The 72,089-nt window shown below is 45.1% G+C and overlaps 1 protein-coding gene across 1 annotated transcript; it reads left to right on the top strand.

Moving 5' to 3' along the window:
- The first annotated feature begins 34,043 nt into the window (after positions 1–34,043).
- ARRDC3 (arrestin domain containing 3) lies at positions 34,044–52,778 on the top strand. Its single transcript, XM_085632469.1, has 8 exons — positions 34,044–34,565; positions 38,398–38,479; positions 39,114–39,261; positions 41,163–41,265; positions 41,423–41,679; positions 44,468–44,630; positions 46,239–46,387; positions 50,110–52,778. Exons 1-8 carry the CDS (start codon positions 34,286–34,288, stop codon positions 50,164–50,166), a joined length of 1,239 nt encoding a protein of 412 aa, XP_085488595.1. The 5' UTR covers positions 34,044–34,285; the 3' UTR covers positions 50,167–52,778.
- The last annotated feature ends 19,311 nt before the right edge of the window (positions 52,779–72,089 follow it).

The following is a 72,089-nucleotide window of genomic DNA, read 5'->3' as shown; positions in this document are numbered from 1 at the left end:
GATTAAGCGTAAAATTACCTAATCCATACACTTCATTTTCTAGATCAGTTCCTGTTCTTTTGGGAAGTCCCTCCTTGTTGGGGTGACAGACTTTGAGTAAAACTAAGTTCAGATTTCCCCATACCCAGTTATTCTGGTAAACTGCAGAATTCGAATCTAGGGAATTAATTAAACTAAACCATGCTCCACAGGAGCCGTTGTGTGTGAACGGGTATGGAAAGAGAGGTAGAATTCCTTTATAGTTCTGATAGGGAGGGAGTCGGCCACATATCCAACAATTTGTAGCATTGCTAACCTGATGGGAATGATGTAACATACTAATAAAAGTGTTATTGCGCAGCGCAAATCTATAAGACAACTCATGCGGGGGAAATTCACTAAAAGAATGTTCAGCAGTAATATTGTAAACATGTCTAGAAATAGGATAATATGTGTGCAACAATATACTTGCAGTAATTATTAAAAGACTTAGGAAAAACAAAATTAATAACGTCACTGTGCAATGACTACGCAGTGATTTACAGTACGCATGTCGTTTCAACTTTATCCTTCTGTTTCTTTCTCTATACAGGTCTAAGGGATACATGTCAGAGACAAATTCGACCGATTCACCTTGGAGAGGACTTAAACAATCAAATTGCCTGACTTGTTAGACCTAAGTTTTAGTTTATATAGTTCATGGCTATTCAGTTCAACCAAAGGAAGTTTTGAGTCAATCGGGGAAGACACGCAAGGTGTGTCGTTTACGTCTGACGGTAGTCCATGAAATTTCTTGATATGACTTGAATGTATCCAGCCTTTTCGACCTTCGATCTTTACGGCTGTCCTCGTTGTTAACAATACGAGCTGAGGCGATCTCCACCTAGGATCCAGCTGGGACTTCCGGTCAAAGTTCCTCACTAACACCAGATCCCCTGGAATTACGTCATGGGGTTTCACCTCGGTGTTGTCGGGAAAGGCTGCAGCTACCTGTGAACGACAAGATTGTAGTGCAGACATCAAGGAAGCCAAGTAATCTGTCAGCATATTACAGTCAATATCAGTTATTTTGCGTGGTATAGGCGTCCCCCACATATTTGGTGGTCTACCGAAGATCACCTCATAAGGGGATAGCCCTGTTCGAGAGTGTGCTACCATTCTCATGTAAAAGAGTGCAACGGGTAAGGCTACTACCCAGTCGACACCTTTCTCTCTACAAATTTTGGACAATCTAATTTTCAGGGTCTGGTTATGTCTTTCCACGAGACCTGCTGCCTCGGGGTGTCGGACACAGTGAAACTTCCACTGATAGCCTAACAAAAGTGAAACGTGTTTCATTAGTTCGGATGAGAACGGCTGGCCGTTATCTGAGTAGACAGCACGTGGTAAACCGTATCGTGGGAAGAATTCTCGAACCAACTGTTTGGCAGTAGTCGGGGCAGTGTAATCTGAAACCGGGTATGCCTCTGTCCAACGGGAAAGAGCACAGACAACTACAAGAACATATTTGAATCCTCGACATCGTTCCATCTGGATATAATCCATCTGGAGGACTTCAAAAGGGTGATCAGGAGGCTGAAATCCACCCTGTTCTACGGGAATGCTTTTACCTGGGTTAAACTGACAACAGATCATACAGGTACGAACTTTTTGTTTAGCTGCTGCTCGTAAATGTTTGTTGAACCAAATGTGTTGAATGCTGTCTAGCATAGCTTTTTCTCCTAGATGTGCTGGACTATGTACAGTGTTAATAACGACTTGGACCATTGAATCAGGAAGGAACCACACAGATTTTTCCTTCGTCATCCATCCTTGATCCGTTTGGATCCCTCCTAATTCAGTCCATTTCTTTATTTCGTCTGGTGTAGCATGTGTCTGTATGTCGATTACGTCAAGAGCGGGATCCTTAACCATCATGCAATGTGTTGGTGTCGGGACTATTGTCTTTGTCATGTCGGATGTTTGAGTTTGAGCAGTCTGTTTAGCTGTTCTGTCAGCTAGATCATTGCCTTGAGAAATGATATCAGTAACTTTCGTATGAGCTTTACATTTCATAATTGATATTGCAGTGGGTAGATGTATTGCATCTAATAAGGCATGAATAAGGGGTCCGTGCTGAATGTGGGCACCGTGAGAAGTTAAATAACCTCTCTCTCGCCACAGCACGCCGAAGTCATGTACAACTCCGAATGCATAACGTGAATCAGTGTATATGTTGACTTTTTTATTTGTTGCTTGAATACAGGCTTGTGTCAGAGCGATGAGCTCTGCTGCTTGAGCGGACAAGGTATTTATGCAATTTGTTTCAATGATTTCAGTGTCTGTTGTGACTGCATAAGCGGCCACTAGCTCTCCTGTACCTGTTCTCATACATGAACCATCTACATACAACGTCAGGTCTGGGTCTGACAATGGGACGTCTGTCAAATCTTGTCTGGGTTTCGTCGTGATAGTGATAACTTCAATACAATCATGTGCAAGTGGGTCTGTTCCGTTTACTGGTAACAGTGTGGCAGGATTCAATGTACTACAACGTCTGATTACTATATGTGGCTGAAACAATGTTAATTCGTAACCAGTGAGTCGTGCCATAGTCAAGTGTTGTGTCTGTGTGCGGTTCAAGAGAACCTCTACTGCATGTGGTACTTGTACTGTCAATTGGTGTCCTAACACTATGGCATCGCTTTGTCTAATTGCTAAAGCTGTTGCTGCCACTGATTTCAGGCACGCAGGCAAAGCCTGAGCTACGGGATCTAATGCACTAGAAAAATAAGCACATGGTTTGTGTGATCCTGCTTGTTCCTGTGTGAGTACTGACAAGGCAGTACCTTCGCGTTCTGTAACGAAGAGTGTAAACTGTTTATTGTAACATGGTGTTGCTAAAACAGGTGCTTGGCATAAGGCTTTCTTTAGGCTTTCAAAGGCTTGTGTATGTTCCTGAGTCCAAGGGAGAACAGTCGATGTGGCTGCCTCCTGTGTTGTCAATTGAATGAGGGGTTTTGCTAGAAATGCATACTGAGGGATCCACTGCCTACAATATGAAGTGAGGCCTATGAAAGCCCGCACCTCCTTTTGTGTCTTGGGTATCGGCATATTTGCAATTAGCTGGATGCGATCTGGTGTAAGCTGCCTTCCCTCCTTGGACAGCGAGTGACCAAGGTAAACAACTCGCTGGACACAGAATTGCAGCTTAGAAGGGGACACCTTGTGCCCTTTTTCGGCCAAAAATTGTAATACCGTCAGTGAGGCTTTCTCACATTCAAGTTCGCTTCTAGCGGTGATCAGCAGATCATCGACATATTGAAGCAGGGCAGTGTTGACTGGCATGTGGATACTGTCGAGTTCTCGTTTCAGTGCTTGGCTATAAATGCTGGGGCTTTCTGTAAATCCTTGAGGTGCGCGTGTGAATTTAAAGCTACGTCCATTTAAACTAAATCCGAACAAGTATTGGCTTTCCGGATCTATTGGGACGCTGAAAAAGGCATTCTTGAGATCAATTACAGTAAAGAATGTTGCTTCGGAATCAATGGCTGTCAGTAATGAAGAAATGTCTGGGACTACGGGGTATTGTGGTACTATGCATTTATTTAATTCGCGCAGATCAATAACCAATCGATATACTGGCGGGGCTGTTGGATCGGTTCGTTTAAGAATCGGAATTATCGGTGAATTACATACATTGGAGTCAGTTTCCACAACCACTCCTTGGGTAATAAGCTCGTCAATGATTTGTAGTAAAGCCACTACAGCATCTGGGGGTAACTTGTATTGTCGCATTCGTGGAAGTACCACTCCTGCCTTTAGTGTGACTCGATATGGTGTAATGTTCATGCAACCAACATCTGTAGGGCCTTGTGCCCATAAATGTGTCGGTAAAGTCTGTAGTCGGTGATCCATGTCTCGGCACACGTAGTGCCCTTTGAAATCACGTAAAAATAATCTTACTCCTTCCGGAGAACAACATATAATAGCTCCTAGAGCTTTCAAAGTTTTTATGCCTAACAAGTTTTCTGGACATGATTTAGTAAGTAATAAGTCTGTAGTTCGTGTCAAGGGACCAATCGTAAGTGGAAGAGGCTGTGTTACTTCGTTAATGATAGGTTTTCCTGAAAAACCAAGGGAAATATTCTGTGTGCCTGAGAGGGGTGCCCCTGGAACTTCACTACGTTTTATTGTTGTTCGACTTGCCCCTGTATCAAGTAAGAATTTTCTATCTTGACCTAACAGTTCACTGTGTACATAAGGTCCTTCTTGATCTACAGGGACCTCAATAAGGGGTAAACCAACTTCCCTCTCTAGGCTGTTTCATGAGTATCGTTGATAATCAGGATAGTCATACTGTGCGGTCTGATACATCTGTCGGGTCGTTGTTTGTGTGGCAGCAATAGGCTGCGGTGGTGGAGCTGGCATAGACTGTTGCGGAGCTGGCATGGACTGTGCATGCTGCGGAGCTCCTTGTTGGTTCTGATCCTGTCTAGGTGGCCGTGGTCTTTCTTTTGCGTTACCTATGGCAATATTATGTTTTAAAACTGGACAATCGTGTACATAATGACCTGGCTGTTTACAATAATTGCACGTCCCTTTAACAGGACCTGTTGAAACACTGGACTGTGTTATACCCTTCTTATGACCGTCAACTGGCACTGTCTGGGAAACTAGCATTTTCATTTTCGTGTCTTTCATGCGTCTATGTTCATGTTCTTGTTCTTCTCTAATTCTATTGTGATGATACTGTAGCATTTGTAACATTTGTGACGGAGTGTTACCTTGCCAGGTACTCTCGAACTTCAATACTCTATTCTTAACTTGGGGCAAGGCATTTTCAACTAACTTTGTCACAAACAGATGTGGATACGACTCGCTACTTGCTTTTATTCCACTATTTATACCAAAACATTTCTCAAATCTGGAATAAAAATCACTAGTGTCTTCATCTGATTTTTGTTTACAGGCTGAGATTGCACCCCAGTCTTCCTTTTTCGTAGTTAATAAACGTGGCAGTACCTGTACTAGTAGACCTGGTAGTGCTTTGATCTTGTCCCCGAGCCCTGAACCTGGACCTCGAGCTTTTTCTTCGTTTTCTAATGCTGTCCAATCTATCTTCTGGTCTCCCACCTCCCAATCCTTTTCCTTGAGTTTTTCGTAAATGCCCGCAGGCATTAATACCTTCAATATTGTCATAATGTCGGGGTAGGTATATTCTCCCATGAGTAACATATCTTTAATTTCACGGTGGAAACCCGCTGGGTCTTTGTCATGACTGGGTACCACCTTCTTCATTTCTAATAGTTCTATTTTAGATATGGGTGTGTATACAAACACACGTTTAAACTCATTGTCATCACCTTTTATCGGGTGCACTTCGCGTAAGGGATTCTGTCTATCCATGTAATACGTCGTTCTTTCCTTGATGGGCAGTGAGACATGTTCAGGACATACAAAAAGAATGTACTGCTTTCTGGATTCTAGTATTCCTCTAATTAACTTAGTACCGGAACCTCTCCATTTATTCGTGAGTAATTCAGTCAATATATCAGGTAAGGGACCAGGATCGGAGTGTTGGCTTTTATATAATATAAGGAGTTGTTGAATCATATAGATACCAGCTAAACGCTGTTCATCTGGGGCGAGGTTTAAAAACGTATGTACTAGTGTATCATCACCATATTTTCCAGGACTATCAACCCAGTGAACGGCTGACCTGGCTAATTCTTGTTCGTCCATAGAATCGAGTATATGATAACCCCTTCGTTCTCGGAGTAATTTGTCAGCGGTTTGGAATGAATGTTCGGGGGACCTTATATTTATTATAGGAGTTTGGAATTTTCTGTTATTATCTGAACGTATCGGACATATCGGATCAGGAAAACATCTAGTATTATTGCAAGGTCTTCCTCTACCTACATAGGCCATAGTTTCTAACTGTCCTGTGGGCAGTTCTAATTCTTCCTCGTCCTCGGTTTGTTCTGGTTCGTCTACTGCTAATCTTTCCTCGTGTATTCGTTCTATTTCTTTGCGGATCTTTCGGCTCATAGCTACTATACATGATCGTTTATCGTGTCTCCCCTCTGATATATTCTTACCCCATGTGGTGCATTTCTTCCGTATTTACCCCTGGTTGATCTTGATTTCTGATCACACAGTTTATGAGGAAACGTAACAGTTCCCCCTGTATTTCCACCTTCTGATACTCCATGGCTCTGTTAATACTCTCAGGGTCTCGCCCTGACTGAACAAAATGATATATATTTTCTAAATGTGCAGTCATTCCTGGTAGCTTCCCTAAATATATTGCAGCTCGTCGGATACGTAATGATGCCAGCATCATTTCGTCCCCTTTTCCGGGCACAGGGTCATATCTACAGTCTATTAGAAGTTCCTTGAGCGTGTTGGGAGTTACTAGTTTGGGCGTACGTTGGTGGGCTAATTCTTGAAAGGAAAGTTTATTTGTTCTGGGTGGCGTAGAAAAAATGCTTGATGTACCTCCGGTAGCACCACCTGGGGTGCTGGATGTGAAAGGATTCGTTGAACGGGATATAGCAACCATAGGTGTGGATGCAGATGTAGAAACAGATGTGCTTGCCGGAACTTGTGTCGGAGTTTGCTGTTGCAGAGGTACAGACGGAGGAGGGTCTTGGCATTGAACCCCCTCGGCAGGCGGTCTATGTGGCGCAGCATTAGCATACTCGGGAGCTGCGTCGTCTAAATAAGAGGAAAGAAAAACATCTTCTGCGGTTCTGGGATGCCCTTTGGGATGTGCTTTTATCGGAAACAATGGGGGTGGCAAGTCTCTTGGTATCTCCGGAGTAGCCTTAGGTAGTCCTTCGGCCAGAAGAGGATACATACCATTCACAAGGGCATTTCTTTGTCTGTCTGTTTGTTCTGACTTTACTCGAGTACCTTCTTCAATTAATACACTTTCTCGAACTTTATTTGAATTCTCCTTACTCTTCTCTTCCCGTCTACGTGCTTTTTCTGTACGTCTATACGATTCTTTACGCCATAATTCAATGGCATCTTTCTGTGACTGTCTAGCTTTCTTTTTCCATAATTCTTCCTCTACTTTCACGATGCAATCTGCATCCCAGGTCCCAGCTGCGGGCCACCTCTGACTTTCTGGTAATTCCTTGGTGTAGTCTACCCATAGATCAAGAAATAATATGGCGTCTAGGCCATGTTTATGATACATGAAGTACCCTGGAGTGTCCCTAGGAGGAATGGGAACAGCTTCTTCGAGTACCCCTTTTCTGGTTGTGATCTGTCTTAATTTCGAAAAGAGCGGCATATTGAGAACTGATCTGATCTGATACCTAGTTTTGAACACGTTTAATACCATAAAACACAATAATAAACAGTCATTCACACCACAATATACAGAACGTGTCTAAAACATTTTAACATTTAACATTTAAATAAAATAGACAATGATGGTCATTTAGGGAACTAGTCACTAAGCATAATACTCGATACTAACTAGATAAATCTGAATTATATACTAGACATACTTGATATACTGCTAAACAGTACAGATACACTGCTGAAACAGTGCAGACCGGATTTGTGTACCCAAACCCGTCTTGACCGGCACAACCTATGTGCACGTCAGAACGCCTCCCCGATAATGGTACTCACCGGGTAGCTCGGAACGGAAGGCCTCGGAACTGAACTGAACTTGAACCGGACTGGACTTGACTCGGAACTTCGGAAACTTCGGAAACTGGTGGGCCTCTGTATACCTCGGATCCTGCTCTCTCAGCTAGGCTCTGGTCGGGATACTTCGCACTTCTCACCGCCTCGTCTGGGTGTTGATCGCAGCCTCAGTTACCCCCGCTCGGCAGGAGGGAGATACAGGAAATCCTGTGGGTACGCGTTGTTGTCCGTCCAGCTGTGACAGGAGACCGGGCCTGCAACGCACCGCCGGCGCGTGAGATGAGAAAGTGTCCCTGTTCGGGCGCCATTCATGTGGTAAATAATTTAATTACCGGAACTTAATTTGATGCGGAAAATCTATAACAATAGCTCAGTAAAATAAGAGGCAGAATCCGTGGTATTAGAGGTTCGGAACGGGCTTTATTCCATAATCAATTTAAATCGATGAGCTCCATATTCCATCACCACGAAGGTTCAGGAAGTGAAGACCGTACTTTATTGATAGGTAATCATTTTTATACAATAGGCATTACAGTGAAACAAATGGAGGAGGCGTAACAATTGATGGTAAAGATAAAACATACATGCGTAGCAAAAGTGGGTGTAACTGGGTGTAACTAAAGAACGTCATCAGGTATGATGTCATAATAGGGTGGTTTCATGAAAGAATTTCGCAATGTCAGCAGAAATACTTGGCAGAAATGCGCGCGCAGCAGCATGACGTGTGATTGACGTGCAACTAGGGGGTGAAGGGGACTTGACATTTAGCTCTACATGTGGCGACAGAAGTCTGGAGGGTCAAGTCAACCTAATCCCAAATCATATCTAACATCCTATGTTTAGAGAACTATGTTATCCAAAAGAGAGGTCTCTTAGAGTAGAATCTTATTCTATACTGACTATACTGACTGTTAGTGCGTGTACAAGCGTCTAAGTGTCTACACTAGATGCAAGGGCAGAAATCTTTCATAGTAATAGGGCTATAGACAGAGAAGCCGGGCCTTTTGCTCGGTAGCTGAAAGAATGTTTACTCAAACTACTAGACAGGAATGCATTGGATAGGGAGCGGAGCAGATAATCACAAGGTGAAATACAGTTTTTGGCAGGCAACAGGCTGATGTCAGGCACCGTTAGCTGCGCAGAGAATGAGGACAAAGTTCATGGATACAGATGCGAGCTCAAACTGGAGCTTTCAGAGGCAGAAGGCAGGAAAAGCTTGATGGCAGAATCAGGGCCTACTTGCCTGGACTGTAAAATGGCATAAGTGAACCATATAAAGGCGGTGGCCTTTCATACTTAGGAATGGAGTATCCAGCCCATTCATGGCAGATCTGAAAGAGGACATGTTGGCGGTGGACGCACATGTGTTTGCGTCTTCATAAATGGAACTGGAGGGAACATACATGTACTTGTGATTTATACATGAAACCGTTGGGGTCCAAGATAGGGGACATAACTGACCAGAAAAATCCATATTTCCACATAGCCACCTCCCGTTACTTCATCCTCCAAAGATAAAGACGCATGTACTGCTCTGCGAACAAATATTTTTCTCCACAGATTCGGGTTGAGTGCATTCATAATCGTTGCTATTTTTTACTGGTCACTGCTGCTGCTTCACGCTTTGGATTGTTTCCCCTTTAGGATCCTGTGCCATTAAAAGGCCTTCGGTCTTTCCGCTTCTGCCCCCTTCAATAATGGTTGGACATGAATCTCCTCTGGATTCTGCAGCCCTAGGATTTCCAGGCCTTCTTCGAGTCCTGTAATACGTCTTGGTTTATTGAGCAGTTCAAAGGCCAACCCTAATGGATAGGTCCAATGAAATTTAATGCTGTTTGAATGTAACGTTGCTGTTTTGGGTCGAAACAGTTGCCGCCTTTGTAGCGTGGATTGTGCCAGACCCTTGTATAGTGTGCATTTGTGACCTTGAAAGGAGATTGTGTCTTTTTTCCTGGCCTCCTGCAATATGGCTTCCTTGACTTTAAAGGAGTGAAGTTTGACCAGTACGTCGTGGGTTCGTCGCCTCTCTCCAGCAGATTGGGTGACCACTCGGTGAGCCCTGTCTTTTTTGATCTTCTATTGGCACGGTCCCAAAATCTCTAAAAAGAGCCCCTCTATGAAGGCCTCCAGGTCTGGCCCTTCTGCCCCCTCTTCCAGGTCTCTGATTTGTATGTTGTCTCTCCTTGACCTGTTGTCCAGGTCTTCATTCTTTGCAGCTGCACGTGTAGATCTTGAACTTTTTCGTGTGTGTCCAAAGTTCGCTTGTCAAGGTCCTGAGTTTGAGCCTCTACCTCCTGGATTCTTGTGCCAATTGAGTTAACGTCCTTTTGGAGGGAGGACATGCGTTCCATGAGATCTGCCTTGAGTTGTTGCATAAAGGCCTTTATATTTAACTGTAATTCAGTGCCTAGCTCATTTTTAAATTCCCAAAGAAAGGCAAGTAAATCGTCTTTGGTGAGGGCCAGTTCGGAAACTGGATCTCCTGGCTCCTGTGGGGGCCTCTTCTCTGTTGGGGGAAAGAAGCTGGAGACTTTGCTAGGGAACTTTTTTGGTGACATAGAAGCGGTCTGTCCTTCCTTTTCTCTTGTGGGAAGCGGTGCTTCCCTGGCCACCAGGATCTGCATTTCCTTATTGTGGTGGCTGCAGTGGCAACGTGTGTCCGCGTATAGTTCTCAACTGCTATGACTGCTTCTACCTTTTTTGTCAAACACAAGGCCTCTGGCAGCCATTTTCAGGTCAGGCAGGTGACATTTCAGGGGCCTCTCCCACTTTCTTGGTTATTCGATCTCCCACATCTAGATAAATGTGTCTCCCCTAAATTCAAGCTTCGTCCTTGCACTGTGGTGGTCCTCAAGTTATTGGTGCCGCATTCTCTTTGTTCATGCCAATTCGCAAGCCGCCATATTGGAATCAGGCACACTGTTCCATTACTGTGTGCACGGGTCAAGAAGGCCTTCACATCGTGCTCAGCCTAAGACTCCCCCTCTGTCTCCAGTCCTCGCCTGCAGCGGTGGGCCGTGTCCGCTCCAAACTCACCGCCCTTTTTGTGTAGACAGGAGCTCTGGCGTCGCCTGCGTCGTTGAAGCTGGGTCTCAGAACCGTCAATGGACTCCTCCTTCTTCGGGCTCACCGAGGCTCTCTGCACTTTGATGCAGGTGTCGGCAGTCCCGGGAGGGAGAGCGGCTTGTTGCTGTGGTGGATTCTAGAGGACCGTTTCCATCCTCCGCTCCTCGCCCCCCTTAGCCGGCACCATCGTGAAGACCTCCGGCAGTCCCGAGTGTCTCGCAGCGTCACTCCGATTATCGTTCCCGCATCTTCCAAATCGCTCTTCACAGACCCGACTGACTCTGAACAGAGTCCGGCTCAGGTTGGTGTCTTTAAACGCTACATGTATCTGTTGAATCTGCAGAAAATAGTTTCATGGCGGCAGAGCCGGTATGGGTTACATCTACCCGGCCATCTAGCCTGGCCACAACCCGTGTATCTTTTTTCTTTTATTAGTTTGATGCTCACTTAGACACAACCTTGACAACCATCACATATGTGTGTGTTGTTTATCAAAGGTTTCAAAGCTTTTCAAAATGACATCCTGATGTATGCCAAAGCCACTCAAGAACATAATAATATTCTTGAGACAGTATTACGAATTTTAGATGAGAGAGACAGGACTGTTTTGCACAGGGGCGTAGGAGACACTAAAATTCTGGGGGGGACAGGGACAACCTTGTGCACTTTCCAGTGACCCTATACAAATCACCGCCCGTTAAACAAATACAATCGCATACTTTCGAAGTGAAATATTGAGAAAAGCAGGCATGTAGTCACAGTTTGCATGTATGCTTTATTGTTATTTACATTCATATAGTAATGAGACCAAATGTTTAAAAAAAACATATATATGAATCTTGCATCTTAATGCACAAAGCAAACAAAGGCCGCTGACTTAGGGTGGGGGCGTCGTGTTTGCAAGTGCATTAGGGTTTGAAAAGTACCTGCTGCTGCATTCCTGGTCTCCAGCAATTTTCAGGCAACAATAAAAATGTGAAGATAACTTTGGTGATTAATGTTCTTTTTTTGAGAGAGATCGAAGGCTTGTCTAGTGAAAGTTTTAATTCAATAGGTCAGTGAGTTACTGCTTTTGTCTGAGATATTCTTTTGGTATTTGAAGTTTATAAGTTAAAATCCTAACATTGAACAGTGAGCTATTAACCGTCATCAAAGAGCTGCATAAAAACTTCAATGTATAGATTAGAACGTTATGATTTTTCCCCAGTCTTTCCCCATCCTAATGTTGGAAAATGGGTTCATTAGGATAGAAATCAATTCTGATTATTGAAGAGAACCCCCCAACCATGGTGTTATGTTTTACATTCTGAGTTTGTGTTTCTCTAGTGTTGCAAAGCCGCCCTGGGCACTCCCCAACTTTTTGCTGACTGGTACTGGTGGTACCTGACTGACTGACCCTGGCCTCTGCCTAAACAGCCAGTGCTATTCTGAAAGAGGCACTTAAAAATACAGTGAAAACACCTACATACACTAGGGTGCACTATGGGTTAGGGTACCCCTATGATTGGCATGACCTCTCCTATAAGGCTAGTACATAATAGGGCAGGGGGATTAGAACTACTTTTAAGTCCCTAGAATATAATAAGGCATGGCAGTTTAGAGGCCAGCAGCCCTTTCTGCGCTTGCATGTGTGCACTGCTGAAGCCTGAGGTCAGTTTAAAAGTAGCCCTGTGTTATAGGGCTGCTTTTAAAATGCAAATTGTGCCCAAACTCGACTTTTGGGTTTGGGGAACTTACAAATTGATCAACTACAATGTTGGGGAAAAATTTAGTGGAAAAATGTTTTCCACTTAACTATGACTGTATCATATTTGCCACATATTGCATCATCTGCTGCGCAATCTAACGATTTCCTCCAAAACAATTTTGTAGCTCAAACGGATCCCAAATTACTAAAAGAAATGTGACTTGTGTCGCTGTGAAGTTTAGGGCCCTTTGCAAAGGTTAGTAAAGAAAACAATTCCTAAGAAAACAATTGGTCCCAGACACTCCTAATGATACTCAAATTAATACCTGTAGGAGAGTGTAGTATGCAATCAATTCATACAACTAAAAATGTATAATGTAAAGGCACATTCAACAGGGAAATCTCATAGAAAAGAGGCGAACCAAAGTCAATTAAATTGCAAACATCAATTTATTTCCCGCTGAATCATATTCCTAAAATGCAAACTTAGGGGCTGACTACGATGGCAGGCGGACTTCAGTACCACCGCCATCGAATCGGGGAATGGGACCGCTGGCCTTCAAGGTGGAGGCCCCACGATAGGCATTACAATGCGACTGCCACTAAGGTGTTCGCAGTGCCTATCTTTTATATTGCAGCAGGTGCATGTTAAATATATCGGTGCCTGCCACATGGTGCAGTGATATGTTGTGGGGGCATCATAGATGCCCCCCAGGACCCATGTCTGAGGGCCAGGGGTAAATGTGCCTGCTAAGGGCCTCCAATGTCCCTTTCGCCAGCATTTCCATGGCAGGTGAACCGCCATTGATAAGCTGGCGGGTAAGGGACATCGTAATCCCTGCTGCGGTGCATGGTAGGCACCACCAGCATTGTAGGAACCACGAGCCCCTCCACCACACCGGCGGGCTCAAGAAGCCCGTCGGGTGCATGGTGGTTGGTCTTTCCGACCGCCAGGTAACCACCCGCCATTGTAATATGGCGGGCTGTGATGCAGTCACCAATGGTGGTGGGACCGCCACCGACGGGGTGACGTGGCGGTCCCACTGCCATTATAATCACCCCCTAAGTTTGGTGTGCATGCAAATCCTACATTGCCAACCCCTGGCAAGTTGCACTGCTAGTGCTGGAAAAAGGCCAATGGAGGTACCAATGGGTGAGGTGGACTGGCCTCAAGGGTCTTGGGACCTCAGTGACAGATTCACTGTCGATCTAGGATGTGCTTCTTCATATGCCTGCCCGTAAGACTGGAAGTGAACTGCAGTATGGATTGTGGTGGACAGGTCTACCTGCGGGTGCTAAGACACCTGGGCTTCTAAGGTCTATCGGGCCTTCTAAGGTGTAGCATCGGAATAAGCTCTGTCAGGAGTGTGGTATGGTGAACTGGTCATGAAGGTCTGAACATGGTTCTCCAGTTCCAAATTCAGCAGCTCTGGCCAGAGTGCCACATTCTCTCCCACACTGAACACCATACTGCCCCCCTGAGAGAAACTCGCACTGCCTTCAGCACAACTCAATTGTGCTGCGACTAAATTCAAATTATGCACTAGACAACAGTAAAATGCTGCCTGAAAAAAATGAATAACACCCTGGAAAAAGCAAACACTCATAGGGAATGCAAGAATAAGCAAAGCATGTGAACTGTAATCCGAAAAAAACATGGTTACCTTAACGGTTTTAAACTCATTATTCAGAAATCAGTAAGTGATTTTGCCTGAAAAGTTCAAGACATGGCTACAGGACCAGGAAGGGACCCCTTTCAATGTCCATTGCTTATATCCTTTCAAAATGTATGCAGTTTGGTTTAAAAAGACCACATCCCCAAACACAGAGCCGCATTTTATAAGCTAAAATAATTAAAAAGTTGAAAACGATCATATTAAACGTTTCCACTCTACCCATCAACCAGGTATTGCAGTCCCTTTAGGAATGGCACACTTACCCACCCTGGGAAAACAATGTTGTTCAAAGAAAGAAGATAAAAAGAAAGTAGCGCTTTCACTGGCAAACTCTGTAAAGTGGCGCTAATGTGTGTGGGTGTAAATAACAGTCTGGCCTGTCTGCTGTCCACTGTGTATTGCTTTATTTAGGTATTTAACTATTTTTTCTCTCCATTCCGAGGTTTTTCTTTTCAATAGAAAACGGTCAGAAAATGAGGACATTTACAGCCAAAGTGTTCAGCCTTTTTTGAATCAATTTCACAGGGGAACAAATAAAGAAAAGGAGAGGCAAGAGAGAGTACCTTAAGAGCTGCCTCTTGAAATCAGCACGCAAGCAGGAGCGAGACAGAGACAGAAAGAGATGGAGGAATAAAGAGAGGAGGGCAGCTGCCAGAGGCAGATCAGGAGTAGTGGACACGGTCCTTGCCATGAAGGAAAAGAGACAGCGTTTATTTTTTCTCCGTTCTCTGCCCTTCCCAGAACGGCTGAGCCTTCCTGCAGCATAACAAAAGGCAGAGGGCGGGTGGCCTCTGACTCCATGCAGGTCAAGTGCAGGGCCATTAGGTAGCGCTTTCGCGTGCTAATGGCCCTGCGATAACAGCATGGAGAGGGGAAATTCCTTTGTCCCCTCGTCCCCCCCACCCTTGTCCCCCGTGTCCCCCCACTCCAAAATCTGGGGGGGATATATCCCCCGCGTCCCCCACACTTCCTACGCCCATGGTTTTGCATAAAAAATGTATGTTGAGGGAAGAGGTAGATTACTCAGGTCGCCCATTCTCTCTAGAGGGAATTAAGCCTAAAAGTGATTTCGTAGATGCCATTAAGTATGCACTAGTAACAAATAAAAAGGATTCTCTAAGATCTTTTCTCACTTTAAGTGAGTATTGCTCAAGATTTGTGTAAGGGTATGCTCCTGCTGTAGAACCACTGAGGAAAATGTTAGTGAAAAAAGAACTGTTTGTATAGTATAAAGAATAAGATGAGGCATTTGTCAATTAAGATTTATTAATATCAGCACCCTTCTTTACAATCGATTAATAGTGAAGCTCAGTGTTTAGTTAACTGTTGATGGCAGTTCCATAGGGTCCGGAGCATTTCTTGCACAATGGCAAAATAGCAAAGAACACACTGTCTCATTTGTGTCTTACACTCTCAAAGGTCCTGAGAAATATTAGAGTACTATTGAGTGTGAGGTACATATGTGTACGTGGGTAGTTGAAAGGTTCAACACTTTTGATCTTATTAGTTATCATAAATCTTTATTATAGTGCTCCGATGGAAAGGGCCCTGGAAAGGCATCTGTCAGGTTGGTTAGATTAATATTAAGGTTACATGAGTTTAATTTTGAAATCAAATATATTCCTGGATGTAAGAACACAAGAGCTGACTGTTTGGCTCACCCACCTTTGCCATGTCTAACCCTGGGCGGAGTATGTGGAGTGGTGCTCTGCGTAGTTCCACAGAGTTAAAAAAAACTCTGTGGAACTCCGCTCCGCCTCAAGCCCACAAAACAATTTTTAAAAAACCACTTACCTTCTCTTCTGCCGTCTGCGAGCCGCCCTCCTCCTCGCCGCAGTGTCTCCCTCTTGCCGTCGTCCTCCCCCCTCACGTCCCCCTACGTATTACGTCTTGCGTGATCTGCGCATGTTCAGGCTGACCACGATAGAGCACGGGCCGGATACAGGGACCAAGTTAGGCCCCCTGAACAAAGTACCTTAAAACCTGGTTGAGAGGTGTTACAAAATCAGGCGTCGAAGATGAGTCGCACAGCGGAGGTTTCAAGGAGCTGTGGGGCATCAATGCGAAGCTCTACTGTGTCGAAGAGGTTGCCACAGATGAAGGGCTTGCGATGTGAAGTTCTGCATTGAATATAAGACGCACACCGACGGTTTCGAAGAAGCTACAGGCATGCGATACGGACTCCTGCATCATCATCAAGGACTGCGTCAAGGATGAGTTTTGCAGATGCAGTTCTGAAGAGACTGTGGGTTGCGATGCGAGGTTCGGATTTGAAGTTGTGCCGCGTTGTGGCCGTTCTGAAATGGGGCTGCGAGGAGATGCATTGTGCAGCATCGGTTCCAAACAGAGAATAACAGCTTGGCTGGCAGAGCTCTTTCAGGCCCACTTCCAAAGGTCCAGGACTGGTGTGGCACCAATTGGAGGAGGTGGGGAAGACTCAAAACAGACAGAATCCAGGTGCTGAGTTCAAGATGGTAGGATCCTTTCTGTCAGGATTAGGAGGGCAGCCAACTAGACCTCTGGTGGTCCTGGGTTCAAGATGCAGGTCCAGTCCTTTTACTCAGGCAGAAGGGCAACAAAGTAGTAGTTCTTCTTGCAGAGCTGCACAGCAGTTCTTCTTAGTCTTCCACAGGTCCAGAGGTATACTGAAGAGTGGGGCCTGATTTCCACCTGTCGCCCACTTTGAAGTAGCTGAAAGTTTCAGAGGTTTCCACCCAAGAGGTGCTTGGAATTTTCTGTCTCCCTGCCCTGGCCTCAGCTTGTCTGAGGTCACAAAACACTACTGTCAAACCCTTTGTGAGTGTGCACTTTCAGAGCCTGTGTGATGTGCAAGTGTGGTAGGTGACAGCTCCTCTTACTCATTAAGTCAGAGTTGGACTAACCTGCCAACACCTATTCTCCTTTGTCTCACTGTCTAGAGGCAATACACAAAAGACCATGTGCCAGCTATGATTAGTCATGTCACATAGATTTCAGGCTGCATGCACCAAATGTTTAGGACAAGAAAAATCCACCTACCTAAAAGTAGCATTTTCAGAATTGTGACTTAAAATCCAACTTCACCATAAAAGAGGGTTTTAAATTTAAATTCTTTAGACACCAAACTTGATATTCCCAATTGCTCCTAATTGGAAGTATGCACTTATTAAATGTAATAAGGTAACCCAATTCTATCCTGTGGGAGAGATGGGCTTACAGTAGTGAAACACGAATTGAAGGGTGTTAGAAATGGGGGCCTCCAGTTGGCAGCGGCTGGCGCCGGTGTCAAATAGTGACCCTTCTTCCGAAGTCAGAGTAAGGGGGCTACACCCTTTGATAACCCCTGCTCAACCCTGTGGTAACGTAGCACGAGCAGACAGGCTTATCTCAGAGGCTGTGTGTGAAGCATTTATGACCATACACAATAACACGGGAAAGACGCTACAAAATGCACACCACAAGCAAGTATAGAAAAATTGTTATCTTTATATAGGTTACGCACGAAATGGAGAAATGCTCAAAGAACCACAATGCATATGATTACAGATTCATTCAGGGCGATGGAAGCACTCGTGCGTGCGGGTGGAACGGGTTTAGTTTGAGATCGGGGCCCAGGTGGCCCGGTTATGCACAATGTACCTGGGTTATAAAGGGGGCACAGTGCACAGCTTTGCACAGAAGATGGCAAGGTTTGTGATGTAGGGGCAAGCGTGGGCGCTCAGCGGCACAGATCTTCAGCTGCAGCAGCCCGCGATAGCAATAGCGATGGTTTCAGTAGTAAAATAAGGGTGGGCACTCAGCGGCACAGCTCAGCGGCGGCCCAAAATAGCGATAGTACTGATTCTCGTAGTATCCTTGTGGTAGGACCAATGCGGGCATTCGGCGGCACAACTCTTCAGCGGCAGCGGCCTACACTAGCGACAGCAATAGTTTTTGTGGCAAGGCCAAGGCGGGCACTCAGCGGCACAGCTCCTCGACTGCAGCGGCCCACAATGGCGATAGCAATGGTTTTCGTAGCAAGGCAGATGCAGGCACTCAGCGGCACAGCTCCTCAGCTGCAGCGGCCCACAACGGCGACAACAATGGATTCTGCAGCAAGGCAAATGCGGGCACTCAGAGGCACAGCTCTTCTGCTGTAGCGGCCCATAATGGCGATAGCAATAGTTTACGTAACAAGTCAAATGCGGGCACTCAGTAGCACAGCTCCTCAGCTGCAGCGGCCCACTATGGTGATAGCAATAGTTTCCATAGCAAGTCAAATGTGGGCACTCAGTGGCACAGCTCCTTAGCTGCAGCGGCCCACAATGGCGATAGCAATAGTTTCCGTAGCAAGTCAAATGCGGGCACTCAGCGGCACAGCTCCTCAGCTGCAGCGGCCCACAATGGTGATAGCAATAGTTTCCGTAACAAGTCAAATGCAGTGTTCCCCACAGTAGAACTAGAGACCCTGGATTTCTCGCTTGGAACCCAGCGGGTCCATTGCGACATATTCGCTCAGGATAAAGGACGTGTTGGCAGGCGCCTTGGGCCAGGCCCGCCGCCACGGCTATCCCCTGTGTTTGGTATTTGCAGCGTGGCTAATTTGTATCTTAGTCTTTTTCATAGCCACCTCCCGTTACTTCATCCTCCAAAGATAAAGACGCATGTACTGCTCTGCGAACAAATATTTTTCTCCACAGATTCGGGTTGAGTGCATTCATAATCGTTGCTATTTTTTACTGGTCACTGCTGCTGCTTCACGCTTTGGATTGTTTCCCCTTTAGGATCCTGTGCCATTAAAAGGCCGTCGGTCTTTCCGCTTCTGCCCCCTTCAATAATGGTTGGACATGAATCTCCTCTGGATTCTGCAGCCCTAGGATTTCCAGGCCTTCTTCGAGTCCTGTAATACGTCTTGGTTTATTGAGCAGTTCAAAGGCCAACCCTAATGGATAGGTCCAACGAAATTTAATGCTGTTTGAACGTAACGTTGCTGTTTTGGGTCGAAACAGTTGCCGCCTTTGTAGCGTGGATTGTGCCAGACCCTTGTATAGTGTGCATTTGTGACCTTGAAAGGAGATTGTGTCTTTTTTCCTGGCCTCCTGCAATATGGCTTCCTTGACTTTAAAGGAGTGAAGTTTGACCAGTACGTCGCGGGTTCGTCGCCTCTCTCCAGCAGATTGGGTGACCACTCGGTGAGCCCTGTCTATTTTGATCTTCTATTGGCACGGTCCCAAAATCTCTAAAAAGAGCCCCTCTATGAAGGCCTCCAGGTCTGGCCCTTCTGCCCCCTCTTCCAGGTCTCTGATTTGTATGTTGTCTCTCCTTGACCTGTTTTCCAGGTCTTCATTCTTTGCAGCTGCACGTGTAGATCTTGAACTTTTTCGTGTGTGTCCAAAGTTCGCTTGTCAAGGTCCTGAGTTTGAGCCTCTACCTCCTGGATTCTTGTGCCAATTGAGTTAACGTCCTTTTGGAGGGAGGACATGCGTTCCATGAGATCTGCCTTGAGTTGTTGCATAAAGGCCTTTATATTTAACTGTAATTCAGTGCCTAGCTCATTTTTAAATTCCCAAAGAAAGGCAAGTAAATCGTCTTTGGTGAGGGCCATTTCGGAAACTGGATCTCCTGGCTCCTGTGGGGGCCTCTTCTCTGTTGGGGGAAAGAAGCTGGAGACTTTGCTAGTGAACTTTTTTGGTGACATAGAAGCGGTCTGTCCTTCCTTTTCTCTTGTGGGAAGCGGTGCTTCCCTGGCCACCAGGATCTGCATTTCCTTATTGTGGTGGCTGCAGTGGCAACGTGTGTCCGCGTATAGTTCTCAACTGCTATGACTGCTTCTACCTTTTTTGTCAAACACAAGGCCTCTGGCAGCCATTTTCAGGTCAGGCAGGTGACATTTCAGGGGCCTCTCCCACTTTCTTGGTTATTCGATCCCCCACATCTAGATAAATGTGTCTCCCCTAAATTCAAGCTTCGTCCTTGCACTGTGGTGGTCCTCAAGTTATTGGTGCCGCATTCTCTTTGTTCATGCCAATTCGCAAGCCGCCATATTGGAATCAGGCACACTGTTCCATTACTGTGTGCACGGGTCAAGAAGGCCTTCACATCGTGCTGAGCCTAAGACTCCCCCTCTGTCTCCAGTCCTCACCTGCAGCGGTGGGCCGTGTCCGCTCCGAACTCACCGCCCTTTTTGTGTAGACAGGAGCTCCGGCGTCGCCTGCGTCGTTGAAGCTGGGTCTCAGAACCGTCAATGGACTCCTCCTTCTTCGGGCTCACCGAGGCTCTCTGCACTTTGATGCAGGTGTCGGCAGTCCCGGGAGGGAGAGCGGCTTGTTGCTGTGGTGGATTCTAGAGGACCGTTTCCATCCTCCGCTCCTCGCCCCCCTTAGCCGGCACCATCGTGAAGACCTCCGGCAGTCCCGAGTGTCTCGCAGCGTCACTCCGATTATCGTTCCCGCATCTTCCAAATCGCTCTTCACAGACCCGACTGACTCTGAACAGAGTCCGGCTCAGGTTGGTGTCTTTAAACGCTACATGTTTCTGTTGAATCTGCAGAAAATAGTTTCATGGCGGCAGAGCCGGTATGGGTTACATCTACCCGGCCATCTAGCCTGGCCACAACCCGTGTATCTTTTTTCTTTTATTAGTTTGATGCTCACTTAGACACAACCTTGACAACCATCACATATGTGTGTGTTGTTTATCAAAGGTTTCAAAGCTTTTCAAAATGACATCCTGATGTATGCCAAAGCCACTCAAGAACATAATAATATTCTTGAGACAGTATTACGAATTTTAGATGAGAGAGACAGGACTGTTTTGCATAAAAAATGTATGTTGAGGGAAGAGGTAGATTACTCAGGTCGCCCATTCTCTCTAGAGGGAATTAAGCCTAAAAGTGATTTCGTAGATGCCATTAAGTATGCACTAGCAACAAATAAAAAGGATTCTCTAAGATCAGTTCTCACTTTAAGTGAGTATTGCTCAAGATTTGTGTAAGGGTATGCTCCTGCTGTAGAACCACTGAGGAAAATGTTAGTGAAAAAAGAACTGTTTGTATAGTATAAAGAATAAGATGAGGCATTTGTCAATTAAGATTTATTAATATCAGCACCCTTCTTTACAATCGGTTAATAGTGAAGCTCAGTGTTTAGTTAACTGTTGATGGCAGTTCCATAGGGTCCGGAGCATTTCTTGCACAATGGCAAAATAGCAAAGAACACACTGTCTCATTTGTGTCTTTCACTCTCAAAGGTCCTGAGAAATATTAGAGTACTATTGAGTGTGAGGTACATATGTGTACGTGGGTAGTTGAAAGGTTCAACACTTTTGATCTTATTAGTTATCATAAATCTTTATTATAGTGCTCCGATGGAAAGGGCCCTGGAAAGGCATCTGTCAGGTTGGTTAGATTAATATTAAGGTTACATGAGTTTAATTTTGAAATCAAATATATTCCTGGATGTAAGAACACAAGAGCTGACTGTTTGGCTCACCCACCTTTGCCATGTCTAACCCTGGGCGGAGTATGTGGAGTGGTGCTCTGCGTAGTTCCACAGAGTTAAAAAAAACTCTGTGGAACTCCGCTCCGCCTCAAGCCCACAAAACAATTTTTAAAAAACCACTTACCTTCTCTTCTGCCGTCTGCGAGCCACCCTCCTCCTCGCCACAGTGTCTCCCTCTTGCCGTCGTCCTCCCCCTCGCGTCCCCCTACGTATTACGTCTTGCGTGATCTGCGCATGTTCAGGCTGACCACGATAGAGCACGGGCCGGATACAGGGACCAAGTTAGGCCCCCTGAACAAAGTACCTTAAAACCTGGTTGAGAGGTGTTACAAAATCAGGCGTCGAAGATGAGTCGCACAGCGGAGGTTTCAAGGAGCTGTGGGGCATCAATGCGAAGCTCTACTGTGTCGAAGAGGTTGCCACAGATGAAGGGCTTGCGATGTGAAGTTCTGCATTGAATATAAGACGCACACCGACGGTTTCGAAGAAGCTACAGGCATGCGATACGGACTCCTGCATCATCATCAAGGACTGCGTCAAGGATGAGTTTTGCAGATGCAGTTCTGAAGAGACTGTGGGTTGCGATGCGAGGTTCGGATTTGAAGTTGTGCCGCGTTGTGGCGGTTCTGAAATGGGGTTGCGAGGAGATGCATTGTGCAGCATCGGTTCCAAACAGAGAACAACAGCTTGGCTGGCAGAGCTCTTTCAGGCCCACTTCCAAAGGTCCAGGACTGGTGTGGCACCAATTGGAGGAGGTGGGGAAGACTCAAAACAGACAGAATCCAGGTGCTGAGTTCAAGATGGTAGGATCCTTTCTGTCAGGATTAGGAGGGCAGCCAACTAGACCTCTGGTGGTCCTGGGTTCAAGATGCAGGTCCAGTCCTTTTACTCAGGCAGAAGGGCAACAAAGTAGTAGTTCTTCTTGCAGAGCTGCACAGCAGTTCTTCTTAGTCTTCCACAGGTCCAGAGGTATACTGAAGAGTGGGGCCTGATTTCCACCTGTCGCCCACTTTGAAGTAGCTGAAAGTTTCAGAGGTTTCCACCCAAGAGGTGCTTGGAATTTTCTGTCTCCCTGCCCTGGCCCCAGCTTGTCTGAGGTCACAAAACACTACTGTCAAACCCTTTGTGAGTGTGCACTTTCAGAGCCTGTGTGATGTGCAAGTGTGGTAGGTGACAGCTCCTCTTACTCATTAAGTCAGAGTTGGACTAACCTGCCAACACCTATTCTCCTTTGTCTCACTGTCTAGAGGCAATACACAAAAGACCATGTGCCAGCTATGCTTAGTCATGTCACATAGATTTCAGGCTGCATGCACCAAATGTTTAGGACAAGAAACATCCACCTACCTAAAAGTAGCATTTTCAGAATTGTGACTTAAAATCCAACTTCACCATAAAAGAGGGTTTTAAATTTAAATTCTTTAGACACCAAACTTGATATTTCCAATTGCTCCTAATTGGAAGTATGCACTTATTAAATGTAATAAGGTAACCCAATTCTATCTTGTGGGAGAGATGGGCTTGCAGTAGTGAAACACGAATTGAAGGGTGTTAGAAATGGGGGCCTCCAGTTGGCAGCGGCTGGCGCCGGTGTCAAATAGTGACCCTTCTTCCGAAGTCAGAGTAAGGGGGCTACACCCTTTGATAACCCCTGCTCAACCCTGTGGTAACGTAGCACGAGCAGACAGGCTTATCTCAGAGGCTGTGTGTGAAGCATTTATGACCATACACAATAACACGGGAAAGACGCTACAAAATGCACACCACAAGCAAGTATAGAAAAATTGTTCTCTTTATATAGGTTACGCACGAAATGGAGAAATGCTCAAAGAACCACAATGCACATGATTACAGATTCATTCAGGGCGATGGAAGCACTCGTGCGTGCGGGTGGAACGGGTTTAGTTTGAGATCGGGGCCCAGGTGGCCCGGTTATGCACAATGTACCTGGGTTATAAAGGGGGCACAGTGCACAGCTTTGCACAGATGATGGCAAGGTTTGTGATGTAGGGGCTAGCGTGGGCGCTCAGCGGCACAGATCTTCAGCTGCAGCAGCCCGCGATAGCAATAGCGATGGTTTCAGTAGTAAAATAAGGGTGGGCACTCAGCGGCACAGCTCAGCGGCGGCCCAAAATAGCGATAGTACTGATTCTCGTAGTATCCTTGTGGTAGGACCAATGCTGGCATTCGGCGGCACAACTCTTCAGCGGCAGCGGCCTACACTAGCGACAGCAATAGTTTTTGTGGCAAGGCCAAGGCGGGCACTCAGCGGCACAGCTCCTCGACTGCAGCGGCCCACAATGGCGATAGCAATGGTTTTCGTAGCAAGGCAGATGCAGGCACTCAGCGGCACAGCTCCTCAGCTGCAGCGGCCCACAACGGCGACAACAATGGATTCTGCAGCAAGGCAAATGCGGGCACTCAGCGGCACAGCTCTTCTGCTGTAGCGGCCCACAATGGCGATAGCAATAGTTTACGTAACAAGTCAAATGCGGGCACTCAGTAGCACAGCTCCTCAGCTGCAGCGGCCCACAATGGTGATAGCAATAGTTTCCATAGCAAGTCAAATGTGGGCACTCAGTGGCACAGCTCCTTAGCTGCAGCGGCCCACAATGGCGATAGCAATAGTTTCCGTAGCAAGTCAAATGCGGGCACTCAGCGGCACAGCTCCTCAGCTGCAGCGGCCCACAATGGTGATAGCAATAGTTTCCGTAACAAGTCAAATGCGGTGTTTTCCACAGTAGAACTAGAGACCCTGGATTTCTCGACAGAGGCCTCACCTGCAAGTAGGATTCCCTTCAAGAGGAATCCGGGCTGCTGACGAATGAAGTCTACTGTCCCTGAGACTTTGGCAGGGGGCAAGCTCAAATAAGGCCCTTGGGTAGTTGCTTCAGTAGATGGATGAAAGTTTCAAAGTCCTTTCCCTCTTGTTACGCGGACAGAGGTTCGTCTTCGCATCCGGAAGTTACACACCTCGAAGGGGTTTCAGCTCAGATCTTTATACCGCAAAAGTCTTTGTTCTTGAGAAAGTCACAAATCACTCGACCCGGCCAGAACCAGTTTGGTGTTGACGTGGGTCACTTTATTTACGAGGCGGCATCCTCCCTTTCAGGGAGAGGGAGCCCACCATCAGACGCCCAGTGGGAGGTGGAGCCATCATTCACCTTGCCAGGCACAGCCCTGCTAAGATCAAAGGGGTCACCCCTCCACATAATTCAACGACAGATTCCTCCATTTGACCCCGGTCGTCCTCAGCCTGCCCTCTAAACCAGACGGCCAATACACATACCAAGAAAACACACCGGAAGGTTTAGACAAAAAGATACCTGCTTTCCAAAAGCTGTAGTTGCACACTCAGAATATAAAGACAATCACCACTACCAGATGCGCGTTAATATTTGAAGCTCAAGCATACCAAATTAGACTTTCCTAACATGTTCCTTGGCACTATTAAGACTATACTAGTTCATACAGTTAATTTATAATAAAGAGCATTTGCGCTGTGACAATGAATGGCAGTGGCACAGCGCCCAGAGCGTCTAACACCAGCAACCACGAAGGAGACAAAAAGTGACAAAAAATAGAAGGGAGATCTACGCCAATGGTGCCAGGTCTAACAAAGGGTTTTTCAGTACCAGGACATGTAAAACTTAAAAGTGCATGTCTAACTTTTTAAATAGTCTACACCATGGCCTATGGGCTGTTCAGGGCCTACCCTAGGGGTGACACATGTGTTTTAAAAAGGAAGATCAAGCCCTGAAAAAAGGTTGCTTTTGCAGGTCGAAATGGCAGTTTTCATCTGCACACAACTTCTGCAATGGTAAATCTAAGACATGTTTAAAAGGCTACTTAAGTAGGTGGCACCAAGCTGCAGGCACACTAGTAGCACTTAAATTACAGGTCCTGAGGATACGTAGTAACACTTTACTCTGGACTTACAAGTAAATAACATGTGCCAATTGGGGTGTATGCCAATTTACCATGTTTAAAGAGAGCACTAACATTTTAGAACTGGTTAACAGTGATAAAGTGCATAGAGTCTTAAAGCCAGCAAACATGTAGTCAGCAAAAACTGGAGATGAAAGGCAAAATGCTGGGGGTAAATCACACAAAGGATGTCAGGTCCAAAAAAACTATATAAACAGATGTCAAATCTGTCTATTAAGGAAAAAGGAAAAGTCAACTCTTTACTTGGATGTCATTGGCAGAAGTCAGCCATTGGTTTTGTGGGTCCATATACCCTATTGTCACAAGACATTAAATATTTATTTGTTTTGACAGGCTATTATCCTAAATAGGTTTGCTGTTGTTTTGTAGATGTAGCCAATATTGAAATTATTACTGGATGTCTTCAAGACATTTTCTCAAAGGAAGGTATTCCAAAAATGCTGGTGTTGGATAATGGCACACAGGAAAAGTGCATCCACCAGAAATGAATGAATGAATTTAGCTTTTATTCGATATGCAAGATATCTTGTAAGCACAATAAAACTACAATCATTACAATGTACAAAAAACAATGCTACAAGAAGCCAGTAAGAAATTCATAAAAAGATAAAAGGACATAAAAAGCCCGTTATTAAATTAGCTAAAAAAGAATTAAACAGCTACTGACAATCTCTTACAGCGAATAAGCCAAAATGACTTTAGAAATGTTGCTGTTCCACAAACTATAGGGGGGGAAGTGTCCGTAGTTAGGATACGCAAGGCTACTAGGTGGCTACGTGTGCCCATATTACGACAGAGGGGTTTCAACCAGGATCTCCTAGGCCTTGCATAATCCGGGCATTCAAATAAGACATGCGCAATGGACTCAACCCTACTCGGGCAACATGCACAGTTGGGAGAAAAACGGGCCGCTGATGACCAACTCGATACCACTGCACCCAGGGGGAGGGATCCAACTCTAAATTTAAAATAAAGGGCTCGGTCAAAGGGGAGAGTGATCAAGTCCAGGTAGGGTTCAAAAGCCACAATGTCTTTAATTTGCAAAAAGGCGACAGTGGACTTGCAGTGGTTAGAGTTTGTAATTAGACGCTCCACAGTCCATTTCCAGAAAAGCGCCTTAACAACTTCTTTTGGAGGGGCTGAACGTGATGACCAACAGCCTCCTAATCCGATCATCTCCAGAAGCTTTTTAGTTTCTCTTAACCACTTTATCTTCGCCCAGCCCCCCAGACTCATTATTTCCCCCAGGGCATCAGCATAGGATTTTAGTTCTTCACCCCTCCAGATTCGTGTCCATAGCAGGAGCGGGCGAAGCTGGGCCTGGTCTTTAATGTTTTTACAGCCCGTGTCCAACCGCACTGGTACAGATGGTGTGCTCAGTGGAACGGAGATAAAGGATTTCAGAAGCTTGCTCTCCGCTGACTCTAGGGCGTCCAATCGGCAGTGGCCCCACAGTTCTGCCCCATACAAGGCTGATGACACTACTTTGGCCTTGTAGATATCAATTACTGGGGTAAGTGATCTCCTAGGAGAGGCCCTGAACTCCCTCATGAGGGCACCTCCTACTCTCCTATGATTGAGAACCATTTTATCAATATGATTAGCCCAAGACAACCTATCCGTAATTCGAATACCGAGGTAATCGAATTCGGCTACTTTCTCTAAGGGGATCGAGTTAAGTGTGGGTGGACGGCCCAATTTCTTAGGAGGATTTAGGACTAGATATTTAGTTTTGTCCACATTTATTATTAGTCCTTTTGCAGCACAGAACTCCTGAAAACGCGTTAGTAATTTCTGGATGCCTTGAGGGGTCTTCGAGATCAGGAGCGTATCATCCGCAAAAAGCAGGGTGGGGATACGAACTCCTCCGAGACAGGGGGCGTCGGCTGGTTCTTGTTGTAGATGTTTAACCACCCCGTTCACATATAGTGAAAATAGGGTGGGTGCCAAGACACAGCCCTGTCTTACGCCCCTGGACACTGGAATCTTCTCAGTGAGTTCTCCGTTTTTACCCCAGCGGACCTGAGCAAAGGTATGGGCATGTAGGCTAATGAGAAGGGACAAGATGTAAGGGGGTAGTCCCAACTCATAAAGTACCCTCCAAAGATCTTCCCGGGGGACTAGGTCAAAGGCAGTCTTCAGGTCTATAAAGGCCAAATAAAGACTACCCTTGCCCAGTTCCACCACCTTCCACCCCAGTAGTGCCAGCCTAAACACCTGTTCTATTGTCCCCATACCAGCCCGAAAACCTGCCTGAAAGTCTGATAGGATTTTTTTCTCCTCCACCCAATCGAGAATCCTTCCAAGGATAGCTTTACCAGCTATCTTTTGGGTGGAGTCAATCAGACTTATAGGGCGGTAGTTCCCCGGTGTTTCCCTGCACCCTTTTTTATAGATCGGGACCACCACCGCCCCTTTCCAGGATTCTGGCACTGCCCCTCCCATCATGATATCATTTAGAAGAGCTGCTATGACCCGTGCCCAATCCGCTGGGTATGCCCTCATAAGGTCCCCCGGAAGGCCGTCTGGGCCCGCTGCCTTGCGAGGGGCTACCCACCCTATAACCCCCTCAATCTCTAAGGGAGTGAAGAGATCATAGGCGTGAGGTTCGGTTACTCGTGTGAAGTCCATCCCCACGTTGCGTTCCCCATCTAGGGGGAGGTATAGGGTCCCAAAATGTTTTACCCAGCTTTGAGGCGGGATGTTGCAGGGTCTCACAAATGCATCGGGGTTTTTCTGCGTGCTTATGAGATGCCAAAAGGCCCTAGAGTCCCTAATTTTACTAGCCTGGAGCAGGTCTTCCCAGTATTTATCTTCCCACTCCCTCTTGGCAAGTTTAAGGGACTTATTGTAGGCCTTCCTTGCTTCCTGTATCACACTACGGGACTTAACTTTGAGCGCCTCAACTAACTTAGCCTTATGAGCCCTGCATGTTTGGGTATACCAACCATCGACTGGATTTTTAAAGTCTTTGTTACCCGACTTGTTATGGTATAATGTAAAGACGTTAGTTAAGGCTTCTACCAGGGAGACGAAAAGCCCACTCACACTACCCACCCCTTCCAAGGAGGTTCCAAGAGTTGTTACCGCGTGGTTTAAGTGGAATTGAATTTCCCCTACCTTTGCCTCTGATAAAACCAGTTTAGCCCATTTTATTCGTCTACCACAAGGGGAGACTTCAGACTCATCCAGGGGTGCGGCTACCCGGTTAATGTTATCCTTACTTGAGGGGCGCCACCACTGGACCATACTTAAAGAGAGCAAGTTGTGGTCACTTTCCGTCGAGGGGACCACCTGCATGTCCCTTACATAAGGCCATAATACGTCTATTAGAAAATAATCTAACCTAGAGGTATGTCCTGGCCTATTGTACGTGTGGACACCCAGCCTATCCGAGGATGTCCTCCCATTTGCTGCCCTTAAGTTGAATTCAAGGCTCAGGGAGTATAACTGGAGCGCCACTTCTGACCACCTTCTAATCGGTGGGATTTCCAGTACCGGAATCCCCAACCTGGTATCCTCCTCGTCTTGGTCGAGGGAGACGTCCGAGCCCAAGGGCTCGAACGTACAATTCATATCACCGGCAACCAATGTACGAGACTTATATGGGGTATTATTTAGCAAGGTCTCGAGGAGAGATATTACAGGGGACTTTCTCCCGCCCACGGTTCCCCGGGCATAAACATTATAAACATTTAGGACAGTTCTTCCCCTTTGATCTATTAGGGTAATGTTTTGTATGTCAGGGGAGCCTGTGGGAAACTCCAAGACTCTGCAGTCTAGAGAAGCCGCGACCCAGATGAGAAGGCCACCCGCTGGTCGCCCTCTCCCTGTTTCCGAAACCTGCGCAGGGGAGGAATAGGAAGAAAAGCCCACCCTATGGACCGGTACACAGCTCCATGTCTCTTGGAAAAGGCACAGGGAGTGCTCATCAACCGAAGCAGTAAAATCCGGTAGTGCCAATTTTCTTGCAATCCCTGCGACATTCCAGCTGAAAACCTTAAAGACTAGGTCCGTCACAGCTGAAGAGTCGCTGGGCGCCAGAATGCCCCTGTCTATGGACCCCCTCGGAGAAATATGAGGGGAACAGGGATCATGTGGGGTGGATATAAAGTCGCCTATCCCACTTGTAAGATTTATTTTGGTAGGTAATACTCCAGCTGGGTCTGCTCTACTCCCAGTTTCCAGTCAGTAAGGCCCTGGTGCCCACAATTGGTTCTCCCTGATATCCCCTGAGACCCCAGCCCAGTTCTGACCAAAAACAGGGGGACTTAAACTTCCACCAGTTGATCCAACAATTTGCCTAGGGTAAAAATAAGAAAGATCTACCACTTTAACCCCCGGAGCCCCCATACTTTTAATAGGAGTACAGATCGATGGTACTACTCTTGGGTCTTGGAAGTTTATGATTATACAATCCCCTTCCTGCGTTTTATTCCCCTGCCCTACCCAATCCACTCTGCGGACACTTAAGATAATACCATCCACACCCAGCGGGATTGGTTTGTTTGCCTTCAGCCAGTGGATACACTTGTTCTTGAGTGATTGATGGTTTTCCAACTGGCCTTCCTTTAGAGGGGGCACATTAACCATGACTGCAACAAAAGGTTGACAGTCTGGTGGGAGGTTTACTGGGGGGATCCGTCGAGCTGACTTACTGGGGGCCGGTGAGAGGGTAGATGTGGCGGTAGGTTGGATTGCAGACCTAGGGGCTTTCTCTAGCGCTAGCCCATTAAAATTGCTATGTGCCCCTGGTTTTTTGGAGACTTCCATTTTACCACTAACAGTCTGTGGCTGCTTTTGTTGAAGAGGCTTGGGGTTATTTTTGTCAGGCTCTATGTGAGTTGTTGAACCCTTATGTTTTGGCCCTGTTTTGGGACGGGGGGGAGATATGAGAGCTGGAATTAATGGACTATTGGGAACAACCTTGTTAAGACATGTTGGGTGCTTAGGGTCTCTCTGAGGCAAAGGCTCGTTCCCCTTTGCACCCAAGTCCTTGTTTTCAGTCACTCTAATTATTTGTTTAAATGTTGTTTTAAGTGAGTGAAACCCGTCAAGGGTTGATTGCTCAAGTTTGTCTATCCTTTCCCCTAGACCCTTGACTTGAGTTAGTAACGGTTTCAAGAGGCTGTATACCTTCTCAAACATATTTTCAACCGTTGCTAAGTCAGGGAGCTTTGAAAACTTGACAGTGTTTGCGTCTGGGTCTAGCCCCTTGGAAGAGATCAGAACATCATCATCTATGTCAATTTCATTCGATATGGGCTTACCCCTTGTGGGTTTCGTACCAGATCCAGAAGGCTTTCTTAATCTTTGATAAAGAGCGGCCTGTCTCACTAGGCAACCCTTTTTACGTTTCCGTAGCTTTTTGCTTAGGGGCCTATTCTCCTGTCTAGTGATTGGAGTTTGGGAGTTCGGGGAAGACCTAACTAGCTCCCCTTCTGATAAAGATAAGGGCGCAGTGAGCGGTATTGAGGGCTCCAGCTCACTGATAGCTTCGCTTGGGAGATTAGTTAATAATGATGTGGACAGCTTACCAAGGCCATCGTCTTCCGCTGTAACTATAGGGAAAAGAGCAGCCAAATTTTCCAGCCTACCTATATTATGCTCTATACCAGCCAACTGGGGGGGGGTCTGTATAAACACCAGGCACACTAGATGGAGAAACGGGTTGAACCTGGGCACTGGCCGGTATAAACGATTGGGCGTCGACCCCCAAGGATGAGCGTCTTGAGGGGAGGTAAACCTCAGATAAACGCCGCTCAGACATAGCAATCTCCTTTTCAATCACCGCCGCCACCCTGGTGATGAAGCGGTCCATAGTTCCTATGATAGGGCTCGCCACATTTGGCCCCTTTTCGCCTTCGTTCCTTAACAGCTTTCCGGAACGAGTAGACATAATTTTCCGGTAACAGAGCGGGGACACACACCGAGCGTATGAACTCACAGATGCTGGAGAGAAAAGGGACGTGGCCCAGCCCGGCCTCCTTCTGCCTCTGACGGCCACAGACGGTCCCGCCCTTGTCCCGGGCTTCTCCCGGCGTCCGCCCGCGCGCGTCCCGCGATGCGGGGGAAGCAGCGATGTTTTATGCGCCTCCGGGCGCTTGGATGTCGTCAGGGAGCGCCGGGGCACCTGGGAGTTGCAGTTTTCCCCGCTCCGGTCAGCGCGACGAAGCGGCAGCCCACAGCCAGCGAGGGAGCACCACCAGAGCACCAACAACGCCAGCGGCGCTACATGGAGGGCAAGGACGGCACCCCCGCCGAGGAGCAGGAGCAGGACAGCCCGGTAAGGTTTTGAATTTCGCGCTTTTCCCACCTCATCAAGGAAGCAGCGGTGTTTGATGCGCCTCCGGGCGCTTGGATGTCGTCAGGGAGCGCCGGGGCACCTGGGAGTTGCAGTTTTCCCCGCTCCGGTCAGCGCGACGAAGCGGCAGCCCACAGCCAGCAAGGGAGCACCACCAGAACACCAACAACGCCAGCGGCGCTACAGGGAGGGCAAGGACGGCACCCCCGCCGAGGAGCAGGAGCAGGACAGCCCGGTAAGGTTTTGAATTTCGCGCTTTTCCCACCTCATCAAGGAAGCAGCGATGTTTTATGCGCCTCCGGGCGCTTGGATGTCGTCAGGGAGCGCCGGGGCACCTGGGAGTTGCAGTTTTCCCCGCTCCGGTCAGCGCGACGAAGCGGCAGCCCACAGCCAGCGAGGGAGCACCACCAGAGCACCAACAACGCCAGCGGCGCTACAGGGAGGGCAAGGACGGCACCCCCACCGAGGAGCAGGAGCAGGACAGCCCGGTAAGGTTTTGAATTTCGCGCTTTTCCCCAGAAATGAATATTGAGACTAGCTCAATAAAGCACTGGCAGTGGCAAAACTATAGTCAGCATGAATCAAAGTAGCCAGGGGGACTGCAGGCGGCCAATATGAGGCTACAAGAAAACAAAATATGATGTGCTACCATTCAAAGCCTCGGGCACATTTGGATGCAGAATGTAATCATCCGGCTTGAAGGAGAGAAGAGTGCAGCAAAGTAGGAAGGGTCCTATAGACACTAACACAAGCAAGGAAAATGGGCTGCCGACTCTCAGTTCGGTAGTAGAAGACAGATATTGGGGTGCGTGGACCAACGATACCTGTGAGTCACAATGACTCGCGTTTAAGGGTGGTGGTAGACATGACCTGACAAAAGAAGAGCCAAAATTAATTCTGAAGAAAGCTGGCAGGCTACTGTGCTCATGCACCGTACCTTCTTAATTGCCAATGCCTCTGTGATTGGTCACCTGAATGTATAGGCTGAAACTCAAGCATACATGACATGACTCTTATTCCCAGACACTGTCGCACACAAAGGGTCAGAGTGGGACCGAAAGTAGGCCTGGGCACAAAAATAAAAGTGGTCCTGATCAGTGAATTAGATAGCTAAACAAGCATTGACAAAAGCCAATAACACTCGCCTATACGAGATCTATTGGTTTTGTCAATATTTGTAAGACATGTTGCACAGCAGTGAGCTGCTGCGCAACATGGCCTAAAGTCAAGAAAACAAAAAGCATTAGGATGCAGCCAAGGTTGACCGCATCATAGCGCTTTCTTTTAAAGTCATGCTGCACAGAAGGCAACACTGCAGTGCAATATTTTTTACAAAAAGAAGGTTGGGGGAAGCAACATGAGAGGCGAGGTGTGAAGGAGCAGCAATAACAGACAGCGGAAAAAGAGAGAGTATAGGGTAAATAAAACAAGGGAGGTGCAGGGGAGAAGGGAATACCAGTCGAGGGTAAGAGGAGAAGTGGGTGGATAAATAGTACCCCAATCACGTCAGGAACAGCAGGTGCATATTGATTAAGTTTGAATCAATCTGTGCTTGGTCCGTGCTCTAAAGAAAGGAACAGAAGTGACACATGGCCTGTGCTGGTCAATTATGAGACTGCAAAGAAGAGTAACACTGAAGCCAACTAATGGTAAGGAATGGGCGGGCTCCAAGCCCTTTATTATAAACAGTGTCTCACATGCCAAGAGAGAAAATGCAGCACATGAGCTGTGGCGGGCTCGATCTAAACGTGGCACATGTTTCTAAATTGAGGCAGCTTTCAACTTGTAAGGAAAAGGTTTGTAAATGTTTTACAATGTATGAAAGACTGCATGGATTTTAGAGTGTTTTAATATTGGGGAAAGCAACAGTATAAAAACAGGCTCAGTAGACCATAAAAGGCCCACAAACAGAGCAACATGGATTGCAAGAGTAGAACTGCGATCACACCTGCTTATAATGTCCGAAGCTGGCATGGGGGAACAAAAACCATCCATTTCCGGTTTGAACTTTCCAAGTATTTCTAGGCGTCACAAATATTGTACAGCATTGCCGATTGTATAATGATCGACTGCGCACATTAATGTTCCTTACAGCAAAATCAGGGTCCTGTCGTTTCTTTTGTGCTCCGAAAGGATAAGATTATAAACCTTTGGACGCAACAGTGTCCTCGATCAGCTGTTGCAGCTGTTGGCAATTGTCCCATTTAGCTGGGCTGGACTGTAGCAGCAGGGAGAGTCCGCGCATGCGCAGACAGGTTGTTTTTCACAAAAGCTGCCTCTTAAAGTGAGCTGGCAGCTCGAAGCCACCCTGTCTTTGTACAGAGACCGCAGAGCTGTGAGCAGCATGACAGCGGCGTCCAGTGCTGTGACTTTTTTACACGAAACCCCAATGAACTCTTTACAGGAGAAACACTGATCCCTGCCAGCATTTAATCAGTGCAATCCGCGAGATCACATTTTTATATGAGATCTGAAACGTTTTTTCTTAATTCTATTTTTCTAAGCTTTTGTTACAACCATGGTGCTGGGGAAGGTGAAGAGCTTGACCATAACATTTGACTGTCTAAATGACAGTAATGTCCCCGTCTTCTCCAGCGGGGACACCGTCTCAGGGAGGGTGAATCTCGAAGTGACTGGAGAAATAAGGGTCAAATCTCTAAAAATTCAAGGAAGGGGACACGTAAAAGTGCGCTGGACTGAATCACGGAATGCCGGATCCAACACTGCCTACACGCAAAATTACTCCGAAGAAGTAGAATATTTCAATCACAAAGATATCCTGATTGGGCACGAAAGAGGTAAGTGATATCGACGATGTGGAAATGTGCATTGCTCCTAACACCATTTTTTCCTCAGGTACTGGCACCTCTACACGAGCGCTTAAAAATGAACCTGGTGGAGGGTGCGCATCTCATGCTTCTACTGTTTTACGTCTCCCTGCCAGTTGCAGGAATCCGTGCAAAAAACTAAGAAACATTTGTTTCACACATATTTAATATAAGTTGCATGCAGTATGTGCAAAAACAGCATGTGTGCATTTCCAAATCCACATTTCCTTCATTAATAGTCTAAATGTATAACTTTAAAGCAAGGACATCTGGCATGCTTAACTCACTACACGTGTTTTATGTTGCCTATAGTTAAAAACTGAAATGCATATAAAATGTGAGATTACTCGCCCTTTACTCGGGGAGAGTTTTAAATACTGCTCACTCGACTTTGTGAAGTGCAATACACATGGTAATTGATATATACATATGTATATTGCAGCTTGCTGTGATTAAAGCTGCTGTGGTAGAGCTATTACGGCGGAGTACTTGCCGATTCTAGGCAATTACACTTGTGAACAGCCTCGTAGAGAGCTTATCTCGCTGTGGAGATATGGGGAAGTGAGACTCATCTTGTTTTTCTGAAGTTTCTACCCTTTGTTAGAAGCGGTTCAATCCTGTTTGGGACCAGTGGTTGGTGTGGAGGGTGGGGGCTGCTGCGCCTTTGCCTCACATTGGCTGAAAGCGTCATGTGCTGCTGACCTCCATGAGTGTTCCGTAAGACAGCGACATACAAGTCTTAAGTTGAATTTATTGATTAATACTGATCAAAAGTGACATTGCCCGGTTAATTCGTGTTTGCTTAGAAAGAGGATTCCCATTTTCTTCTGTATGTTAATAGGAACGGAACTTTCAGGTTTTTTTTTTCTCGCGTGGCTTCAAACCAAGTTAAATTGATTACTGTAAAGTAGGCTTAACGTGTCGTTTTGTACATTCCGGCTCTGGCTTGATTTCTCCCACGAACTACCAGCTCTAGCACTGTCTGAAGGGTCGAGCTACTGCAGCGTAGGGTTTTATTTCAACGTCACTGCTTCTCACACTATCTTAGCCCTGATCTCACCACTCCGATCTCCGCCCCTTCCTGTCTGTAGATTGGTGGAACACATTTGTTATGTGCGTTGCCAAGGCGACGTTGAAATTTTGTCATTGGCTGACGCTGTTGCCAAGCCCGAGGTGGACAGGTTTTCTTACCCGACTCTTCTCAATAATGAGCGCATCGCCGCTATTAATAGACTAGGCATTGCCCACGTTCTGTCTGTTTAAGCGGCTCCTGGAATGATCCCGAGGATGTATAGGTTATCAATAAGCATGAATCCGCCGACAGGTTGTGAGCCCTGGAGTCAAACTAGCCAGGTATTCCAACACACTCTAAATCGTTGCAATCACAAGAAGTGGTATGCTTTAACGTTTCCCAGTCTTAAGCTCGTATTCAGTAATATTTATTAAATTTATGCATTAAGAATTTCTAACCAAATTTGCTTTTAATTGCAAAAAAACACGCGTTTTCTAACCAAATTTGCTTTTAATTGCAAAAAAACACGCGTTTTCTAGTTTTTATTCACACCTCTCGACTATAACACAATAGTTATTTAACTGAATCGGTTTGTTAGTGACGTTGTTTATGCCTGATCCTAGAATGGATTCCATTCAATATTCTATCCCGCCCACCGGGAAACGGCATTAAGTAGGTTTATACTGTACAGCATCTCCGGAAGTAGGGGCAGGGGCGGTGCTTGGTGGCAAGTAGGCTAGGCTGTGCATTTACGTCACGTTTTTTGCATATGAGGCGGTGCTGCTTGCTGCCTGGATCTGCTCTCACCGGTTTAGGCCGGTCCTCTCCTGCTCCAGTTCCAGTCTGTGCGTGATTGACGTCTCTGCAGCACTTGTTTACCACATTCTGCCCGAGAGACTCAGCGGAAAACTGCTGAGGTGGCATTTCAAATGAATAAGAACTTAAAAGAGGTCGTTAATAAACGTTTTTTTAGTAGAAACTTAACAGGCCGTGATAATATACGAAAAAGATGTTTTTTTTAAATGTGCAAACAAAGCTCGCTCCCAGGGCTGTTCTATGTGCGAATTGCAGAATTATTGACATGTCATATCTGCCCGAATAAAGTATGTTCATTCGTGCAACTCAATTGGTTTGTTATTTGATAAATCCTTAATATAAACCAATTTCGATTAACCCCAATTTAATCACAGCGCCTCGCCTTTAAGACACCTTGACTCCGAGGCCACGCTGTATGCGCTGTCGTTTTTTTTGACCGGTCTCGCTGGGTTTTACGAGGTAACCCTACTTTTAAATATTTTCGAGTGCTAATAGACACTAGCTGAAATATAAACACGCACGTATGATATCACGAAAGATCAAATGAATACATTCGAATTTCGAACAGGATACCTCAGAAGGACTGAAATAAAAGACTTCAAGAAATTGAGAGGCAAGGAGGAGGTGTCGCCGCACTTTTTTTTTTTTTTTGTATTTCAATGCAACCAGATCGCTCTCCTGCCCACGCCTACAGAGAGCCTTCTAGACCAGCCTCCGTAAGAAGGATGGGCAAGTTGTTTACTGCAAGTACTAGCCCCTCCCAAGCAGCCTCGGGCGATAAGTCTAGCTACGTTTAACAGAAACCTGGGGCAACGGTTACCGCTTAAGAAAATAGACGCTTTTGTTCGATGAAAAAAATGATAGGCAACGAGTTGCAAATTTAAGACCGACCGTTGACTTGATTTTTGGGTTAGCCCTCAATTCTGCTGCCGCAGATAGTCCTTATGGTGTGGGGTTGGGAGAAATGCGCCCAAAGGCGGAGGCACACGAACTAAGAGCGGACACTACGATGATGCGGTGGAGGGGAAAGGATGGAGCACATGGCATACGGCATGGTGTGGGTTGAACACTTGTACACGGCACCAACAACACTTCCTGCTGTAGACTGTCAAAAACGAGGAACACATTGGCGTTTCTAATGGTTGTGGGGCTAGCATTACATATGCCAGTATATGGAAAAAGAGACGATGGGGATTTTGAAAATTAACTTCGATGAATTTGATTTCCATTTTGACGTGAGGCTTTTCAAATTTAAGAAAGGTAAAATAAATCATCCACATGAGAGGTAGGATAGGAGGCTGTTATCGGTCAGGGCTTTAGACCGGATGGCCGGAAGACTAGGTGCTGAGGTAGATGCAAGTAGTCACACGTTGCACTTTGTCAATGGCCACCACATAAGTACCATTTCTTTCACCGTGACCAAGATGTCACTTTTCTTCTATGCCAGCAGCATGTCCCTAGGTTCGCCACACAATTGCAAGTTGCATTTATATTTGGGCTAAGATCTCTAACTGCTTGGACCACCTTTAATATGCGTTTTACAGTTAGAAGTGTCCCGCAACTGACCTCCCTCAAACGTGGTATTTTAAAGTACTGTATAGGATGATCTGCAAAAAATGTTAATGACAAGGCGGGTGGAATGGTTGACCTGCTCCGAAATGTAGAATCTGCTGAAAGAAACTAAGCCCAGGTGTTAAACCTCACCATGCATACTTGGCCTATGTTTATAGAATGTGTGCTGTCTTTCAGTTAACAGAGGTTATATTGTGTATGTCTTATCCATAATACCAGAACCAAATGAATCTTGAGAGCAGTTTCAAATGGTAGTCTCCAGTTTTAGTTTTAATTTCTTTAAATGCCCATCTTTTATTCTGACCTGAAACCACAGAGCTTGGTAAAATGTGCATAGATATATAAGGAGCTTTAAAGTGGTATGATTTATGCATGGTAACATCATTCTATTTTAATCCCTAGATGATGACAACTCTGAAGAAGGTCTCACCACTATTCATTCAGGAAGGCATGAATATGCATTCAGCTTTGAGCTTCCACAAACGTTAGTATTTTTTTTAGTAAAAAAAAGAAATACAATCAGTAATTGAAAATCTGATATGTGGAATGTTCATTTTAATTAGACTTTTTCAGTGGTAGCAGGTTAATATATGTATATTTGCTGCACCATTGTAACCTATGAAAGGCAATTTATTTCATGGGCCTTTAATAGTCTCTTATTAATGGGTCTTTACAAGTAACAACTTTTATATTCTCTTTAGAATGGTATCCCATTCTCTGTTACTATATCATTTTTATTGCTAAGTGTGTGTGCTCCTTATTATTAGTCAAGTAGAGCAACATTTTCCATTTAAATGGGATACATGTTATCTGATCAGTCGTAATTATTTAAATGAATTAAGAACAAACTGATCACGATTGAAGCCATTTATTTCTTGGCCACACATTCTAGCTTAATTTATATATGTGGAAAGACTGAAAACCACCATTGCTTTGAGGTTCCATGTTATTACTGTACCATGCAAAGCATAATTACATGTTTGGCTTCCTAATTTATTCTTGACACTTTGCCAGACAGTAGTATTGTTAACTGTATGAAGTCATATGCTTATGCTCCACTCGAATGCGATTCAGTTTCTTGAAAGACTAACCGTTTTTGACCTTTTTATCTTGCACAGACCACTTGCTACCTCATTTGAAGGCAGACATGGCAGTGTACGCTATTGGGTGAAAGCTGAATTACACAGGGCTTGGCTACTACCAGTAAAACTGAAGAAGGAATTTACAGTCTTTGAACACATAGATATCAACACTCCTTTGTTACTGGTAAGAAATGAGGCTTTTTTTCAATCTGCACTTAGTGTATTGTCGAAATGCCTCAACCTTGAAGGAGTGCAAAGTATTGACCAGTTGCGTAATTCATAAGGGTGGTTGAAGAACCAGTTATTCACTGGTTTCTAGAACTGAGGAGGTCTCCAATTTGATTACCCCTGCCTTCTAGATATGTCATTAATAAGACATGCCTCCCAGTAATACATTATTCCTATTATTAGAATCCTAGTATGTACACTGCCTTCTTGGTATGCCCTCGGTGAATCATGACCACAAATACAACTTGTTTAGTATATTGTCCACATAGCTTTAGTTTTCTGAAGGCTAATCATTCTGATATGGAATGTGCACTGTGACTAGCTGAAACATGGAGAAATTAAAAACCATAGTGTGTGGCCGAATATTTGCCTCGTATATTATGAACTGAGGCAGTAGAATCCTATTGGGCCATAGAACAGTGCTTAGTGCTTATGAAGTTGGAAGATGCCCACACTATTAGTATACAGTCCTGTACTGTGGCTTAAAAATTATACAACTGTAAGAAAGTTGTTGAACTATATTTGGTTTATTTGATTTTACATCCTGTGGGCATAGTATGCACCTAGTACATTTCATATTTGCAAGGGAAAGGTTGTACATGTGTTTTTTATAGTTAATGTTTTGGTACACGTTGGCAGTTATGCTCAAGATTATGTAGTTCGTTGTATTAACAACCTGCATTATAAATCTTAGAGCCTGGACCCTTGCAGTTAATATTCCAAGGAAACATAATTTTCAATTATATATTTGATTTATATTGGTTTTAGTTTTTGCAGCAGCTTTATGAATATTGCAAGTATTTTTTTTGTCTGTTACATTTTTCAAAACCATCCCATCATCCTGCCAATAAAGTAAGGGATCTGATTTCAAGGTTTAAAGCACAGACTAAAACGTGCAAGTTTCTTTCACAGTACCCGTCACTATTTACCCACTGCACTGCAAGATCTTTGGCTAACCATGTTTGGATTTATTTGGGCATCATCTGTACACTTTAAACATAGAAGTTGCAAACCTCTTCTGAGACATTGGTCTTTTTCTCAATTTATTCTAGATGTTGGTATCTACAAGTTGTGTTTATTTTTAGCATAGAGTGGATGAGGAGTGAATCTCACCCCGAAACTAAGGCATATTGAGATACTGCTTGTACGATAAGCAGAAGGCCTTGTCCTCATTTTTTAGCGTTATGGTTTTTGTGTTTGAATTGTAATGCCTGCCATCTGTCGAAAGAGTTGATATTTAGGATGCATGAACACTACACCAAGGATGTTAACGATTATCCAGGTTTTGCAGCGTTGCCAGCACCTCAACCAAAGTTGGTAAAACACACATATGCAGGTTACACTTGTAATTTCTTTGCCCGAGGTGTGGTTTACATCTTGTTCAGCTAATCTCACTGAGAAATTATTTAGCTGAGACTTAAGGTTGGCAGTATATATGCAGTTAGTCACATGAAGCATTTATAGAAAAAAAACACCTCAATTTTAGGTTTTCATTGGACTGCTTGCTCTGAAATGGCTATCATTCCATCCACTGCAGTGGTGGCTGCATTTAATCTGTCCGTTTCCACCAGGTTTCTGAACTGTTTTTATATGCAAGACTAGCTGTACAAATATTAGTCCTTGACAATAAGGCTTCTTTGTTTTGTTAAACAAAATGTATTTTTACACACATTTGTAACAATGATGAAAGGTTGTTTTTCAAACCTGAAAGTTTGGGAAATTATTTTCTGTCTTGAAAATATCACGTTGCTGCCCTAATCTTATTAAAATAAGCACACTTTTAAACAACCGATCACTTAATAAGCTGAAAGTATTCCTCCGAACATATGTTCATACAGTTGTTTTCCTTTCTTGCAGTCACCCCAGGCTGGCACAAAAGAGAAGACGCTATGCTGCTGGTTCTGTACCTCAGGCCCAATATCCTTAAGTGCCAAAATAGAAAGGAAGGGCTATACACCTGGTAAGTTGCACATACCTTTTCTCAGAAATTAAGTTTTATTAACCACCCTCTGTGGGGGAGAAACAGTTGTCCCTTAATATAGTAATGGTTGTGTACGGTTGTACTTGGTGAAACTCTAGAATATTACTTATGTTATTTTTTTTTGTTTTTTGTGCAGGTGAATCAATTCAAATTTTTGCTGAAATTGAAAACTGTTCTTCCCGGATGGTAGTGCCAAAGGCAGCCATTTACCAAACTCAGACTTTCTATGCCAAAGGGAAAATGAAAGAAGTGAAACAGCTTGTCGCCAACTTGCGTGGGGAATCTCTGTCTTCTGGAAAAACTGAGACCTGGAATGGCAAACAGTTGAAAATTCCTCCAGTTTCTCCCTCCATTCTAGACTGTAGTATCATCCGTGTGGAATATTCGTTAATGGTAGGAGTTTTTTTTTTTTTTTGTATCTTTTAAAAAAAAATTGGGTAGGAGTTATTTTTAATGATCCTGTTTATTGGCTAACGTTTCCTCCAGTGAATTTGAGTAGTAAATAGCAACCCATTGCAAAACAGTTAAAAGTTCTGCAACTTGTAACCAAACTGTTGGTATGCAGAGATGAGGGATATGTGTTTTGCCATTCATTTGTTGGTGTGTGTACTTTATCTAATGGTTATGTGATGTTGAGTTTGGGTGTCATTCTCTTGCCATGAGTAGTTTGCTTCCTGAAGGACCAATCTACTCAATTGTTAGTCTCTCATGCACCCTCACTATAGTTGTTGTTGTCTTCTTAATGACATGTTTTTAAAATATTACCCCTCCTGGTAATTTCCCCCTTCATTTTTATTTTTTTTATTGACTACATCAAAGTCTTAGGGAGGGCTTTAATTATCTGTGCGTATGGACCTTGGCAGCCCATTTGTCCCTGAGTCTAATCTCGGGGCAACACCCGAAATCCAGCACCACCATCGCACCCCATCTCCGGAAAGCAATCAACATCTCCTTCGAGACAGCAACCTTCCCGGAGAGCTGGAAGCACGCCAAGATCAACGCCTTACTCTAGAAACCCAAGGCGGACCCCAAGAACTTCCGACCCATCTCCCTGCTCCCGTTCCCAGCGAAGGTCATCGAGAAAGCAGTCAACAAACAACTGACCAGATTCCTCGAGGAGAACCAAATCCTGGACCCATCCCAGTCCGGGTTCCGCAGCAACCACAGTACCGAAACTGCCCTCACCGCCACCACCGACAACATCAGGACCCTGCTAGACAACGGAGAAACCGCGGCCCTATCCTCCTGGACCTGTCAGCCGCCTTCGGCGTGGTCTGCCACCGCAAACTACGAACACGACACCTGGATGAAAGAAAAGGCCCTGGACTGGACCACCTCCTTCTTCTCCGGAAGAACTGTGCCCCCCCCCCCCTCTCCCCCCTCCGAAGCCACCAAGATCATCTGCAGCGTACCCCAGAGCTCATCCCTCAGCCCAACGCTGTTCAACATCTACATGGCACCGCTCGCCCACGTCGCCCGACTGCACAACCTCAACATCATCTCTTACGCCGGTGACACCCAGCTGATCTCTCCCTCACCAAAGGACCCCCCCCACACCGCCAAAACCAACCTCCACGAGGGAATGAAGGCCGTCGCCGACTGGATGAGAAACAGCCGACTGAAGCTGAACTCGGACAAGACGGAGGTCCTCATCCTTGGATCCACCCCCTCAGCCTGGGATGACTTCTGGTGGCCGACTGCACTAGGAACAGCTCCCAACGCCCACGCACGCAACCTAGGGATCATCCTCGCCTCCACCCTCCATGACGAAGTAGGTCAATGCCGTCTCCTCCTCCTGCTTCAACACCCTCCGCATGCTCTGCAGTTTCTTCAAGTGGATACCCACCAAAACAAGGATGGTCACCCAGGCCCTCGTCAGCAGTAGACTGGACTACGGAAACTCCCTCTACGCAGGAGCATTGGCCAAACTGCTCCAACGCATCCAGAACGCCTCCGCACACCTGATCCTCAACATCCCTCGCCGCAGCCACATCACACCCCACCTGAGACCTGCACTGGCTCCCCGTCAACAAGAGGATAACCTTCAAGCTTCTCACCCACGCACACCAAGCACTCCAACACCGGACCAGCGTACCTCAACAGCCGACTCAGCTTCTACACCCCCACCCGCCAGCTCCGCTCTGCCAACCACGCCCTTGCCACTGTTCCCCCCCCCCCCCCCCCCCCCCCCCCCCCCCCCGCACCTGAAGAGTGACCGCCGGCGGCAGATCATTCTCCCACCTCGCCGCCAAGACATGGAACACCCTCCCCATCCGCCTATGGCAGACCCAAGACGTACTGACCTTCAGAAGACTCCAGACCTGGCTCTTCGAACAGTAGCAGCGTTCCCTCACCCCTTAGCGCCTTGAGACCCTCACGGGTAAGTAGTGCGCTTTACAAATGCTTTGATTGGTACACTGCCGCTCTCCACTTAACCAATCTCCCAGAGAAAAGTTACATCTTTCTCAGTGTAATACTTTTGGGACACTAAAATATAGCTAAAAGAAAAATGCAGAAAATTTGTTATAGGAGAGGAAAAAAAGCTATAGAGATGGACCGTTTTGCACAGAGTATTCCGGTGACCCGTTAGAGTGTAATATTGTTCTGGGGAAATATTTCGTTTCTGGCACAGTAAATGTGAAAAGAATAGACGGTTTATTATTTAACGATGGAGTCTGTACAGAACCTTTTTTTAGGCCTGGGATTTGACAATATAGCTGTCAAGGTGATAAGATGGCAACAATATACGTAGAGTGGGATTTGAGTCTTCCCCCTTACATCTATTGGCTTTCTTCAATCAATCTATTTCAGCCCCTTGGCTTGAGACTTTGTTCACATCTTGGCCCAGCCGAGTAGAGTATTCATCTCCCACCTGATGCTATTGGCTGAGTTCAGTTTTCTGCCTCCACTTTAGTGCTTGCATTAAATTCTGTCGAAATTCTTTAAAAGTGTAGCCCATCTGTCTGCTGTTGCAGGGTCCTTCCAATGTGTCTTGCTGTAATATGCTAGGTCTGTATGCAGTAGCACTCTAAATACAAACATGCTTGCTTTGCCAATGCATAATTATTTATTGATGTTCAATGTTTCCACGCTAACCAAAATGTACTCGGTACCTACAAAAGTGCCAAAAAGTCAAACTATGCACTTTTCTAATCTTGCTATTTTATGATACTTTTTGCAGGTATATGTGGACATTCCTGGCGCCATGGATTTATTTCTTAATTTGCCGCTTGTCATTGGTACTATTCCATTACACCCTTTCGGTAGCAGGACATCAAGTGTCAGCAGTCAGTGCAGTGCAAACATGAACTGGTTGGGATTTGCGCTTCCTGAAAGACCTGAAGGTAATTTAGTTTCCCTTCATAAAATGCCGTGCATACTTTTAGTGCGGACCATTGTGCGTGGCTCATATGTGTGTTTGTGTTTACGCAACACTAGCAAGGGCTGTCTGTTTGAGATTAGAACATAACATTTTCGACATAAACCATAAATGCTTTAATGGAAGGACTTTTCGAACACAACCGTTGTAAAAAGCCTTGAAAAGCCAAATGAAACGCGTGGGCAATTTGAGAGTGCTAGATTTTGTTGCATCATAATTTCAAGTTGGAACAAGACCGCATATTTTACCAGTTCTACATCCTATTAAAGGGATTTAAAATAGAATTCCAGTCTGATCTCAATAAAAGGACTTTCAAAACAGCGAGAGCCTACTTTTGTTGCCTATTAATCAACCCATGGATGTATTATGTTCTGATTATGAAAGTGCAAATTACATGTTTTTGATTGAGAAGGGGTCGAAAGACACGTGCTTCCAGTCATTTCCGCTGAATATGATTTTAAATGTAAAACTTCACTTATGGGTCTAGCCACATATGTCAGTTAACAGCCCTTGCTTTTTGAAGGAGATTCAACACGTACGTTCGGTGTTGGACACTGTGGCAGACCAAACAATTACAAACCCTTGAAGTGCAGCAGTATATAGACTCACTCAGTACTACGGGTAGAGCTTTCAGGACCACAGCAACATAAGCATGCAAAAACGACGCTTTCTTGTAACTTTTTACCCGTTTTACTGGCAAACTGATCTAAACAGAGGTTTACGTTTTTCCACTCCGGTAGAGGTAACCAGTATATTGACACCTTTTTAGGCACGATTTTACCACCATCCTTAAATAAATTGGACTCTTTGTGTCTCTCATCCCTGTGGCGGCAGTTCTAGTGCAGCAGTGCTGTTTCCCACATGTAAACTGTTCAGTACCTAAAAGCGTCCACATGGCAGATATTACCTGCAATTAATACACAGCAGAGAGGGTTTATGTGCAGAGGGTCGGGGTAATACCGAAATAAAAAGTGCTAATGTTGGCATTTTTTGTGAATATCTTAAAGTAGGTTTACTATCTGCCTGCCTCCTATCGGGAAATCGTTTCCAGGGTGTGCTTGCAAAATGTCTTGGCACATGTTCTCGCTTAGGAAACGCACTTTCTGCTGCTTTCAGCAGTGTTGGTTTTATATGTGCTTCCAAGTTGGGGAGCACAGCGGAAAACTTTTTGGAATAGCCACACATTTATGACTTTGAAGTAGGAGATGTCATGGTTTGCATCACTAACACATTGCCCCTCTTTTAATGCATTGCATATGCCGGGCTGAAAGTAAGTAGGTCGGTGTTTTGCTTGGATTTTCTAATCTGAAAAACAAATTCCCAGAACCTAAATCCAAATCGGAAGTTTTAAATTGTAAATGTAACTGTGTGAACCTACCTTTTGGTATCACCAAAGCTATGTGAATGAGGCTCACAGAAGTTACATTTTCTTGGGGTCTATTTCAGAAGTATTGCTGCTTTGATTTAAACGTGGTTTGAATAATAGTACAGGAATGTCCTTGATTTGAATGTGTGAAAACTGGCTTGTTTGTAGTATAAACCTAACCGTTCCTTTTGGCTTTTTTTTTTCCAGCACCCCCTAGCTATGCAGAAGTAGTCACAGATGAGCAAAGGCAGTGTCTGTCGCCTACATCTGCGTGTGATTTTGAGAGGGCGCTTCCGGGGCCACTGTTTGCATACATCCAAGAATTCCGTTTCCTGCCGCCACCTTTATACTCAGAGGTAGGTTTTTCAAATCTGGGAAAAGAGACTGGCAGAGGTGGCTAATATTTGTTTTATATTCCAATCCTCAAACGTGGGGGAGGAGGGGTGAAAAATCTGAAGTGGAAAACCAGTTACAAAGGCATTCTATTTGAGAAAGGTTCAAGAACGTCTGAGGTGTGGTGGGTCTATAAAAACTTAAAAAGGCAGAGAGCAGTAAGCTCTAAAATGACCCAAACTGAGCGATCCAGACCCTAGAAACCGGTTCCAAAAAGCATTCTTGAAGGCAAGTTAGAATGTGTGACTCAAAAGAAATAACGCTTTTTGTTAAATTACATTGATATAATTCCATTTAAGTCATTGAACTGAATTGCAGAGTCTGGCCATAAGGCTCGATACTAAACCTTAGAGAAGGTCAAAGTAATTTCTGGCCTCCACAGCCAATCCTAATCCATGTGAGTTCATGAGCAGTGCATTGAGGGTAGAGAGTTACAATGACTGATTACCACAGCCATTAAACTTCAGTGGTTCTGTATTATAACCCTAATGTCCTTTCAATTCAGTTTTAGGGGAAATGGGTACATACTAATACAAAAAAGGCAGTAGTGTAACGAATACAACCCAACGAATACCTCCCTATTGCTGTGGTCACTAATAGAAAAGCGATACTAAACGGTGCTACCGCAGGCTTCTCCCCTGCTGCTGCTATAAAGTGCAAATAAGTACTGCAAGAGAAAATAACTTCTACAACATACCACTAATGCCTACTGCAGACCAACATTTAAAATAATAAGCAGTTATTTGTAATTTGAAGCAAAAGAAAACTCATTTATTCATAATATTGGTGAATTGTATTGACTTCTAACTATCATAATTGTATTAAAAGCTTTGACATTTAACTAGACCTAATGAACACAATCCTTCAAGGTTACTATTTATCCCGACCCCAATGTGTAATTCAGGTTGGATGGAATGATAGACTTGGATGAAATCAGCACAGCCAACCCTTTTCTTCTTAAAAAGACTTCCTCAGGTCCACTATTGTGAAGCACCAAAGGTTACTAGCACATGGGATAGGTATCAATTTTGAAGCTGCGTGTAGATAAAATAAGTCTCTAAAAAGTGAAGACACTGATGTGGTGTATTCCACCAATCCAGGGTAAAGGGTGTAACGGTTGTAAGCAATTTATGTAAATCAATTAGTCAAGATGCACATGGATAATGTACAATTAAGTCACTGGGAAATAAATCCGCTGATGTGGTTTGATGTTCCACAAATCCAAGTGAAGTGTTTCACCGTAATAAACCGTAACGGAAAATTCACTGACAGCCTCCCTTGAAAAGAGGTGTCTTTGTGCCAAATCCACTTCTGGACTACCCCAAGGGGCGCATGGCTATATGGTGAGAGAACTGATGCGGAGGTATTCGGTGGTATGCCAGTGGGCGCGCGCCTATGTGATAGCTGCAGAGTAAATGGTAGCCGATACATTGTCTGGAACCGGACACTTTCAGTGGAGTGTGTTGGAGCTGCATAGATAGGTGGGGGTACGGAAAAGTGTAGGTCGGCTTCAGTATATAATTGGGAATAATACAAGATGCACACTGATTAAAACAAACCAATTTACCACTGCCAACATAACCGCACAGCTCACTGTATCTCCTAGAAGCCAGCAGAGTGCTACGTGTGGGCATTTAAGCATTAGCGCGTCGGTACTTAGAGTACGCACCAGACATTAAGACAGTCTTGTGTAAAGAAAGGACTTCGTGCAGATGCATAGATTTATTGAAGGTGGACGCACCAGTAAATAGTGCCATAAATTGACTCATCGTAACGTCTGGTCCTTACAGCGCTTAGAAGCGACACCTGCGGCATGATGCTCTATACAAACATGTTGCTATCCTAAAAATGGAAGACATGTGCCAAGAGGGAAGCTCTTCTAGTTTGTAAGGATAATATGGACGTCTCGATACAATAGTCCCCTCTACTGCCAGGAGCCGGCGCCCTTCATCTGCTCGTGCGTGCCGTGTCAGAAATAGCTCAGCAGCCTCCGATAATGCGCGGTGTTATATATAATAAAACAGAAGCACGGCGCTCTGACCCCGTGGAGAGGCACCGCTGAGAACTATAATCTGGGTGTGCGCCAAAAACAGTGCTTGCCGACATGAAGGAAACCGTGTATAACACTGAAACTAAAAGATCCAGTCCCGGTGGGCGGGGCAAAAAGTGGACAAGGCGGTAACAAGGAGGGACTAAGAAGCCTCCTTTACAATCAGAAGCCAGCGTTTCTCATGGAAGGTGACGCTACCCAATAAAGATGGTGGAGCTTCATGTCCCCTTCCAAAAGGGCATTGATTACAAAAAGCCCTTGCATGGTGAGAGCAGCGCATGCGCGCTGCTAACCCCAGGCGAGACCTAAAAAAACAAACATTTAGCGGTTAGTTGATAGGTGCAGCAAACACAAAACTGAAAAATCCCTGAAATTTGCAAGAGCCAGGTACGGTGTGGAACGCAAAATATACCGTGTCCCCTCCATGTTTTGCTCTTTGTACAAACCTTTTGTATCTTCTTCCAATACCAGTGGATTAAGGGTGTAATGAACATGGCAGGGGCCATGAGTTATGTGCATTGCACACTAACTGCCAAATTTTAGGGCTTTTTTAAAATGTATTTCCTCGGCGTTTTTTTGTGATGGACCACAGTCCCCTTCCATGTATGTATCCATTCTGTGTGTGAGGCCAGTCCCCTGTCCTGCCTGGCCTTGGACTGGCCTTATTTTGCTAGCTGCTAATTTTCATGCTGAATCAAACCGTGCCAAAGTTATTAGTGAGTGGAACTTTATTTTTTTTTGCCCTCCATTTTTCTTTTCACTGACGGATCTGCTCAAAACACAACATAAAGCAACATTTTCCAAACATCAGACACGTTTTCTGTAGATTATTCAAATGGTGTCAAATTTAGCAAATAAACATTTGTTTAACCATTCCACCGCTCATAGCCCCATCACCCCCTCCATGGATCAGCATGGAACTACTGAACAGATTTACACCAAACCAACACAAGGACACTTTCTTACTACAATTGATGACGGGAGAAAAAAGCTCCATATTCGATTGTATTTTTAATTGGATCCGCTCATTTTTACAGATCGTTCTAAAATGTAACATTGTTGTGACTGGAACGGGTTTTAAACGCATATTTCTGAACTAAGGAAAATATTTACACCAATTCTTGTGTATAGTTGTATTTACACGGGGTTATTCTGTTAAATGTTTTTGGGAAGTACGAAGGAGCAAAAAAATAGTATGAAAGTTAAAATGGAAAATTTTACTCATGGAGTCACACTCTCCATTTTTAAGCCCCTGTTAAATGGATCTGCATGCAACTTGCCATAAGACACCCACCCAAAGTGGATGTCCCATTTTTCCTGAATGTTGTCTGAAGATTTGTCGTGGAATGTATATTGCATGCGTTATCCATGTATCCCTTAGGTCAAGCAGTTTTGTCAGGTGGACTAGTTTTTAACCAAGGTCTTTAACTAAAATCATGTGGTTGCAGGTTATTCTATGCAGTATGTGAGGGGTAATAACCAGTTTCCACTGCAGCAATAAAAATGTGTAAATATGTGTTGCATAACTAGAAATTATTGCGTACTGCCGCTGTAAGGCCTTAGAATAGAAGGTAGTTTAAGAGTGAGACCAGTTTGCTTTACTTACATTTCATATGTTATTTTTTTTAAATTTAGGTTGACCCTAACCCGGATCAGCCCATAGACGAGCATCCATCTTGTCCTTCTCGTTGAAGAGATGACTCAAGCAAGTCCTGAAGAAAGGACTCCAGTTGAACTGACGGTTCTCAACTGAGACAGGAGCATGGAAGACTTATCAGGGAGATATGTTTTCTAAGAGAATGATTTGCTGTTACCAAGAAAACCTGGAATACGTGGCATCAGCAACCTGTGGTTATGAGTTCAAATCCACAGCATACCCAAAAGACTGCACGTCATGCTGCGAGTTGAGCTTTCTTTCCCTATGTCTGCACATGCTAATGCGTCCTGTCATTGGCAGTTCGTATCGGGGAACTCGCCACGTTGTTAAAGAGGGTTCTACCCTCCCTATTTGCACTTGTTCAGTGCTCATGTTGTGTGGTGCGGTATCACTACAGCTTTTGCTCATTAACACCATACTGATCTTAACATGTTTGACTTGCCTGCGATCTGCACAACCAGGAGCTTAAGAACGCGTCGAGAAGCTAAAAGAAGATGAATGCACTGACGTTTTTTGTACGTTGATGTAGCTTGGACATGATCTGCCTATATACATGCTCAGTATCGTCCTTTTTGGCTGACCATATTTCTGTTGCCTCCTCACCTTGGCTCAAGTGGTGGATTTATTTACAGACATCAATTTCCTTCGTCAGTCCTTGTTTTAATAGAACGCAAACATATTTATTATGTTTAAAAAAAAAAAAAGACAAATTTATGGAATGTAATGAGAAAAGCTTTTCAATGTTGTTTACCTTAATTTCTCTACAGAAATATATCGCTTTACTGCTGTTTTCACAAGCAGCAGTCAGTTAAAAGATGTACACGGCAGCTGAATCTCAGGTGGACACCTAATTTGCAAAAGAATGAGTTCTTTTTGTGCTCTTTTGTTGTCGAGGCTGATGCCGTGTTGGCCTGGGTGTGGATAAAAACAGATCCACACACTGTACCGCTCTGTAAATCTAATGATGGAGGATGTGGCCTGCACCAGAATATGCACAGTCTGCAAGGAAGCAGTACCAACATATGCATATGCATAGGCATAGAAGGGGACAGACCGCACTAGCGTATGCACAGACACTGCCCTGCACACAGGCTTCAAGGGGTACTTCAGCTATTATTCTCTTTGTAAGACAAAAGGCAACCCCTCAACAGTCAAAGTGCACTTAGTGCACAGTTTTAGTTGAATACCTAAAACACATATGTGCTTGGTCGTTTGGATAAAAGTTAAATGCATATGGATTAAAAGATTCAGGAGTTGTGCAAGAGGATCTTTTATATTGTGCCACTATCAGGTTTACAAAAAGCCTTTTTTGTCAGATTTATAAGCACAAGGGCCTTATTCTGATTGTCGGCACGCATACATTCAGAATGCCAAGAAGTTTATCAATGCATTTTTGCATTCACATTTTTGGTGCCCTTAATCTGCAAAAATGTAAGGAGGAATAAGGCAACTGTGGCACATGCTTGTTTTCTCAGTAAAACTTGGAGTGTGTATTCTGGAAGGCTTCACCAGGAGAAAATGTTCAAATGTTAGTTGCAGCCGACGTGTGTTAGGCAGTGGTTTTCAAAAATGTGATCCAGAGGTAGCACAAATACCAAGAGCACAAATGCTTTTGTGCGCTTGCAGAAATACTCATTCTACACGTGCAGTTATTCAGAGTTGAGACTTAGTTTAAAATGGTTAAATGCAGTGTTTCCACCATTGAACCTAGGAAATGAAGCGTTGCAACAAGAAAAAAACATTGATAACGGGCTATCCACTTACTGGTGAAATGCTATCTTGCTTTGAAGTCTCTTTTGGGCTTCACATTGGTTTTTGTTATAAGTGTCCTTTAAGAAAGCATGTATTCTTTCGAAAGTGTTGCCGACAGAAGAGTATCGTATTCAATTGAGTCGCGTTTTATGTGATTCAATTTTTAAGGACTAGGTCTTCACCAAACTAAACTTACACAAACCACTGCAGGGTGGCATTTTAAACGTTGGTCGCCTATTTTGGTAATGTCATCACACTTCTCGAACTACTGCTATCATATGAAATACTTGGTGGGCATTCAGTGATCTTTTGGTTGGGCACGCCCCATGTTATTGTTCAATCTTTCTTTTTTCTTCTTTTTTAAACATACATGGGAACAAATCCTCATGCATAGCTTTTAAACAACTTTCCCAGAAAAAGTTGGGTTCATGAGTAGCCTATGGAACACTTTCTAGGATAGAGCAGTCATATGCCATTATTACTATCGCTTGACATTGTGGTCAGACAAACATTTCTTAAAACTTTATTAAATAAAGTTAATGGAAATATTTCTTTACTCTGTTTTTAGAGGCATTATTTTTTTACCTAATTTCCTAAGCATTGGTCAAATCCTGAACGGAAACTAGAGGTTCTCCAGTATTCAAATAGTTTCCTGATTTTGAATTAGGAGCAAATAAGAAGGATCCAAAATCACAGACAAAAGTGCAATATTAAATGTTTTGCTTTTTAGAATATATTCCATGGTTATTTGTAAACCTATTTGTATACATTTTTTTTTTTTTGTTTGGTGCTGAACATGTCATGTAGGCTCTGTTTAAAGGAAACCATATGTGGAAAATTGTGGACATTTTCCCATTGCCCTTCCTTATGGAAAAAATAAACAATTTTTATAAACCTTTTGTGTTACTTGTGACATTTTATGGATATATTTGGAATGATCTATTAGTCAGTAGAAGTAAAAAATGTATTGAGCGTGTTTGCGGCCAATAATGCAAAGCATAGCTGCCTTTCACACAAGGAATTGTACATACACAGAAAGGAAAAAGTAAAAAATGTGCTTTTATTTAAAGAAAAAGCAGTTCAAAATGTTGGAAATATGAGGTACATTATTTCAAGTCCATTCTTTTACAGCCAGACTCTTGATACAGTCCGTCCCCCCACCCCCCCACCCCCCCCCTCCGGTTTCTACTTTCTCCCATAATGCTCTTTGTTGCAAGATGGTATGTTTGTTGATTTTTCCGCTTTATCCTGAATTGTTCCCTGCAGATAACTAACATTCTTTAGAGGAATTTACCCTTTCTGAAGTTTTTACCTGAGGTCCCAGCTTTTTCTCAAGTACAAGCCAATTTGTTTAAACAATTGGCACCAAAGATCTCTTAGGAGGGAGAAATGTGTTTGTCTGGAAGGTCGAGGTTTTATCTGCTTAAACTTATGATAGTTGACCATATAGAATTAAACAAATCGCAGTTATGCATGAAGTGTTTTGTGTCCTCTTTAACTCCACGAGCTTTTGTTTGAGGCCGCTGGATATCTTCGGTCTAGGCGTTTAACATTGGTCAACCACATCTTGCTAGACCAGACCTCCTTTCTCAGTGATTTGACCACAAAATGAAGTATTTTTGGGCGCTCTGTGAGGGGTTCCAGCTTAGGTCTTGAGGGAGAGGTTTTAAAGTATTCCGAATTTCTTTAAGAATAAAAGCTGTTGATATAGGTATAGTAGTGTGGGTTTTTTTTTTTTTCTTTTCTTTTTTTTTTTCAAGGTAATGCCAAGTTGAGTCTATTGACCTCTTTTTTTTCCCAATGCATTGCAATAGGTGGCTGACCATTCATAGAGGTGCTCTTCCTAAGCCCAGTCCGCCAGGTTATCTAGGGGTGCTCATAGTCTTTTTAGCCCGTATTCTATGGGTGCAGTCTGGCAACTGTCTTCCACTGAGAGTTAGCCTACGTCTGATTCCCTGGCAACTGTGGGAAATTTTGATGGAAGACTGAGCAATGATTTCCCAAATTTCCTCTCCAAGCAGCCTAGGTGGCTTGCAGTTGTGTCCAGACCCCATAGATCAGCTCCATATAAAATACAGCTTCAAACTTTTGCTTGGAAATATTTTGGATCTCAGTAGAGAGACTCTTTCCATGTTTCCAGACCATCCTCAAAATGTTGTTGGCTGCGGCCTCAGTGTTTTTCCATTTTGTTCGGATGTTAGTTTTCTATTTGTGATTTCTACTAATTGTTACACCAGGTATTTAAATGAATCCACTTATTCCAGTTTTGTGTTTATGGAAAATAAGAAATTTTATGGCCAGTTTGTTTTGAAGTTCATTACATTTGTATTTCCTGTGAGATATATATATATATATATATATATATATATTTTGAAGAAAGGTTACCCCTGGGGTGGAGGCACACTCCGGATCGCACAGGTCCAGCAAGACACAACCCCTCAAATCTGCTGCCGACGCGTTTCGGGCAACCGCCCTTCTTCTTGGGCAGCCTTCGATTCAAAATTGATGACGTGCAGACAACCAGCGTTTCCCTTTAATTTCTGTGACTCTAAAATAGATCATTTCAAAGCATTATGGGGCTGGAAGTTCTATAGTCAATCAACCCCAAATGGGGTGCAGTCATCAATCACCATGTAAAATTTAAAACAATTTTGCTGGGGAAAAAGTAGTATCATCCATTTGGGCGTTAATTGAAATAAAAGAAGGATTTCGCCGGTGTGGTGTTGTTTGCTGTCATTCCTTCACATCCCGCCATGATGAAGGGCGCTCTCCGCCCGAAACGCGTCGGCAACACTTAAGAGGATGTGTTGTTGGAACTTACCTGTGACAATGGAGCGATCCTGGGTAGTGCCCTCCACCTAGGGGTAACTTGTGTGAAGCGTGTATATATATATATATATATATATATATATATATATATATATATATATATATATATATATATTTTTTTTTTTTAAGTTGTTGGCTTAACAGTGTTTTTGTATGGCTTTGAGTTGAACCTGAAGGCCCTTGGGGTCTTGGAAATTAGAATTGAATTGTCTGCATATAAAAGACCAGATGTCTTGAAGCCGTTTATTACCAGGATATCATTGGTGGCTTATTGGACTACCTGATACAGATCGTTGAAAAAAAGTCAAAAGCCAACCTGATTTGCTTATTTCTGATATGGATTTTCTTACTGATAAAACATGATTTATTTTTTCTTTACCTGTGATGAACAAGGGTATGCCAGTTTGACTAGAGACGGGAGGGCTGGGTCGATGTTTAGTTTTGACTATTTATCACAGAGGTGATATTTTTGCACCAAATTAAAGGCCGAAAATAAATCTTAAAAGCGCCATAAATATGAGCTTTTTATTGCTATGCTAGATTTATTCGTAATATGCAAAAAAGTGAAAATCTGGTGGATTGAAGTCCTATTCTAAAACACCCTAGTATGGGGAGAGGATACTCTCAGTGGCTCAGCTGTTAGGATTCCAAGATCAGTTTTGGAAAAAAGATTCTAAAATCAATGCCATTTAGACTAAGTGGACTGTACGACAATGGGTCATTTTGAACCCACCACCCTCCCCCTTGTATATTGGTACAATGATGCAGTTTTGCCTGGAGGTAGAACGCCATTATTTATTATTTATTTATTTTTTTGCTGATGTGTCAAAAATTATTAGGAGTATTTTAGCCCTACAATCTGGATCAGAAAGCAACACCTCTGGTGGTATCTTATTGGGGCCATGGCTTTTCCCTTTGTAACAGTTATTGTTTCTTCCCCTTTTCTTTGGTGAGTAGCTTGGTCCATATGTCCTCATAGACGGTGTTTGTTTTTATATGTTCTTAAACCTGCATGCATTTATCTTGTGAGTGGACAGCTGCGGTATTGAAAATTGTGGAGAGACGGGTTATCCGAGCATCTTCAGTGATGTTTGTTTCTAAATATTATTTCTTGGTTCCTAGACTCTATCGAATTTCGTCAGAAGGCTGCTGAATCCTTATCCAAAGCTGCATTTCGAGGTCATCCCATTTTGTATTCAAAGCATAATTTTTCTTCTTCATGAATCTGGATTTGTAGTTGTGCTATTTTTTTTCTTTCCATGTGAGCCACTGTGAACTGTTGATTGTAATACCACTTTTTTATTTTATTATCGATCGATTGTTGGCGATACATCTTCTAGAAAGTATCGGAGTTAATGTTTATAATAATGCGGCATACAGGTATAGTTTGTCATCCTCAGCAGGGTATTTAACAATACACTCCGGAACATCGGCAGTAGTTGGCTCTGTTTTCCATCCCTCTACATTGAGACTCGAGATTGGCATTCCATCTCGTTCTCACTTGTCCTACAATGTCCCAGGTGTTGCTCAAATTTTGGACTTCTCTGATGATACCTTACTTTTTATGTCCAGGGTTAGTGCATTATTTATGATCGCATTTTAGCTTCTAATGGATCCTCCTATTTTCATATCTGGACCAGTCCCTTGCTCTTAGCAGATTGTAGTCCATTACAGAGTGGGCTTTTTGGCCATTACATGTCGGAACATTGTGGCTGACCTTATCACACGATTTAAGAGCTAAAGTAGGACCCTTGTTTGCAGAGAAACTGGCCAGGAGTTTACATCTGTTGCCAGTAGAGCAAATTAAATTATATGAGAAAGAAAGGTATATTCCTGAATCAACATGTTTGCATATAATGTTAAAAACACAAACCGGTTGAGCTCCCATCGAAATACTTATCTTTGTGCCGTTTGCAACTCTCTCTGGTCTCAAGGGTTTCCTGTAATTAAATTCGATAAAAAATGATGGCTTCTTTAGCCACTGATACACATAAACGACCATTCAATTTCCATCTACAAAATAGCTCCTCAGGGAAATCCATAAAGTTCCTCTCCCACACCCTCTTCACAGAAATATCCCCCCACCCCTTTACAGGGAGCATGTCTGGACACACAGTTCTAGTCGTAAGCCCCATGGACTACTACGACAGTGTGTGAATTTTTGCTTTTAGCTAATGTTTTTTTCTAGATTGAGGGCATGGCAACGTATCCAACAAAAAAAAAAAGCGGTAAATACAAACTCTTGCCACCGCCAAAAGTCTGGCATTGCCAATGCTGGTTTGACTTCATTGTTACCCTGTGATATAGCATCTGTTACTGCGAGATTAATTTGAGGTTCAGGACATGCGAAAAATGAACATATCTGCGTATTACATGGGGGTGCAGACGATTTACAAGAGCGCATACATCAAGGCGCAGGGAGATTAGGCGATTTCCCCAGAATTACAAGTTGAGCCAGACATGAAGGACCGGATTCAACCTGGGTCACCAAGTTCTAAAATCCGCAGTTCTAACCACTAGTCTGGCTGTACTTCCATGTGGCTGTTATACAGAGTACAATAAACTCGGGTTGCCATATGTGGAATCGAAAGTATCCGAATACTTTCTGCTTACCACGTTTAGCAGGAGGCAAGAGAGCAGAGGTACCTAGTTAGGGGGGGGGGGTTCCTGTATTTTCTTCACTATTAATAGACTTAACATACCGCCCATTCCCTCTCGATTAAACTTGAAAACGCATCGTCTAAACTATTTAATTATGAACATCGCTGAAGAAAGACTTGATGCGTGGTAAGAGAGCAATAGGAAATGCCTTTGGGGGAATTAATTTCCAGTTGTTCAAGCGACAGGCGTTTGACCTTACATTATGGTCATCTCCTAAATTTGCCGTCTAGGAGAAAGCGCACGAACATGGAAAGTCAGCCCTCCGTTTTCTGAGTAATCGTGCCATGTTGAACCTCACTGCGCAGCTGGCTTTCTATTCTTAGAACCAAACCCTCCTCGTGAACCCGATAACATTACAACTCAGCAAATCCTTCTCTGAAGCAGCCCGAAAGCCCAGACACTGGAACCTTGTGCAGCCCGGGGTTCTTTCCTTTGACGTGACCCATCTTAAATATACCGCGAGGAGTGACTCTGCAAGCAGAAAATCCAAGGAGGGGCGGCATTCCATTTCCGGCCGTCCAAGCATGCTGGACTGGAGGTCCTAGGCTGGAATAGTGTCATACCACGGAAATACCTCACCATGGAAACGTATTGGGAGACGAGTGGTGAAACATAGCAGCATGTAGCCATGCACTTAGGAAAATGGAGGGGGAATGGGCGTGGCAGTACTTAAATGAGCGGGAAACCACTGTAAAAGACAACTTTTTCTGCAGGTTTTAAAGAAAGAGCGCAACAAAGCTGATTTGTCAGTACTGCCCTGCAATTTTCAAATGCGGTCTAATTGGTTCTCTTCAAACAACTTATTTTACTGCCGATGCACTTGAGTGTTATCCCACTTTTGGGTGATCTGTAAAATAAGGCTTTTTCTATGTGACCAAAAAGCCGACCAATCCATATGGTGAATGACCTGCTGAAGCAGTATAGACCCTATATTTTATTTATTTATTTTTACTCCCAAGCGAGAAGCATATTTTTTGCGAGGAGATGGGTGTGAGGCTCCACATAATGAAAAGGGATGGTTTGGAGTAGTAAGGGATGGTTTCTATCCACAGAATCTATTCTAAAAGAAATTGGGCATTTTATTTTGGGCTATGGTGCTTTTAAGGGTATTTTGAAGAAATAGGCAAAGGACCAACAAGTTACTTACCTTTGGGAACGCTTTCTGGTAGATACTCTTATATATCTGCAGATTTCTCACCTTTATAATTTTCCCCAGACACTAGATTAGATCAAGAAACTTTTCATTGCAGTGTTTCCACATCCTGCTAGGGGACTCAGTACAACTCCACATAGGCTTTGTTCTTCCCTAGAAGTGATGGAGAGGACCAGCATATAGCATCCACCCCTGCATGCCAACATCCGTTTGATGCTTGACTATCCACACGCTCTGATGCAGAGTACAAGTTAATTGTCGGTATTGTTGTGCAGATCTCCTATTTGGAGCCTTTTTGGGTGTAAACATAGATCACTACATGGCATGGGGTGGTGGAAGGGTAGTGAGGAATCTGCAGTTAGAGTACCCAACCGGAAGAGCGGTACCAAAGGTAAGTAACTTGTTCTTCTGATGGATAACTTCAACCGCAGATTACTCACCTTATAATAGATAATAAAGTAGTACCATCCAAAGATGGGAGTCTGTGGAGTGGGCTCACACCAGAAAATCTTGCATGATCGAACAGGTGAAATGAATGTCTGTTGAATGTACCTGTCAAGGCAGTAGTGCTTTGTGAACATGTGCAAGGACTCCTATGTCGCTGCTTGACATATGTCAAGAACAGGCACTTCACTTGCAAAGCAATGGTGTCCGATTTAGTCCTGGTGGAATGGGCTGTCAGACCTTCCAATGGATGCTTTTTGGCCACTGCATAGCTGATCTTAAAGCAGAGGACTATCCACCTCAACAGAGTCCTTTTCTACAAGCCTTTCCCTTCTTTGCCCCAGAAGATCCCACAACAAGCTGATCGTTAATCTGATGGAACTTGATGCGATCAATGTGAAAGTTTCTCTTTCGGGGTCCAACTGATGGAGCCTCTCCTCTCAAAGGTTGAGGCGGTGCAAAGAAAGCTGGAAAAGTGCTCAATTCCCCAATTTGGAACGGAGTCACGACTTAGGCAACACGGTCATCTGAATTCTCAGTACCAGGTTTTCCAGAAAAAAGGTGGTGTAGAGAGGTTGAACTGATAAAGCATAGAATTCAGTCAAACAACAAGCTGAAGTGATCGCAATGAGGAAGACCGTGTTTAAGGTCAGAAGACGTAAGAAGAAGCTGTACATTGGCTGGAAGGGAGGAGTAAGATCGAGACTAAGTTAAGGTCCCTTTGTGGCCTCACAGTTTCAGAGGGAACATGTTTGTCAAACCTTCAATAATCCACATTACGTGATTTAAGCAAGGGCAGATGGTCCCACAAAAGACAGACACTCTTTAATTATACCCACTGCAAAGTCTTGATTTTCGAAAAATTAAACAAACCATGAAACAATCAACAATTTGGCTTGTAAAGGGTCTTTCATGTGGACTCTACATCAGGCCACAAATCTTGCTCGCCACCCAGCATAAGTAAACTTCATTAACAGTTGCCAGGCAACAAGGATGGCATTTACCACCTCGGGTAGCAGATTGAACACAAGTCAACTGCTGCCCTGCAATCTACACACATGGAGGTGTAGTTTGTGCATGTTTGGGTGAAAAAAACCCTTCCCTGCTGTTGCAACAAAGGGTCCTCTCGAGCTTGTAACCTGATTAGGGACAGATGCTCATGCCCAGAAGTTCAGGGTACCATCTTTTCCTGGCTCAATCTGGAGCCTCTGGGATGACTAGGGCCCTGTCATTTCTGACAGAAGACGGAGAAGCAACAAGGTGTACAGGCGTACTGTGCTCCACTCCAGCTGGAATCCATCTCCTAACAAGAGTTTTCAAGGAAATCCCCAATAGCAAAAGTTTTGACACTGCATTATCAGCTGTGGAGAAAAGATCTCGCCAGGGAGCCCCGCCCCCACTGTTGGAAGATGCCCTGTTCCACCTCAGGATGCAGACACCATTTGTAATCTGTTGAGCGACCTCGGCTGAGCTTGTCTGCCCTGGCATTCAAAGGTCCCGCAAAGTGGTTCATGATCAGGGCGATATTCTGTCTGTGAAAATCTGGGCACACCAGGATCAATTATTGCTTCGCACCTTGAGATCAGGAGGGAGACGTCCTTGCGCCTGGTCATTGGATAGAGCCTGGTGAGATGGGGTCAAGTCCTGCTTTGCTTTCTTTCACTTGCATTTGGACTTTGATATTGATTTACCCAAAGCATTGGACTGGGAAGTTGATATCTCGAGAAGGAGGCCTCTGGAGCAGGAGAGAGTCTGTACTCTCGACTTTGAGTGAAAGCAAAAACTACCTGTGACTTCGTCTTGTGTTCGCCAACTTACAGATTTACTTCTCATTCCCAGATTGCCTTAAGGTGCCTGAGGGAACAATTGTCACAGAACTGTGATTCGTGTCCCAAGCCAAAGCTCCAGAGGCACACCTTGTGTGGACCAGTGACAAACATCTGTCTTGTAAAGTCTCACTGGTTCAAAACCTGTGCACTGGATTTTGTTTGATTTTTAAGATTCAGCAGAAGGATTACGAAAATGAGAATGGATCTCTGGATCCACGTCAGAAAGCACAGAAAGAGTAACTGGCTCTGCTTTGTCAAATTCTCGAATGGTAAGAAGTCAACATGAAGTTTGCTGCACAGCGTCACCAAGTGGGGCACGGGCGCATTGCTGGGGAAAAGATTTGCAGTCTAGTACCTTAGGAGAATTCTAAGGTGATGTACCTGCTGATAGAAGTATCTGTCAGAAAATCTGCTTCACAGAAAGGCCAATGAAGACACAGAAATGTCTGCTTCAGAAATTATCTTCTCAAATATTTGTTAGTTAACTTAAAAATCATGCCCTTCATTTGTATCCCCCTTTCTGTCTTATTCAACCCATTAGCTCCTTCCTTTCCTTATGTTCTCCTTCTTCGCATATCTTCTCAAGTTATTTGCCATCTTTTCTCCTGTTTCACTTACCAAAATTTGCTCTCCCTCCCACTAGTTTATGATGGATGTGCAACTTGAATCCATCCAATTGTATGTGGGGCAGGAACTCCTTTCCCTTAGATGTGTGCACGTTTCAAATTGAAACAAAATTATTATACTGATACATTAGATGCCAGTGTTTTAAGTTGTACAGGTAAGATAGTGCATTAACTTTAGCATAAGAACATAGATTTATGGGTAACAGAGTCTTTAAGATCGGCACCTCTATGAGGCATCAAACTAATATATATGTGACGCGCGATAAATAACCGCCTGGGTGCAGAGGTTAACTCTTAATGATACAGTGGCTTTCACATACTATCACTGGATTAAAACAGAGGCTTATGGTTAAGAGAACATTAGTAGTGATCGTGGGTATGGACACTTTAAATATTGTCACACTTGAGAGAGGGAATCCACGTAATACGTCAGAACATCGCGAGAGCAGTCTCGATCGGTAGAAGTTTCTCGCGCTCCCCTGCGAAAGTAGCAGCATCTCTTAAAGTAAGTGGATTATCTGAAAGAACCCCGTTAGTTAGATTCCTTACCTTAGAATATCCCCAGGTATCAGGCTGGATCCGTATTTTGTTTTCGTCAGCAGTACCCTTGTGCATCGGTAGGCGTCGTCTGCGACTCCGTCGGCGCCGAGATGACGTCGTAGGAGTACTTTGACGCCGCCCTCGCGCTCTGACGTCAGTTCTTCTTTTTTCTGCGCCAGTAAGCGCAGGTCTGGAAAGAGCGTAGCCTTAATAATTTTTTGACTAACTTTTTGGACATCTTTTCGAGTCAACTTCGACTCCTGGTGCCGTTAGGGATGCCCGGGTTCAAGCGACTGATGTCGGTTACCGACCCCCACCATCGGTGTCTCTACTGTCTTGGGGCCGTTCACGATGACCAGTCGTGCCCGACTGCCGGGCCTTGACCTCGAAGGCTAGGCGGGAGCGGTCCTGCAAGCTCCTCGAGATCTCGCAGTCGGCTCTGTGCCGCTCGAGGTCCCGGTCGAGGAGGAGGTCGCGGAGCCAAAGTCATCACTGCTCGTCAGGATCCAAGTCCTCGCATTCAGGTAAGTCGAGGCATGGTAAAAAGAAGTCGAAGAAGCAACATCGCTCTTCTGACTACCCTCGCGTGACTCGGCCGAGGGTTCGGGTGGCACCACCCGCGTGGCCCCGCTGGAGCCGCAGGAGTCGCTTCCGGCCCCATACCCTCCTTTCCCAGGGCCTCATGCGACTCCGGGCGAGATTCGAGACTTCCTCGTGGCCATGCGGAGTCTTGTTCTGCCGCCGAGGCCTGCTGGCGTGCCTCTGTGCCCCGCAGGCCCGACTGGGGGTCCTAGCGAGCCGGCGGCTTCGGCCCTGGTGCCGTCGTCGACTTCGGTCCCGACGCCGCAGGTCCCCGTGGGATCCAGGTCTGGATCCCGGTCGACCTCACAACTCCTCCACCGGCGCCGACCCCCATGGTGTCGCTCCCGGCGCCGTGCTCGGACGACGCCGTCCCTAGTTTCAGCCCTGGTCCGGTGTCGGAGCGGCACCGCTCGGCGCCGTCTCCGGCGTCGATGGGTGAGCATTTCATCTATGACCCGGCTCCGTCCTTTCTGCCTGTTGACCAGGAGACGGATGAAGGGGAGGACTGGGAGGGGTCTGAGTAGCCTCTGGCATAGCAGTGCCAGTTAAGTCCGGACTGGACAGACGAGCTGGGGGATGCCAGTGGTCTAGACACTTTGCCTGACACTGGTTTCATCTCTCCTTCCGTGGCTACGGAGGAGGGTGTGACTTATGCTGTGGTGCTGCGCAGGGCGGCCCAGGCCTTACACCTGGAACTCCCTGCAGCGGCCGTGAGCACTAACCTCCTCACTGAGGTGCTTCAACCGCTGGTAAGCTCTTCAGAGCCTCTACTGCTGTTTAATGAGGCCCTCACCGACGTTCTGATGGGCACTTGGTCCAAGTCCTCCACAGTTTCTCCTGTGGATCGGAACGTGGCCCGGCGCCACCACCCAGCTCCGGGTGACCCCAGCTTTCTGTCCGTACACCCCACCCCTGATTGTCTGGTCATCCAGGCCTCCATGTCCCAAACCGCCTCCCCATCCGCACCTCCGGATCGGGAATCCAAAAGGTTGGAGCAGTTTGGCAAGAAACTGTTTTCCTCCCTCAGTCTGGGGTTGCGGTCCATTAATACCGTGTGCCTTTTGGACCGTTACACCCACTCTTTGTGGGATACGGTGGCGGACGTGCTACCCCAGTGTCCAGAGGCGGCCAGGACACGGCTCGCCCAGGCTCTTGCTGAGGGGCGTGATGCAGCACGGTACTCCATCCGATGTGAACTTGACACCACGGACTCGCTGGGTAGCGCGATTGTAACGACAGTGGCGATTCATCGTCACGCCTGGATGAGGTCCACAAACTTTTCAGGGGATGTCCAGACACCCTCATGGACATGCCCTTTGATGGCCGTCGCCTTTTTGGAGTGCTTTAAAGACTCCAGGGCTACTGCCAAGTCCTTGGGCCTCTCGGCCCAGCGCCAGCGACCTTCTGCTTTTCGTCCCTTTCGTGGCCAAGGAAGGGGCGCCCCCGCACGTCCATCCAGTCTTCCCCTATCTCGACGACTGGTTGGTGAAGACGGGCTTGCCCCGGACAGTCGTCTCCCACCTCCAGACTACAGCCGACCTCCTGCATTTGCTGGGGTTCTCCATCAACGTGCCAAAGTCACATCTGAGTCCCTCCTAGCAGCTCCTCTTCATCGGAGCGGTTCTGGACTCGGCGCAGTGTCGGGTCTATCCTCCCGAACAGGGGGTTCGGGATATTCAGGCTCTGATTCTGATCTTTCAGCCTTTATTCCGAGTTTCGGTCAGGATTGCTCTATGGCTGCTGGTCCTGAAGGCCTGCTGCATCCTGCTGGTACATCACAACAGGTGGCGGATGCGGGCTCTGCAGTGGGACCTGAAGTTCCAGTGGGCGCAACATCAGGGCAACCTGTCCGACCACGTCCTGATCTCGGAGGGCACTGCAAGACAGTTGCAGTGGTGGCTCACGGACCACGGTTGGGTCAGTGGCAGATCCCTCTCCCTACCCCAACCAGAGAATGTGGTGGTGATGGATGCATCCCTCCTGGGATGGGGGGGCCACATGGGGGAGGCAGAGATCAGAGGACTCTGGTCTCCGGCGGAGTCCCGGCTCCATATCAACCAATTGGAGCTGCGGGCGATCCGGCTTGCACTGAAGGCATTCCTTCCCTTTGTCCGGGGAAGTGTAGTGCAGGTGTTCACGGACAACACCACCGCCATGTGGTATTGCAACAAACAGGGCGTGGTGGGGTCATGGACCCTTTGTTAGGAGGCTCTGCGCCTCTGGACATGGCTGGAACATCAGGGCATCACCCTGGTTCAACACCTGGCGGGCTCTCTGAACACCAGGGCGGACGAACTCAGCCGCCGGTGCATGATGGATCATGAATGGCGTCTGAACTCGGACGTGGCACAAGGCCTCTTTCGGCAATGGGGAGAGCCTTAGTTAGATCTATTCGCCACTGAAGAGAACGCGCAATGTCATCAGTTCTGCGTGTTGGAATTTCCAAGGCGGCACTCGCTCGGAGACACTTTTCGCCACGAGTGGAGTTGCGGTCTGTTATACGCCTTTCCGCCTATACCACTTCTGCCCAGAGTGCTGAAGAAGATCAGGCACGACCGGGCCCAAGTCATCCTTGTGACTCCGGATTGGGTACAAAGATACTGGTATCCCGAGCTACTCAGTCTGTCAATCGATCCCCTGATTCGACTGCCTCTTCAGGAGGACCTTCTGTCGCAGCAGCAGGGGACGGTCCTCCACCCGAACCTGTCCAGCCTCCTCCTCCTCCATGCGTGGGGATTGAGCAGCGGCAGTTGATGCCTCCGGAAGTCTGTGATGTCATTCTGGCAGCCAGGCGTCCCTCCACTAAAATGGTATACGCCTGCAGGTGGAACAAATTTGTGGCATGGTGCACAGCAAAGGCTGTGGATCCCCTTTCTACCCCTCTTTCTGAGGTTCTCCTCTTTCTTCTTTCCCTGGCCCAGCAGGGCTCTGCTCTGGGCTCCATCAAGGGATATCTTTCGGCCGTTTCTGCCTTCTTAAGGCTTCCTGATCAGCCTTCTCTTTTCAAGTCCCCTGTTGTAAATAGATTCTTAAAAGTGGATCCCCTTTCTGCCCTTCTTTCTGAGGTTCTCCTCTTTCTTCTTTCCCTGGCCCAGCAGGGCTCTGCTCTGGGCACCATCAAGGGATATCTTTCGGCTGTTTCTGCCTTCTTAAGGCTTCCTGATCAGCCTTCTCTTTTCAAGTCCCCTGTTGTAAATAGATTCTTAAAAGGCATTACTCACATGTTTCCTCCTGTCCCCTTTGTGATGCCTCAGTGGAACTTGAATCTGGTGTTAACCTACCTAATTTTTGCTCCCTTTGAGCCACTTCATAACTGCCCTCTTCGTCTTCTGACTCTCAAGACTGCTTTCCTGGTTGCCATCACCTCTGCCAGAAGGGTGAGTGAGCTCCAGGCTCTTCCTTCTAAGCCTCCGTTCCTCTCTGTCCATCAGGACAAGGTTGTTCTGCGGACTCGCCCTTCTTTTCTTCCTAAGGTGGTTACTGCCTTTCACATCGGGCAGTCTGTTACATTACCCACCTTCTTTCCGCCTCCGCATCCCTCGAAAGAGGAAGAGAGGCTCCACCATCTGGACCCAAAACGTGCTCTCTCCTATCTGGACTGCACAAAACAGTTCCGGGTGGACGGCCAACTCTTCGTTGGCTACATGGGTGCTAAGAAAAGGCGGGCAGTGCACAAGCGGACCATCTCTCGGTGGGTCATTTTGTGCATTAAGGTATATTATTCCTTGGCTAAGAAGGATTCTCCTGTGGGTCTAAGGGCCCATTCCACTCGGGCCACTGCGCCTACTACTGCCTTGGGACGGGGAGTGCCTCTGCAGGACATTTGTCAGGCAGCAACGTGGGCCTCGCTGCACATGTTTGCCAGGCATTACTGCCTGGACAGCCAAGTCCGGAGAGACTGCTTCTTTGGCCGTTCCGTTCTCCAGGACTTCCTGGTGTGATCTTGGTTCGCAGACCCACCACCAGGGTTGGTATTGCTGGGGTATCTATTCTAAGGTAAGGAATCTAACTAACGTGTTTCTTTCAGATGAACAAGTTACTTACCTTCGGTAACGATATATCTGTAAGAAACATTAGTTAGTTAGATTCCTTACCGCCCCACCCATCCTCCCCGTTCTGCGAACTGATATCTAGGGTTAAGGTCATCCCTTTCAGGGCCCTAGTTTCATGGCACCAGAGTCGGTTTCTTGCATGACTGCGTTACTGGTGCAGAAAGCTATGTACAGAACTGACATCAGCGCGCAAGGGCGGCGTCTAAGTACTCCGACGTCATCCTGGCGATCACGACGCTGACGACGGACGCGGAGTTGCAGACGACGCCTACCGGCGCGCAAGGGTACTGCTGACGAAAAATCTTTCCGGATCCAGCCTGACGCCTGGGGATATTCTAAGGTAAGGAATCTAACTAACTAATGTTTCTTACAGATATATCGTTACCGAAGGTAAGTAACTTGTTCAACGAAACTGTGAAACAATGTAACCGTGATGTTTTACACTCTGGTTTTTTAAAATCGTGAAAGCATTAAGCTATTTCCTGCGACTTTCCTAAAACATCGCATGCTGAATTAAATACAACCGTTCGGCCTTTCGTGCTTGTTTAGTTCATTGCACAGACTAGTAAACCACAATGAATACCGTATAATTTTTTTAATGCAGAAAGATTATTTTTTGCTTACCTGGCCAAGTTAATGAGAACTGTTTTTTACCTTAATATTCTGGTTAAACTTAGTAGTCTGTGTTTCCTGATAAGAATGAAGTTCATAATCAGATCTTTTTTGATTTCGATTTATACACGATGTTTGATCTGTGCTATTCATGTATTTGTTTTCAGACCCCTGAAGAAGGGTCGTACATGATTTGAAATGCATTGGGTGGAAATGGATTTATAATTCAATGTTTTTGCATCTGCGAATATAAGATGCTAAAAAAGAAAAGTTCTTTATTTAAGAAGGAAATTGAAGTATAAATTAAATGGTGGAGATTCACAAATTGTATGAGGACTCACATTGAAGTTATTTGATTATCAACAAGAGGAGAAACATTTTGTTTCAATTTGAACGTGCACACATCTAAGGGAAAGGAGTTCCTGCCCCACATACAATTGGATGTTCAAGGGCACTGCCAGACACAGTGCGACCGATGTAGCACAACACGAATTATCCTAAAGCAGAATATTCAGGAATACTCGAGTGCACTGAGAAACTTTGTTATAATTCAACTAGAATCCATGACAGCAGATGAACCTGGGGTTGGCTCCACTTACTGTCCAAGGATCCCTGCTTGACCAAATACGGGTCCCTGCTTTATACAGGGAACGAAGCAAGAACCATTAAAATATGTCTAAGGCAAAATGAGACCCTAAAGTAAATGGAAGGAAGGAAGGGGAATTCTAAACTAGAACTAAGGATGGAGAGGTCTGAAAGAGAACAAAAATCAGAAGAGACCCCTATAACAATAACTGGTGACAGGAGGGTTGGAATAAATCAGACTAAAATCAATGGGGACCCTCAAACAGGTCTTCCAACCTTGGAAAGGTGTACATATTGGAATTCTGTATAGATGTGCAGAGAGTTCCAGAGCGTGAGGTGCCTGAGCTCAGAGTTCTTTCGAGCTGTCACTAAAAACGGGTTAATAAATAGGACAAATGGTATATTCACCAGCAATGAATTCGAAATGTATTGGCTAAAAGCAGGTTAATCTTAAAGGAAGTCATGAAATATTGTAATTACTTCTCCACATCGCCACAGTAGGAATGCACAGAAGGGGTTTTAGGCAGCCTATAGATGGCCAATAGAGCAATTATTCCATACTAATGGGAGACAGTGCAATATAGAAATGCCCAACTGCATGAAATGGGTGCCTAGAGTTAAAACGTATGTGTGCGCCATCGTAATAGTTGATGACAATATACAAAACAAACATCTTTTACCATTAGAGGTTGGCAGTACAGGGCAAGGGGCACTCTTTTCTTTACTAAACACCAGCACTCAAAAGCTTTCCAGTTTCTTACATGAGGAGCTCTTCCAGTGCAGTTGGTTTTTTTTCAGATTCTGGGGCTTGTCACAAATGTAAAATGGGTTACACTGCAACTACCAAAAAACAAAGGCAATTCAAGCATGTAACTTGCTAATTTGCTAGCTCTGAATCACTGATCAGTTTTTCTGCACACAACACATGTGCAGCCTCCTGGGACTGGCTAAGTGATATTCAGGACAAGGACAGTAGTATATCCTATCATGGGATAAAACTTCCAGCAACACAAAGGAGGCTGTGTTGCATAACCTGGGTTGAGAGACCAAGCCTACAAGGTTTGCATTCCTAACCCATGAGTATTCAGTGCACCATCCCGAGTAGAGAAGTCTACAGTTACTGTAGCGCCACACAGCCCACTGAGCATTCCTGCTAGTGTGGTGTCCATCCTTTCTGGGTTACTAACAGTTCATTAAAGGTTTTAGGGACATAGTTGTAATTCAGACCGAATTTTGTTCTTAGAGTAGCACATTCAAGCATTGCACTAAGTGAATATACTCTATATTTAAAAGTGGTTTATTTTAACCATTTCATCCTGTTGCTTTGTACGTGTGTACTAGCTACACAGAGCATAGTTAAAACAGTTGTTATGCATGTTGTTAACATTGTTAACAGTGAAAATAAAATTAACAGTTCTAACATTTAGAATGTTGTGAATTGCTCCTAATGAACACATTCACATCCCAAGTCTTTATCTCTATGGTGACTACCAGTCTCCTATGCTACCCATATACTCCTATCTACCTCTTTTGAACTGAATGGCGAATACCGAATCTATGTATACTACCCCAACCATCTAAAGCACAACTGTATATTGTAATGCTCTCTGATACCCCCGTGGGTCATGTTCACGCTATATAAAACTTTATAAATAAATAAAATAAATAAATGTTCCTAGCATCCTACCACCCAAAATCTGCTTCCATGGGATGCACTTTGAGAGCATGGAATAGCTAGCTTGCCTCTAGAGTTTCTTGGGCTCCAGTAAACTCCATGCCCGTTAATAGCAAATCAGTGGTGCGTATGAGAGTTCACTTGGGAGAGAGTGTTTCTTCAGAAGAAGACACGATTAGCTGAGCTCGGCTTCTCCTATCACTGGATCAACTCATGAGAATGGATGCTCTGATAGTCTGGCAGACAGGACCTCTTGTGATAACCTGCTGCGAATGCCTCTAGAATGAAGTGGTCAATTCAATAGGTTTATGTGGGATTGCCCACTGACATTTAGGGCCTGATTTAGATCTTGGTGGATGGGTTACACAGTCACAACGGTGACGGATATCCCGTCTGTCTAAATATAGATCACATTATATCCAATAGGATTTATATTTTGGGGGATGGGATAGCCATCACCGTTGTGGCAGAGTATCCGTTCTGCCACGATTTAAATCAGGCCCTTTGTCTACATTGACATATCTAGTGGGAACGTTCCAATAATCCGAGATGTAACCATTCTAAACCAGCAGGATAAATATACGGAAACGCGGACTACATTTTAGTCTTACATGTTTACTGTCTAACCTTGAAACCAATATTACATAGCTTGTGGCATACTTGTCACCTGATGTTATAACAAAGTCATTGTATAGATGAAATGACACTTTCACAAGTTCTTTAACCCCTTCCATGCTGCGCAGATTCCGCCGCTGTGCTGACGGAATCTTGCGCGGGCGTGGTCATGACGGAACGGTTCCGTCATGAGCACAGCTCAACCGTGGCTCATGACGGAACCGTTCCGTCATGAGCACCGAAGGGGTTAAAAGATAATGACGTGCTGCATTTAGGCCAAAGGCAAAGCGGTTCAGTTAACGTTCTCAAAATGCATTCTGACTTAGGGAGTTCACTATGGGTTACATTGCAACTTACCGAAAGCAAAGGCAATTCATGCATGTAACTTGCTAATTTGATAGTTGTGAATCACTGATCTGTTTTGCTATGCACAACCTGTATGCAGTCTCCTGGGACAGGCTAAATGATAGTGAAGATAAGGACAGTAGTATAGCAGATCCTGGGATAAAACTTCAACCAAAACAAAGAAGGCTGGGCACCATTCCTCTAAGGTGTTACCTAGTCTCCTTTGCGAATGTCTTTGTCTTTAAGGTGTGTGATTGTAAAAGAATGCTGTTCCTTGTGAGACACACAGATACTATTACCATGATTTTATGAAAGAGCTGGTTTGCAATATTGCCTACTAGCAAGCAGCTAAATTCAGCATAACGGAGTAGTGGGGTTTCAGGAGTGAAATAGACAACAACACTTAAGAAACCTCAACCAGGCCATAGGTAATAGGAAAGAGAAGACAGGTAGTAGTTAGTCATTGCCTCACAAGGGCTGGATCATGTACTATTTGGTGATTTTCTGTGCAAGGCCTGTCTCGAGAACATACAGCCAGCTGCCACGAAGTGCTCACCAGTTTGCACCTGTTTAGCACTACACCGATCAGGCGTTGAATTAGAGTTGTATTCCTCCTTTGCCACAAAGACAGTCACCATCAGCTTTACTCTGGTATGCTACAGCACTAGCAATACCACTTTTTTTTTTGCAAAACAAGTGCAATTAGTATTTTCAGTCAGTAATCTCCTTTGTTGCCTGATGTCTAACTCAAGAGCAAAAACACCCAAATCCCCCAGCATGCATGCTATTTGCACTGGGGTGTTTTGTGTCCTTTTTGCCTGTTGGATCTAAAAGGCCCAATGAGCATCCTTCATTGGGTCCAGAGACAAAATACCTCATTGTACCCTGACATACCTCCACCACTGCTGTCTCCCTTTGTTCCATGCCCTTTACAAGTCGCCTCTTGGAACAAATTACTGTAATAGTGAGGAAAAGTAAGAACAATACCCTGTGGTCTGCCCACACGTCATTAAGTGCCTTTGGTCATATTTAAAGATTGAGGTTCACCTCTGTGAGTGGCAGACATGAAGGGGGCAGGATAGGGTGAAGAGGAAGACACTATTACTCAGAGTGCTACAAGTACGCGCCCCTCTTTGGCTGAATTCAGGGGTGGGGTGAAGGGTCAGGGGTGTGAGGGTTACAATCCTGACTGTGGATCTTAATTCCAGTGCTCCACCGAGTCAAGATCGTGAATGATAGATTCTTCTTGGGTATGTCTGGTATAAGAGCATAGCCTTGATAAATTAACATAAACAGATGCAGATACAGCTCTTGGGAGTATGACATGATGGCTTGAATAGCGGCTTGTGGCATTTTACATGCTAATGCAAACACTGTACTTTGGGGGAAACCTTTGTTCAGATTTTAAAAACACGTATGCCTCAGATGTGTAGTTAAACCGTCATTTCAACTTCATGTTTGCACAGATCTTGCAAATTCCATGAGTGCATCTCTTTCACCGGTGTATATGTCAGAGCTTTAGACTAAACTCGGCTTGAGATTCAGTGGCTCAGCGTCCATTCACAGAAGGGATATAAATATTCGAGAAATGCGATGATCGTAGCTAAGGGGATGCATCCGCTCGGTGATTGGGCACATGCCAAGTGGCGGCATTGACA

The sequence above is a fragment of the Triturus cristatus genome, chromosome 2_1, assembly GCF_964204655.1.
Source record: "Triturus cristatus chromosome 2_1, aTriCri1.1, whole genome shotgun sequence".
Classification (NCBI taxonomy): domain Eukaryota; kingdom Metazoa; phylum Chordata; class Amphibia; order Caudata; family Salamandridae; genus Triturus; species Triturus cristatus.
Note: the sequence above shows the minus strand (reverse complement) of the source record. Positions and strands in the feature narration are given on the sequence as shown.

Coding starts and splice junctions, on each gene's coding strand:
- ARRDC3 (XM_085632469.1), top strand. CDS start 34,286: ATGGTGCTGGGGAAGGTGAAGAGCTTGACCATAACATTTGACTGTCTA. Junction 39,262..41,162: donor TCAACACTCCTTTGTTACTG/GTAAGAAATGAG, acceptor CCTTTCTTGCAG/TCACCCCAGGCTGGCACAAA. Junction 44,631..46,238: donor GCTTCCTGAAAGACCTGAAG/GTAATTTAGTTT, acceptor TTTTTTTTCCAG/CACCCCCTAGCTATGCAGAA.